This window comes from Suricata suricatta, chromosome 10 (assembly GCF_006229205.1).
Source record: "Suricata suricatta isolate VVHF042 chromosome 10, meerkat_22Aug2017_6uvM2_HiC, whole genome shotgun sequence".
NCBI classification, from domain to species: domain Eukaryota; kingdom Metazoa; phylum Chordata; class Mammalia; order Carnivora; family Herpestidae; genus Suricata; species Suricata suricatta.
In genome coordinates this window covers 30,584,931-30,657,019 of record NC_043709.1, presented here as the reverse complement: position 1 = coordinate 30,657,019, position 72,089 = coordinate 30,584,931, and the positions used below count along the sequence as shown (strand labels likewise).

Genomic DNA, 72,089 nt, shown 5'->3' with positions numbered 1-72,089 from the left:
ATTTTCTGGGAAAATTAGCACAACTGACAATGAAAGATAGAAAATCTAAAAAGAAAATCCTCCTCTACAAGAAAGTTTTTTAACTACCAAAGAGATACTCCACTTTCCAAAAAAAGTATCAGTTTCAGAACACTTCACAAGAAAAATTCTCATGTAATTCAGGATGACAAGAAAACAAAGAGAACTTTCTAATATTTTTATCCCTGAGCTATTTCAGAAATCAGTTTCCTTCATGTATACAAAGAGCAACCACTAGGAATAAATTAATGGGAGATATCACTGTGATTAAAATACCAGCAACGACTGAAAATAAAATATAAGCAAACATGGCTAAATACCAAAGAATAATTTAACAATAAGGTTATGCTACATTAGAAACGTCCCAAATGTCATTGGTTTACAAGAACAAATTTTTATTCTTCATTCGTATTCCATGTCCAGAATATATATCCCATGTTTTCTTCATTTGGGAACTCAGATTAAAGGAGTATCAGTTATGAAGGATCTACTGCCTTCACAGCAAAAGGAAAAGGCTGGTGTTTCCTAAGCTTTCTGTCGATAAGTAGCATATGTCACAACTTCCCAGATGGCCAAAGTAAGTAACAAGGCCAAACTGATGGCAATGGTATGAGGAATTATAATCCTTCACTAGGATGGGTAGTGAATAATTGGTACAACGACAACAAAATCTACTACGTGGATTAATTGCAACCCTCATAAGAAACCTTATCTAAAAGAAATAGGGCATCTGGTGGTTCAATTGGTTAAGTGTCTGACTCTTGATTTCAGCTCAGCTCACAGTCTCATAATTCCTGAGTTCAAGCCCCACATTGGGTCTGCATGGATAGTGTGAAGCCCACTTGGGATTCTCCCTCTCCCACTCTCTTTGCACCTCCCCTGCTCACATTCTCATCTGTCAAAATAAATAAACATTAAAGAAAAAGCATGGGTATATAAAGAAATATAAAGAAATAGTTGTATCTCACTTATGAATATTGCAAAACCATTGGAAGACTACTGGAAGTTTATTATTTCATAAACAAATGGGATTTCCTGTATTCAAAGATAATTTAACACTAGAAAAATTATTAATAAAAATTTATCTTATTAATATACTTAGAAAACTGTGACCAATTCAATAGGCATTGAAAGACCATTTGACAAAGATTTAACATTCATTTTTACTTAAAAATGTTTAATGTTTATTTATTTGAGAGAGAGAGAGAGACAGAGAGCAAGCAGAGAAGGGCAGAGAGAGAGAGAGGGAGACACAGAATCCGAAGCAGGCTCCAGACTCTAAGCTGTCAGCATAGAACCTGACATGGGGCTTGAACTCATGAGTTATGAGATCATGACCTGAGCCAAAGTCAGCCGTTTAACTGACTTAGCCACCCAGGCATTCTAACCATTTTTACTTTTTAAAAATGTTCATTTGTACATAGACCAATGGAATAGAATAGAGAACCCAGAACTGGGCCCACAAATGTATGGTTAACTAATCTATGACAAAGCAGGAAAGAGTATCCAATGGAAAAAAGACAGCCTCTTCAAGCAGGTGGTACTGGGAGACCTGGATAGCAACATGCAGAAGAATGAAACTAGATCAGTTTCTTACACCATACACAAAAATAAACTCAAAATGGATGAAGGACCTGAATGTGAGACAGGAAACCATCAAAACCCTAGAGGAAAAAGCAGGAAACAGCCTCCTTGACCTCAAGTGCAGCAATTTCCTGCTCGACACATTCCCAACAGCAAAGGAATCAAGAACCAAAATACACTATTGGGACCTCTTTAAGATAAAAAACTTATGCACTGCAAAGGAAACAACCAAAATACCTAACAGGCAACCAATAGAATGGGAAAAGATAGTTGCAGATGACATATTGGATAAAGGGCTAGTATCCAAAATCTACAAGGAACCACAAAACTCCACACCTGAAAAACCAGTAATCCAGTGAAGAAATGGGCAGAAGACATGAAGAGACACTTCTTCAAAGAGGAAATCCAGATGGCCAACTGACACATGAAACAATGTTCAGCATCACTCATCATCAGGGAAATCCAAATCAAAACGACACTGAGATACCACCTCATGCCAGTCAGAGTGACTAAAATGAACAAATCAAGAGACTATAAATGCTGGCCAGGATGTGGAGAATTCTCACTGCTGGTGAGAATGTAAACTGGTACCACCACTCTGGAAAACAGTGTGGAGGTTCCTCAAAAAACTTTCAGTAGAACTCCACTGTGACCCCACAGTGGCACTGCTGGGGATTTACCCAAGGGATACAGGAGTGCTGATGCATAGGGGCACATGTACCCCAATGTTCATAGCGCACTTTCAACGATAGCCAATCATGGAAAGAACCTAAATGTCCATCGACTGATGAGTGGATCAAGAAGATGTGGTTTATATATACAATGGAATACTACATGGAAATGAGAAAGAATGAAAGCTGGCCATTTGTAGCAAAGTGGATGAACCTCGAGGGTGTCATGCTAAGCAAAATAAGTCAGGTGGAGTAGGACACATACCATATGTTTGCATTCATAGGACTAACAGGAGAAACCTAACAGAGGACCATGGGGAGGGGAAGGGGGGAAAAGAGTCAGGGAGAGGAAGGGAGGCAAATCATGAGAGACTATTGAATACTGAAAATGAACTGAGGGCTGAAGGGAGGTGATGGTGTAGAGGAAGGCACTTGTGGGGAGGAGCACTGGGTGTTATATGGAAACCAACTTCACAATAAACTATATTTTTAAAAAGGTTCATTTGGGGGGTGCCTGGGTGACTCAGTCGATTAAGCCTCCAACTCTTTTTTTTTAATGTTTTTTAATTTATTTTTGAGAGACAGAGAGAGACAGCACAAGCAGGGGAGGGTCCGAGAGAGAGGGAGATACAGAATCTGAAGCAGGCTCTAGGCTCTGAGCTAGCTGTCAGCACAGAGCCCAACTCAGGGCTTGAACCTACGAACCGTGAGATCATGACCTGAGCTGAAGCCAGATGCTTAACCTACAGAGCCACTCACGGGCCCCTAAGCCTCCAACTCCTGATAATGGCTCAGGTCATATCATGGGTTCACAAGATCAGCCCGGCATTGGGCTCTGTGATTACAACATGGAGCCTGCTTGGGATTCTCTTACTCCCTCTCTCTCTATTCCTCTACTGCTCACATGCATACACACTCTCACTCTCTCTCTCTCAAATTAAATAAAATTTTAAAAACTAAAAAGCTTCATTAAAATAAGAGCTGATAAATACTATTTTACAATAGTATGCCAGCATTAAAGTGAATAGAAACATACTGGAAAGATTTAAACTAAAGATATTGATACAGTGAACAGATTCTTTGGCAACATTTTAATGTAACATTCGATTAAAGGTGTTAGCCAGATTATTGATACCAGAAAGAAGGAAATTAAAGATATTAAGAATAAAAAGTAGAAAAGATTAAATTATAACTACTTGCAGCCGAAAATTACCATGTACTTGGAAACTAAATAGAATCCATTATAAAAGTTCTATGGTAGTAAGAGGATTTAGTTTAATACCTGAGTGTTCAAAAGGCAATTGCCTTTATTATATAAAAAGAATAAATATTAGGAAGCAAAGCTGTAAAAAAAGTGAATATTGCAATTATAATAGCAGCAAAATGATAAAATATCTAGAATGGAACTTAAAAAGAAATACACAAAACTTAAATGAAAAAAACTAAAAGGCCATAAAGGTAGATTTAAATGAATTCTAAGATTTTCCATGTTTGTAATTAGGAACATTCAACTTCATAATGATACCAATTCTCCTTGAGTTTATAAATTCAGTATGATCCCAGTAAAGACACCAGTACATTTGAATGAAACTGTACAACTTTATGTAGAAAAAGCTAAAAAACAAGAATATCAGGCTGAAAAAAGAAAGCAACAAGTTTGGGACAGCATTATTGGATATTAAAATATAAAGTCTCAAAATTTTAAATGGTGTGACAATAGAAACTCCAGTATTCTCACCTCTACACAGGGATTTAAGATCATTAATGAATGTCATTGGGCAGTTGAGCTGTCTTCTTGAAAAAGATAAACTTGAATCTTTCCTCACTCTATACTCCAGAATAAACTCTAAATAGATGAAAGATTCAAGAATAAAAATAAAACTATAAAATATCTAGAGAACAAATGGACAAAAAAGACTAAAACTTGACAAAATCCCATTGTTTGGTTGGGATATGGAGAAATAGTGACATTCCAATCTGGGGCTTAAAGGTTGTAATGGTTAGGGTACCTTCAGGGAATAAGAACCTAGATAGCTATATGGCTGGATAGATCAATAGATTGATAGATTGATAGATAGATAGATAGATAGATAGATAGATAGATAGATAGATAGATAATAGATAGATAGACAGACAGATAGATAGATTTAATGCAAGTCTGGGGGCCGGCTTGACAAGACCAAAATCTGGAGGACAATCCATCAGGAACGGCAGGCTGGAAACTCTCAGGTAGAAGCTGAAGCTGCAGTTTGCAGGTAGAATTTCTTCTTCAGGAAGATTTCATTAAGTCTTCCAACTAATTATTTTAGGTCCACCCAGATTACTGACAATAATCTCCTATACTGAGAATCAAGTGATTATAGACTTTTTCCACATCTACAAAATGTCTTCATAGAAACACCTAGATTGTGTTTGATTGAATAACTGGGAACTAAAATCCAGCCAAGCTGATACAAGAAATTGTCCACAGAGGAAGAAACAATGTCCTCCTATAAAAGCTGCTATCAGAATGTCCATGAGACATCAGATTAGGATTATTTTAAGAAATTAAGAAATTCTCTTTTTACACATATCTGCATGTTCTACCTTTTTCCTTAGGAAAGCACATAGGATAAAAACTTCAAAACAACTGAGCAAAATAGGTGATAAAGAAAGGTCAATTGTTTCCAATCAAGATAACAGACTGAATCACACATTTGCCTTCCTTTCCTCCTGACTGGATTAAAATTACAAGAAAGGAATACATAAAGAAATAACTCCCAAGTACCCATCAGGAAATTAGAAACAACTCTAGGGATTTCAAGCATAAAGGGAATTGGTTAAAAAAAAAATACAAAATAACTCAAAGTCTCAAAAGCAAACATCAGGAATAAACAGCTACTGGTTCTTTAGGTCACACAGCAATAAACTGCAGTCAAGAAGTCAAGAAACTCCCATGCAAATTCACGGATTGCAGTTGCTCCCAACCCCCAAGCCAGAGATGGGCAGTGGAACATGGAATCCAGCTGCTCCAGAAGCCTACTCCTGCTAGAGTTCAAAGCAACCGCAGCACAAAGAATGGTTTCTGCTTTTCTTTTTCTTTGTAATTTTTTATGAGTGCATTTTATTGAAAGAACAGAAATGATATCAAAATCTTTGAAACAAAGGACTCTAGAAATGTAGTTCCCAGGCTTTCAGCCCCTTGAGATGGGAGTAGAAAACATAGGAGACAATGGAAATGAATAACACAACCAGCAAAGAGATTGGGAGAGAGGTCAAACAACTAGAAATTGCAACATAGTTCTAGAAGGCGTAAATAAGATGGAAATGTTCCAGTAAATGAAACACAGTCTACAATATGCAAATAATTGGGCCGCAGCGGATAAGGTAGCACATTCTTGCATTTAATTATGGACAAGCATTAGCCTCAGGGTGGACAGGTACGGAAGATAAAAAGAAAAGGTAAAGAAATGGAGATTAACTGAAAGTCTTTTTATAAATTACTGAGCTAATTGTCCTCATATGGACATTCTCTTGCATAGAATCAATCAGAAACTCTTAAACTGGGGTGCCTGGGTGGCTCAGTTCGTTGAGCATCCGACTTTGGCTCAGGTCATGATCTCATGGTTCGTGGGTTCGAGCTCCGCGTCGGGCTCTGTGCTGACAGCTAGCTCAGAGCCTGGAATCTGTCTTCAGATTCTGTGTCTCCCTCTCTGACCCTCCCCTGCTCACGCTGTCTCTCTCTCTCTCTCTCTCTCTCTCTCTCTCTCTCTCTCTCTCAAAAAGAAATTTTAAAAAAGAAAGAAAGAAAAAAAGAAACTGTTAAACTGGCCAAAATTAATTTCTTCTCTTTAAATAAATTGAACTATCTATGTGAAGGTAAAGTAGGGGAACTCACATGAATGTTAACACCCTGTACATATCTTCCCATTAGGTTATTATTTGGTAGGCAACCAACTTTTAGTACATTGAAAAAAAAATGACTACACTATTTTCAGCTCCTCCTATTGAGAAATAGAATCTCTTTTCCCATCCCTTAAATCTGGACTTCTTGTGAACTTTTTTGACCAATAGAATTTGGCAGAAAAAAACACTGTACAAGTTCTTGAAACCATTGTGTTCATCACTGTGGATCCTCTGTCATCAGGTGAAGAAGGCCAGCATGGAAGACCACATGAAGAGAGGGGCTCAGACTTCCTACCTTTCCAGCCCTACTTGCTGAGTCTCAAAACTTGAGACTACCAGGGGCGTCTGGGTGGCTCAGTTGGTTAAGCATCCAAATTTGGCTCAGGTCACGATCTCACAACTCCTGAGTTCAAGCCCCACGTTGGGCTCTATGCTGACAGCTCAAAACCTGGAACCTACTTCAGATTCTGTGTCTCCCTCTATCTCTGCCCCTCACCCGCTCACCCTCTGTCTCTCTCTCTCTCGTTCAAAAATAAACATTAAAAAAAAAAGAACTTGAGACTATCCATCCCAATTGAATGCCAACTGAGTGAATCACACGAGTGAGGCCAGTGAAATTAGCAAAAGAGTACAGGAAATACTATGCTGTGGTGGTGGGCCGTAAGGCGCTGAGTCTAGGTGTTCATATACAGTAAAGGTTAGCTCTAACAAAACTCAAACAAGTCTCAGTGTCCTGCACACTTAAAATTAAAGTTTGTCAGTAGGCATATCCTGTCCACAAACCCATCACTCCTTCCTTCACCTTCTTTATTACTTGCTCAAATACCCCCTGCTCAATAAGGTCTTTTATTTTTTTTTAATTTTTGAAATGTTTGTTTATTTTACTTTTGAGAGAGAGAGAACACAACAGGGGAGGTACAGAGAGAAAGAGGCAGACACAGAATCCAAAGCAGGCTCCATGCTCTGAACTGTCAGCATGATCCCAACTGCGAGATTGTGACCTGAGCCAACGTCAGATGCTTAACCAATTGAGCCACCCAGGCATCACACGAGAGACAGAGTTTTCTATTTGTTTTATTCACTACTGTTTTCTCAGTATGTTCAACTATCCCTGCCACAGAGTGGACACTCAATAAGTATTCATTAAATAAACTAATGAATGGATTGATGGCATACAGTAGTAAAATATCAAATCTAAGAACATTCACCTTTAAATGAAATAAGGATCCTCACTTTGGACCTAAAAAGATGGCAGGTAATCCTAGCACCCCCTACAAAGATCAACAAGGAATAAGATCTATGAATTTATATAACTTACATTATGAATATAATGTGAATGTTGTATACTGTTTTTTATATTTTAATTAACCTATATATAAATTATAAAAACAATTGTAAAATAAAATGTAATGTTAGTAACTTCAACAAATTTTTTTAAAAGCCTAATAGATATTAGAAGATGAAGTGGGGAAGAAATAGGAGTATAATAACCTTATGTGCATAATAGGAAAAGAAAAACAAAAGCATTATCTAAAGCAGTGGAACAAGAATTGGGGTATTTAGTACATATTAAATTACAAAGGTGACTGTGGGAAAAGTAGAGATAAAGACTATCAAACCAGGAAGGAATCTAGATGCCAGGTTGGAGAAGAGCCAGATGTCTGAGTATAGACTAAATTTCCATATTTTCCAAAGATAAGTTGATAAGTTGCTGGTAATATAATGTAAGCATGTTGTTTAAATTTTCAAATGTAGCCACCAGAAGAAGCAAAACAGAAATGATTAAAGAGTTTTCCAGGTCTGGGCCTGGAAAAGGGGGAGGATTTCTGCTGTTTTCCTTATAAGTTCTATTGTAAAACTTAATTTTTTACCATATGCAAAACTTCCTTTTTTTTAAACAATAATAATAAATTGAAGAAAGAAAATTATTTAAGTATAAAACAAAACATTATAAATGTTCATCCTTATGAAAATAAAATTCAGTGGAGTAAGATAGTTTTTATAGATCATAAATAAATCTTCATAGCTAAAGTGAAATCAAGGAGAAACTCATCTACAAGCTACAAAAATTACGCGATGCACAAGGAAGTTTGGGAAAATAAGAGACACGGTGCTACACAACATCTTGCTGATCTTTATGGTGCTCACGGATGTCAAAGGACTAGGCAATGCAAGGTGTCCTGTATAAGAGTTAGTGCTCTTGCTGACCTTTTTTACCATGACCTCTCTCTAACTCTGATCTTATGGTTCTTAAGTAACTTCAGTTTGATTTTCTACAAACAGGAATTCAATCTCTGTGAAGACTATGAATGTGTAGGTCGGGCAGCAGATTAATTTAGTTCTAACTTTGAATTATAAAATGTTTTTCTGGAGTTTTAGGAAAGTAATTTCTTCTACTGCATCTTATGATGTTCAGTTGTCTTATGAACTTTAGAAGAGTTGATCCTATTCTCCCTTCCCAAAGTTTTCTTTCTGACTGTGCATTTAAACCTACCTCCTGAAACTCAGAAGAGCTATAAATGTATTGAGTTCTTCAACAAATATTAAGAATCTTTTTAGGGGTGCCCGGGTGACTTATTTGGCTAAGTGTCCAACTCTTGATATGGGCACAGGTCGTGATCTCACAGTCATGGAATGGAGCCCCCATGTCAGGTGCCATACTGAGTGTGGAGCCTGCTTCAGATTCTCTCTCTCCCTCTCTCTCTGCCCTTCCCCACTCATGTGCACACTCTCTCAAAATAAATAAATAAGCATTAAAAAATCTTTTTAAATTACAGAAATTTTATTGAAATGAATAGGAAACAGGAAGTGAATAAGAAGGGAAAGTAGCAAAATTATATTACCTCTAATAAAATACATGATTTAAAACTAAGAAAACCACAAAACTGATGGACCACTAATGTCAATGGAGTATCCTGGATTGAATCCTGGAACAAAAAGAAGGAAATGATTGGAAAACTGGTGAAACTCTAGTAAAGTCATATTAGTTAATAATAATGTACCAGTGTTGACTTCTAAGTCTTGACAAATAAATGTACTATGTTTATATAAAATGTTACCCTCAGGGGAAAAAAGGCAAAGAGTCTGCAGGAACTGCCTGTGCTCTATTGTCAGTACCTGGGATGAGGGTGGCGTGGGGCGGGAACTAAGTACTAGTGTCACTTTGTAAAGAAAATGTTTGACACAAGGACAAAATAATTATCTGTCAGACCCAATAGAAGCAAGGAGCCTCAAATGCCTTCCCTTGGCCTGGCATTTACATCTGCCCCACTTTCTTAGTCCATTCAGGTTGCTCTAACAGAATACCATAGACTGGGCAGTTCACAAACAACAGAAATGTATTTTAGGTAGTTTTGGAGGCTGAGACATCTAAGATCAGTGTCTGGGGAAGGCCAGCTTCCTCACCGATGCCATTCTTCCCTGTAACCTCACATGGAGAAAGGGATGAGGGATCTCTCTGAGGCCTCTTTTTGTAAGAGCACTAACCTCATTCATGAAGGTCCCACCCTCGTCACCTAATACATTCCTAAGGGCCCCACTACCAGATACTATCACACTGAGGATTACTTTTCAACACATGAATTTATGGAGGACACAAACATTCAGTCTATAACACCTACTTACTGTATATAATAAAAACTTGGAAAAACAAAAGCTCTTATGTAGAAACATCCATAAGATGTTTCCATCTCACAGAGATGATAAGCTTTTTAAAGCTGTCAGTCTTATCTGTAGCTATATCCTTGGTATTGAGAACATAGTAGACATTCAGTTACTATTTGATAGAGGATAAATAATTTCTCACTAAATATTGCCTTTGTGTCTGTGGCATATGAAAGTTATATCACAATTACTCAGAGTGAATTGACTAAATGGATTAGTTCTGATTCATCCAGTCACATCATGGAGAGAGAGTTAGTTATGTATTAGAATTATATATAATTGTATTATATTTGTTATTGGTTGTTAATAAAATCAGTAAGACTATATGCAGAAAAATATTTTTCTACAGTTCTTCAATAGTTGCTTCCTTCATGGAAAGTCAGTAGCAAAATGTGTCTATATAGCTTAAAAAAACAATAAAACTCTCCCTAGGAGAGTAAAAAAATATTAACAGCTTATAAATATAAAAGAATTTAACTTTGTATTATAATAATAATTTATTACTTTAGACTAGATATTAAAACATTTCTGAAAAGTCACTATACATGTTATTATCAAAGACAATATATCTATAATTTGGTCACTTTCATTAGAAAGCTGACTGAATTCTGGCAAATCATTTCTCCATTAAGATTAGATACTCATACACATAAAACTATAATAAAGTTATTATATCTATTTAGAAAAATAATGAAATATCTAACTTTGTAACCATTAGAACACTTTAACTGTTCAGAAGATTTTTAACAGTGGAATCTATTTCAATGAGACAGGGATTATTAAATGTTTTAATGAAGTCATTCATTTGAAAGAGAGACTTTCATCTTACAATTAATTTTTCAGTTACCAAAATGTTAAATTAATAAATGTTCATATCTTTCTCCTGTAATTAATAATGTGAGTGAAATCTACAAATCTGGATCTCCAATGCATTTGTTTTTGCATGGCTTACTTTCTGATTGCACCAGAAATATTAGTTATGTAGGACTAATTCAAAGAACACACTGATCACTGGAAAGTAAAGGTGTCTCTACAGTACTTATTTTCTTTACTTAGAGCAAGTCATCTGTTACAGTATTTATGTTCACTCTTTACCTTATCTATTGCTGTCTTCATAAAGAAAGAAAGTGTTGCTACTACCTTGTACTTCCAAAGTTTGAAACCAAAAACAATAATTGGCACATAAATGTTTTTGATAAACATCTTATGAATATCTCTTTGCATTTCTTTCCTCTGAGTAGAATAGCATCCTTTTTTTTTTAACATAAATTCTACATCTGTTGAAATGCTCTTAGGACATATTTTTAGTGTTTGATTTTTACAAAACCACTAATTCTGATGGTCCACATGTACATCTACTAAAAATAATACTTAAATAATGCAAGTCCTAATCTTTTCTAAATATACACATGAAGTCCTACTCATAATCATTAGATGGCATAATTGCACCATTATATATTTCATGGTCCAAAAGTTAAAGAACACAGCAGGGTACCTCATGTTCTTAGGAACCTTCAAGTATATAATGTAGAACCTAGAAATGTGTATAGATTTCATTGGAGAAAAATAAGTGAATATGGATTGCCCATGGTGTTTAATGACTTCAGCATTGATAAAAGGCAATAAGCATAATTCACATGTATGACCCCTATTTACTTCTGAAAATCAAAGTTCTTTCAAATAATAAAATAAAGTATGAATATTGAATGCCAAAGAGCTTCCAAAGAGTGTTAGGTGGAAAGAAATGGAGAAAATTCTAGATATATAGGCTGTGTATTAGTTTCCTAGGTCTACCAAAACCTAGGATGGCCTAAAAAACAGAAATTTACTCTCTCACAGTTTGAGGGGTTGGGAATCCAAAATCAGTGTGTCATTAGGTATTGTTTCCTCCTAAGGCAATTAAGAAGTATCCTTCCTTGCCTGTTCCTAGTTTCTGGTAGTTGCCAGCAATCTTTGGCTGAATCTCTCCAAATTCTGCCTCCATTATGGCCTTCTTCTCCCTGAGTGTACCTGTGTCTATTTCTTTCTCTCACTGTCTTTTTTCTTGTAAGGACATCAATGATTGGATTTAGGACCACCCTATTCCAGTATGATTCCATTGTATACATATATTCCAGGTAGTGAGTATATATGTCATAGGTATTAAATTTTAATTCCAGTATAGTTAACATACAGTGTTATATTAGTTTCAGGTATACAATGGTGTGATTCAACAATTCTATACATTACTCAGTGTTCATCATGATAAGTGTACCCTTAATCCCCTTTATTTATTTCATCCATTTTTCTACCTACATCCCCTATAGTTTTCATTAGTTTGTTCTCTACAGTTGAGTATTTTTAGTTTTTTTCTTACCTTCGTTGTTTGTTTTGTTTCTTGAATTCCACATTTGAGTGAAATCATATGGTATTTGTCTTCCTCTGACTTATTTTGCTTAGCAGTAATACAACCTCTAGATCCATCCATATTGTTGCAAATGGCAAGATTTCATTCTTTTTTGTGGCTGAGTAATATTCCACTGTGTGTATATAAATGTATGGATGTATGGATAAAGAGAATGTAAATAAAACCACATTCTCTTTATCCGTTCATCAATTGATGGACTTGGGTTGATTCTGTAAATTGGCTATTAAAAATATGTCTGCAATAAATTTAGGGGTGCATATATCTTTTTGAGCTAGTCAGGTAAATATTTGGGAGCAGAATTACTGGGTTATAAAGTAGTTCTATTTTTACCTTTTTGAGGAATCTTTATACTGTTTTCCACAGTGGCTGCACCAGTTTGCATTCCCACCAACAGAGCAAGAGGGTTCCTTTTTCTCCACAACCTTGAAAACATTTGTTGTTTCTTGTGTTTTTTTATTTTAGACATCCTGACAGGTGTGAGGTGATATCTCATTTTGAGTGATCTTGAGCATCTTTTCATATGTCTGTTGGCCATCTCTATATCTTCTTTGGAAAAAATACTTGTTCATGTCTTCTGCTATTTTTAAATTGGATAATTTGTGTTTGGGGTGTTGAGTTTTGTAAGTTCTTCATATATTTTGGATCCTAACCCTTTATCAGTTATGGTATTTATAAATATCTTTTCCCATTTTGTAGGTTATCTAAAATGTCAATACTAACCAAAGAAACCTACAGATTTAATCCAATCCCTATCAAAATACCAACAGTATTTTTCACAGAACAAGATCAAATAATCCTAAGAAGATCCTGAATAGCCAAATCAGTCTTGAAAACAAAAAACAAAACTAGTGGTATAACAATCCCAGATTTCAAGACATATTACAAGTCTGTAGTAAACAAAACAGTATGTTACTGGCATAAAAATGGACACATAGATCAATGGAATAGAGTAGGGACCCCAGAAATAAACCCATGCTCAGACAGACAATTAATCTTTAACAAAGAAGGCAAGAATATGCAATGGGAAAAAGACAGTCTTTTCAACAAATGGTGCTGGGGAAACTGGACAGTCCATTCAAAAGAAGGAAACTGGACAACTTTCTTCATACACAAAAATAAACTCAAAATGGATTAAGGACCCAAATGTGAGACATGAAATCATAAAAATCTTAGAAGAGAGAATAGACAGTAATTTCTCAGACGTCAACCATAGCAACATTTTCCTAGATATGTCTCCTGAGGCAAGAGAAATAAAAGCAAAAGTAAACAATTAGAATGACATCAAAATAAAAAAATTAACTTATATCTTAATTTCATCCACAAGGATTATATTTCTAAATGAGATCACATCCACAAATACTGAGAGTTAAAACTTGAATGTACCTTTTGGAAGGATACAATTCACCCATTACAGGCATTGACAGAGCAGAGCTTTCTCTTGAAAAAAATGTATAACAAATTGAAAGAGACTTAGGTATGAACCAGTCTGTTAGGAGTGCTCTTCAGATAAATAACTCAATATGGGCATCACGAAAAGAATTGCAAATATTTGTTAGGCCAGGGATCTCTGCAAGGCATAACTCTAGCTGTACCACCTTAGAAGCTGCAATATGAATGGTGACCCTGGAGTTGTACCCTGCAGCTTATGCCTCAATTTCTAATCCTTTCCAAGAAGCAGGATGGTAAATTAAAGGAGTAAATCAAGTACATTATAAGGTAATATTGGAGAATGTTGGATAATGGAGAACTTGAGTGCTCTGTCCAAAGAGTCAGTATTCACTTCCATCCTACTATTGCCATGCAGGAATATAGGTCCAGTGCTACTAGGTGATCCATTCATTTTTTTTTAATTTTTAAACATGTATTTATTATTGAGAGACAGAGCATGAGTTGGGGAGAAGGAGAGAGAAACGGGGCTGGAGAGAGGATCTGAAGTAGGTCCCAGGCTCTGAGCTGTCAGCACAGAGCCCGACTAGGGGCTCGAACTCACAAACTGTAAGACCATGACCTGAGATGAAATCAGCCGCTCAACCAATTAAGCCCCCCAGGCACCCCTAGGTGACCCATTCTTTAAAAGTGAAATATAAAGAGGTGGATGGGGAGATGGGTGAAATAGGTGAAGGGGATTAAGAGTACACATATGGTGATGAGCACTGAGTAATGTATAAAACTGTTGAATCATTAAATTGTATACCTAAAACTAATACATTATATAAATCATACTTCATTAAGAAAAACAAAAATATAAAATTTGGTTTTAATATAAAATCTCCTGATATTTAAATAATGAAAAGTAAGTTTTAAAACATTTAAATGATGTGAGGGTTAAAAATAAGAAAATCCATCTACAGGACTACTCCAGCTAGTGAGTCATCAATGTGCAATCTGATTTGAGCTCACCTGGATTCAAGTGCATCTGTCTTACATTATAAGAAGTGGTTTCTTATACTAAGAATTCTGGCCTTAGAAGGGAAGAATTGTGAAGACTTTAACCCAAATGATGTCATAAACAATATACCTTCAACCTAAGCATAAGTATGCACTAGTGACTTGATTTTTATTTTACGACGAAAATGGAAGTAATCAGTAGAGAATCCCTATAGTACTTACAACAAAACTGCCAACATCTGTCCTTATTTCCCTGTTTCCTCTCCTCTACCTCCTCTGTTACAAGGGATGAGCAATTCATGCACCTCCCTAAGGCCAGTTCCTCCATTTGTGTCATCAATCAAATCTCCTTTTTATTACTCAAAGCCATTGCCTTTGCAAGTCAATGATCTCAGTTTCTTTCTCTCCCTGGGTCCCTGCACAGCATTGTTCTCACTCCTTCTGTTCGTACCTGAACACACTATAAGGATTTTATGCCCAAAACTCACTGCAAATGCTAAGAGTCAGGATCAGCAATGAAACCTACTTTGCCAATCTTTATCAATTCTCAGGCCCCATTTCATTTAATCTATCAGTATATCTCTTTTTAAACACATTTCATTACGCTCTTTTTAAGCACACTTTTGTGGGGTGCCTGCGTGGCTCAGTCAGTTAAGCGTCTAACTTCAGTTCAGGTCATGATCTCACACACAGTTCATGGGTTCGAACCCCATATTACGTTCTGGGCTGACAGCTCAGAGCCTGGAGCCTGCTTCAGATTGTTTCGCTTCTCTCTGACCCTCCCCTGCTCGCACTGTCTCTGTCTCTCAAAAATAAATAAAAATCATTTAAATAAATAAATAAACATTAAAAATATTTTTTAAAAAACACATCTTTGCTTGCCTTCTTATTTTCATTAAGTTTTAAAATTTTAATTCCAGTGTAGTTAACATACAGTGTTATATTAGTTTCAAATGTACAAGGTAGTGATTCAATAATTCTATATATTACTCAGTGCTTATTATGATAAGTGTACTTTTTTTTAATGTTGATTAAATTTTTTTTGAGAGAGAATGTTTGCATGAGCAGGCAAGGGGCAGAGAGAGAGGGAGGGAGAGAATCCCAAGCAGGCTCTGTGCTGAGCATGGAGCCTAATATGGGACTTAATCTTACAACGACAATATCACAACCTAAGCTGATATCAAGATGCTTAACTGACTGAGCCCCGAGGCATCCTGATAAGCATACTCTTTAACCCCCTTACCTATTCTCCCATTCTCTCACCTAGCCCTTTCTGGTAAACATCAGTTTGTTCTCTATGATTAAGGGTCTGTTTCTTGGCTCATCTTCTTTTTTGTCCCTTGGTTTGTTTGTTTTGTTTCTTAAATTCCACATATGAGTGGAAATAATATGATATTTGTCCTTCTCTGACAATTTCACTTACCATTATATCCTCTAGCTTCAACCATGTTGTTGTAAATAGCACGATTTCATTCTTTTTTAATGGCCGAGTGATATTCCATTAAATATATAATAATAATATATTAAATACCACATCTTCTTTATCCACTCATCAATGGACATTTGGGCTGCTTCTATAGTTGGACTGTTGTAAATAATGCTGCAAAAAATATAGGGGTGCCTATATCCTTGCAAATTGTTTTTGTATTTTTTAAGTAAATACCCAGTAGTATGATTGTTGGATCATAAGGTATTTCTATTTTTAACTTTCTGTGGAACCTCCACACTATTTTCCACAATGCCTGTGTAAGTTTGCATTCTCACCAACAGTGCATAATCGTTCCTTTTTCTCCATATCCTCACCAACACTTGTTTTGTGTCATTTGACTTCTATAACACCACCCTCTTGGTTATTTTCCCACCTCTTAGTCTATTTTGACTAAGTCTATCCTTCCCCAATAAGGAAGAAGAAAGCTCAAGTGTAAGGGAGGATAAAAGTGTAACTAGAGCCTCAATGGTTCTGCCAACGGAGAAACCCTCTAAATAGATTGAGCCAGCCTCAAGAAGCAGAGGAGCTTGCTTGCCAAAAGGCCACAAAGGTCAAGGATTTGAATGGAGGAGGTTAATAACAACGAGGTAGCATTCGAGACTGCCACCACAGGAGGGAAAGCAGCACCTGTCCGTGGAGCAGAAGAGGGGCTAGAGAGGTAGACAATAGATGGATGAAAGACAGAGCAATATGCACCAGCTTTGATTCTCATGCACAACTTTATCTGAGGACTCCTAAGAGAAGAGTTGGGGAGAACAACTTGAGATAGAGCCTAAGCTTCCTGTTAGTCAGCCTTTCTATAAGTCTGAGATTGTCAAAATGTTTTTAAAACTCCAAACAAATTTTCATTCAAAATAGTACATTTAATTTGATTTTTAACCTCTTAATTTTTTAACGTTTTATTTAAATCCCAATTAGTTAACATACCGTGTAATATTAGATTCAGATATACAATATAGTTATTCAACACTTCCACACAATGCCCATTGCTCTTCACAAGCTCCCTCCTTATTCTCTGTCACCTAGTTTACCCATCCTCCCACCCATCTCGATTCTGGTAACCATCCGTTTGTTCTCTATAGCTCAGTCTCATAGTCTGCCTCTCTCATTTCCCCCCCTTTGTTTTGTTTCTTAAATTCCACATCTGGATGAAATCATATGGTATTTGCCTTTCTTTGATTGACCTATTTTTCTTAGCATTATATTGTCTAGCTCCATCCATATCATTGCAAATAGCAAAACTTCATTCTTTTTTATGGATGAGTAATAATATATATGGAATCTTTATCCATTCAATGGACACTTAGGTTATTTCCAAAATTTGACTATTGTAGATAATGCTGCAATAAACATCATGGTGCTTTCATCCCTTTGAGTTTGTATTTTTATATTCTTTGGGTAAATACCTAGCAAAGTTACCACTGGATCATGGAGGTAGTTCTATTTTTAACTTTTTGAGGAACCTTCACACTGTTTTCTATAGTGGCTGCCCCAGTTTGCATTCCAGCCAACAGGGCAAGAGAGTTCCCCTTTCTCCACATCCTTGCCAACACATATTGTTTCTTGTATTGTTGACTAGCCATTCTGATAGGTGTGAATGTGATTCTAATCTGTGTTTCCCTGATGATAAGTGATACTGGGCATTTTTTCATGTGTCCACTGGCCATCTGTATGTCTTCTTTGGAAAAATGTCTATTATGTCTTCTGACCATATTTTAGTTGCATTATTCATTTTGGGGGTGTTTTGTTGTATACGTTTTTTATATACTTTACATATGAACTGACATTTCTGTTCCACTCAGAAAGTCTCATTAAGTATGTTATAAATTTTTCATACTCTTAGTATATGTGTGGTGTCCTCAGTCTCCACATGAAATACAATTCTGGGCACAGGGGCTTGATCCCATGCTCATGTTTTATAAGGAACCACAAACAACAGTATTATGATAGTGAGTAATAAAAAGCCCTAGAAAACATAATATCTGGAAATAACAGGGAAATCACAAAGAAATTGAAAGAAAATAAAAACCATTTGGCAGGAAGTAGAATATAATGGTCAATCTCTTATCATTTTTCAAGGATATTTTCTTCAGTTGCACCTTACATATTAGTAGTATTCTTACAGGTAAACCTGTAGAAGTGTTTCCAGTAAGCCATTATAAAGACAGAAGACATCCCCCATAATTCACAAGATATTTTCACTCAGATGCCATCCATGTTCATGATATATAATTTAAATATGCAATGACATGAACTCACTACAAAGACATTTTATTGCCTTAAGAAGCATTTCCCTCTCATCTCCAGCCTGTAATTATTTGTCCCATGCTATTCAACATAAAACTCTGATTTCTGAGAATGTTCACAGATTCCTTGCACATGATCACAGTCCATCCAAGTCAGCTGACAATTGCAGAAATCTTTCTGTCTCTCTGAAGAAAAGAGAATGTCTGGTAAAAAAAAAAAACAAATCTGATTAATGGCTTCTTGCCCAAGAGAGAGAACTCCATTGACAAATCCTTAAGGATCATTGATTTTTAGGTGAAAAGCAAAAAACAAAAACAAAAAAAAAACCAAAGAAATCAAAGAGGTAAAAAAATTAAAGCCTGAAAACAGATGTTGAACGCTGTTTGCATATAGAAAATATTTACTTATACTCAGAAAATCAACCTCTTGCAGCTAAAATGTCACTGATTTTGGATGAATTCTTAGTTTCTCACAGACCCCAAATCTAGCATTCTGCTTGCCATAAGCTACATTCTGAATTTTATTGACTATTTTAAAGTTTTGACATCATTTTGAAGTTTAATTATTTAAAAGTTAAAATAGATATCTGAATAAATGGCCTGGTAAAATTCACTCTAACCTTTGCAACTGAATGCAACTTTGGTAAAATATCAGTCCTAGGATAAAACAACTTTAAGAGTCCTTTAACAATAGACCATTAGTCAAAAGTATCTTTAAGGTTGTAGCAAGATATTATACTAGATTTGGATGACAGAACGAAAGTAAGAGAAATAATTTAACTTCCCCCAATATTTTTTTTTCTGCACAACTGGAGGATTCTAAGAACCAATAGGTTTGTGGATGGTGACATTTTACTCATACTGAAGCATATAATTCATGATGAAATTAATATATTCACAATACCATACTTTGGTGATGTCTTGGGCTCTCAAGTACCTTATATTTAATTAGGGTAGACTATACTATTATCATGTATTTCTTACACATGACGCCTTTATTTATAAGAATTACTTCCTCTATATTCTCAATGAATAGCAAGGAACAAATACTTTACCAATTATGTGCAAGTTCCTACCTTACTATTTTGAAAATAAACAGGAGCTCACTAGTAATACATAATGGATAACAGATAACATGCTAACCAGTGAAAAGTAAGATGGTGATATTGGTTAAATGTGGCACTTTGTTAACACCCTTGAAAGACCAAGGCATTATATGGTACTTTGATAGATGCTGCTACTAGAACATCCTCTAGAAAGCTTCCCTCTGGATTTTTTCATTCTTGAAAAGGAATATATAAAGGCTCCTGAGGATTAGACAAAAAGCATTTCAACCTTCTCTTTCTTTTCCCTGGCTTAGCAAATCACTCTCCATAGTGTAAGCATAACCAAATTGTAGTTATGGGAATTAAGGAAGGGCATATAGGATTTTACAAAGGACTAAGACTAAGAAACTTTCTGTCTCTGGACAGCCTTTGATGAGAGCAGAGCCCTGCTTGATATTTCCATCAGCCAGACATGACAAAGAAGGAGGAATGAAGGGGAATAACAGGAAATAACTACAAAAAATATGTTGTTCCCAAGTAAAAATCTTCCTGACTATACAGAAGTATTTGTTTTGTTTTGTTTTGTTTTGTTTTCCACTTCAGCCAGACACAAGATTAATAACCTTCTCTAGGATCCTAAAAGAGAAGAATAGCAGATTAAATAGAATGACAGCACCGGCTATGGGATGGGGTTGTACCCAGAAGAGATCAGTTTGTAGCTATAACTGGCCATAAAGCTTGACTGCTGAAGTAGACATTTGTTGGTAGTCTCACCAGAAACCCTTCCTTTCTATCACTTCCCAAATTATTTAGGGAAGTGAAGTAGACCCAACAAAATGGACCCCAACCTTAGTTTCAGACTAAAAAAACATAAGCTCAGTGCTTTTTTTTTTATTTTGTTAATGTTTATTCACTATTGAGTGACAGAGACAGAGCATGAGGTTGGAAGGGGCAGAGAGAGGGGGAGACACCAAATGCAAAGCAGGCTCCAGTTTCTGAGCTGCCAGCACAGAACCCAACAGGGAGCTCAAACCCACAAACCATGAGATCATGACCTGAGCTGAAGTTGGCACTTAACTGACCGAGCCCCCAGGTGCCTCAAGCTCATTGCTTCTTAGTGGACAAAGGATTTAGCTCAGGAGGAGGCATGTGATCAAACCCGGTGTATAAAGGAGTCATTCTCCTCAGCTCTGTTCCAGGAATTTTGGATCCAAAAATGTTTCTTGCCTGCAGAACATTAACAAAAAAAATAAATAAAATAAATAAAGGGACCTCCATAGTTCTGGTAGCTATAGGCAACCATTTTAAGAGGGAACATTATTGATGAAACATTGACCATAAACAAGGTTGGGCTGAAAGAAACTGGTCCTTGGTGATACCTGAAACTGCTACCTCGGGTCTTTTCAGTTATATGACTCAATAAATTTTTATTGATTAAGTGTATTTGAGGTAGCATTTTTGCTATTGTCACTGAAGTGTAGTGAGAGACTGGCAATGTAAAAATGTTAATCAAGTTTGTCAAAATATATCTTTTTATTTATACAGCATTTATTTATTACATATATCAAATCCCATGCTAAATTCAGAAAATGTATGACATGAAAAACAAGTTAAGCATGGTCTTTACCCTATCAAAATTGAGAACCAAGTAAGTATGTAGAAAACAGGCAAGAAACATGGAAAATGCCATGAGGAGAGAAAGAGAGTATCATGGAAGCAATGGGAAACCACAATATAGTGGGCGTTTATATTTGAAGGCGCTCACTTTGGTGTCTCTTCCTAAAGCTCCTGGATTTCTTTTAGAAGAATTATCTTTTCTTTGAATATTGGCAGAATGGTAAATGACGGATTCATATTACAGAAATAAAAATGTTCAAGTTCTTTCTGTTCACAGCCCAATTAATTCAGGGCATATATATATTACTTTGTTCAACTTATCAGCTGCTCTTTCTCAGGGCACCTTGAGTATCAAAAATATAAATGAAATAATTGGAATTCATTGTTTGCTCCCACTGAAGCACCCAAAACAAAGAATTCCTGCTACAAGATTGTTTCTTCCCTGGCATCCAACACATTTCCCTAATAATCAGTCCTGAGGATTCAGTAGTCATCCCATAAATTCTATTGTGCTTATGTTAACCAAACTTAGTAATTGTTGCCTGAGATCCAGGAACCCTAATATATAGTTTGGGTGTCAAGAAAGACACCTAATGGAAGTGACCACGAGGTTGAGATCTTTTTGATGTATGTCCATAAACACAGTTTATTAAAGGACTGGTATGCCTAAGATTAATTTGGAGGAGAATAAAATGTGAAATTGTAGCTCAGAGTTTAGGCAAACAAAAAGGGGCAAAGGGAAACTATACAGATTAAAGTAATGCAACATGCACAGAGTTCAAGAAAAGTAAAGGCAAAGGGAATAGAAAAATTGTTGTGCCATAGTTTTGAGCAAATAAACCGTGAGAAAATGCAAAAGAATTTAAAGACCTCCTGAATTCAACCAAGGAGAAACAACAGATTCCATGATTAACAGGCAAAAGCAAATGGTGCAGAATAAAAGAGAAGGGTAAACTCGAAGTTATTGGATCTAGCCATCCATTTGTGGGGGATTTATGATTAATTAAGAGCATTCTTATTAGTCAATTGGCATACTGTGTATATATGTTGAATATGTACATGGACATAACTACAGTTAATTTACAATATATAGACATAGATTAATTTTTAAATAAATCCGAATATAGTAGACCCATAGTTTCTTTGGGAAATTTTCTAAACAGATTTCTTTGTTTTTTTTTTAATGTTGATTTATTTTTGAGAGAGAGACAGAGTGTGAGTGGGGAAGGGGCAAGAGACAGGGAAAGACAGAATCCGAAGTAGGTTCCAAGTGGTGCTGGGAGAACTGGACAGCAACATGTGGAAGAATGAAACTAGACTACTTTCTTACACCATACACAAAAATAAACTCAAAATGGATGAATGGCCTAAATATGAGACAGGAAACCATCAAAACCCTAGAGGAGGAAGCCGGTAAAAAACCTCTTTGACCTCAGCCACAGCAATTTCTTACTCAACAGATCTCCAAAGTAAAGGGAATTAGCAAAAATGAAATATTGGTATCTCATCAAGATAAAAAGCTGTTGCACTGCACAGGAAACAATAAAAACTAAAAGGCAACTGACAGAATGGGAAAAGATATTTGCAAATGACATATCAGATAAAGGATTAGTATCCAAAATCTATAAAGAATTTACCAAACTCCACACCCAAAAAACAAATATTCCAGTGAAGAAATGGGCAGAAGATGTGAATAGACACTTTTCTAAAGAAAACACCCAGATGCTAACAGACAAATGAAAAGATGCTCAACATCACTCATCATCAGGGAAAATACAAATCAAAGCCACACTGAGATACCAACTCACACCAGTCAGAGTGGCAAATATGAACAATCAGGAAACTACAGATGCTGCCAAGGATGTGGAGAAACAGGAACCCCCTTGCAGTGTTGGTGGGAATGCAAACTGGAACAGCTGCTCTGGAAAACAGTGTGGAGATCCCTCAAAAAATTAAAAACAGAACTATTCTATGACCCTAGCACTACTAGGAGTTTACCCAAGGGATACAGAAGTGCCGATGCATAGGGGCATGTGTTCCCCAATATTTATAGCAGCACTTTCAACAACAGCCAATATATGGAAAGAGCCTAAACATCCATCAACTGATGAATGGATAAAGAAGATGTGGTTTACATACTTAATGGAATACTATTTGGCAATGAGAAAGAATGAAATCATGCCATTTTCAGCAATGTGGATGGAACTGGAAGATATTATACTAAGTGAAATTAGTCAGTCAGAGAAGGACAGATCATATCATATGTTTTAATTCATATGTGGATCTTGAGAAACTGAACAGAAGACCATGAGGGAACAGAAGGGAAAAAATAGTTACAGAGAGGGAGGGAGGCAAATGACAAGAGACTATTGAATACAGAGAACAAACTATGGGTTGATGGAGGATGGAGGAGAGGGCATTGTGTGTGATGGGCATTGAGGAGGGCACTGGTTGGGATGAGCACTGGGTGTTGTATGTAAATCAATTAGACAATAAATTATATTCATTAAAAATATATTTAAAAAATAACAGGAATGACTTTAAGTCAGTTTCCATTCAAAATTAAATTCAAATTCCAAGCAACCCACATCCAACACTCTATGAACTAAGTAGTAATGTGGTTTCCACATGGAGTCATGCAACATCACAGGGAAGCCTTTCCACGACATTATCATCGATAAGACACCAGGGGGATGTATGAAGCCCACCTCCAATTTAACACTGAACACAAGCATAGGACAAATCACAGTGTATTGAAATACATGTGCTATAGGAAATAAAGTGATCAAACCATGTAATAAAGGCTTGGCCTACTGGATATTTATTAGGGACGAACATCTATGGAAGAATGGAAGAAAATGTATTGGGTAGAGGTAGAGGTCAACTGTGACAAAGTCTCAGGCCATCAGAGTTGTCCCCAGTTGGGCAGAAGTGCCTGGCCTTATACTACCATTTCAGTCACTAGATGTGAGTTGCCACATCCCAAGAAGGACATGACCTCAGCAAGTTGACTCACTTGAAGTAAGGTGAACTTTCTCCAGTGGAAGAAAACCATGAAATAACCCTTGCAACATCTGGGGGTAGCAAGTCCATTCCCAAAGGGGTCTGTGCAGTGTTGTCTGTGCCCACCACACCAGAAATCCCAAATAACAAGATAAATTTTTCTCGAGAAGCTTCCCTGAAAAGATAAATTTTCCTTGGGAATCTTATTGGATATCTTATCCACAAATGGCTAAAATGACTTCTGATAAAACGGAAAGAGAAGGTCCAAAATATAGTCACATGTCCTAGACTCCACATCACCAAACCAAGACTCAATACCTAATTGCAGTCACGTCTCACCCTCCTACCTCCAGGAATATAACATTTAACAGTCAACCTGGAATTACCTGATCAGCACCACCGAGGTAATCACTTGATGGCCCTCCTTTCTATTGCTATATGGGATGCCACCCAATCCATGAATCATTGAATAAAACCAATGCAATCTTTAAATGTAATAATAATAATAACATGAATGAAAACTTTTTTGGTAGACATTTTTATATCATATTTAAGTGAAAGGTTGTTTTGTTTTGTTTGGATGGTTTGTGTATGTGAACTTCTTTTTTTTATATATCCTAGTTTCTCTCTTTCAAATCCCTAACCATTTGCTGACACTAATTTGTGTAAGGAATTATGTCATGTGTTAAACGACAGTGGTTCCCCAATGTTAATCCCCTGCTTGCTGAACTAACTGCATCAAAATCATCTTAGAAGCCTTTAGAAATATAGATTCCCAGATCCCTTTGCAGACATTCTGATTCAGAGGGTCTAGGGTAGATGGAGAGCATCTGTATTTTTTAAATCTCTCAAAGTGACTTTTTTGCAGTCAGTTTTAAGATAAGTGCTATAATCAGATTATGGGGAAATTGTAGTAAATGCTATAAGAAAATTTCAATTATGATTCTTCATATCATGGACTTTTCTTGATTTGCTAAAACAATGCTTTATAACAGGGGTTCTTAATAATCTGGGATCTGTGAATTCCCAAAAGGTCCATGGATAGAAGAAGTTTTCTAGACTAGGGTGAGGAAAACGATTAATCTTTATTTACATTAAATTCTAACTGAAATTTGTAATTCTCTGCAATTATTAATGTAGGCAAAAATTCACAGTAGCATTAGCAATGTCTGAAATCACAATAGAGATCTTAACCTATTGTTTACTATTATCACTACTTCAAAGGTATAGTAATTATTGTCATATAACTTGTTACCAAAAAGCACAAATACATAATATCTTGGTGTTTTGCTAACTGCATCTAGCCTTTTTCCTAATTATTCCAAGGTGTCAAAAAAAATAATTTCTCTGATAGAAAACCACACAATATTAGAGATAGAAAAGATGTTACCAATCATTTAATCCATCTTCTTCTTTTTATAATTGAAAAATAATTCTGTGTAGTGAACACCATGGTTAACTTACTAATTCCTCTACCCTGATGAGAAAGATGTAGAAAAAGTGCAGCTTTTACAACTGACCTCAAATCTGATTGCTTAAAGGAAATATTATCCCTCCTATTAGTGATTTTTTTGGAATGGGCTAGTGCCCACTTCAATGATGAGGAATACTACAATTTTGTGAGAAAATTCTGCCTTATTCCTAAACTAAAAGAGATAATATTCTCTTCTCTCTTCTACTAAAATGAATATGGAGAAAAGTTCCCTTGTTTCTCTGGTAGTCATCTTTCATTTATGATGGGAGCCATCCTTAAGACAAACCTACATGCAAAATGAGGTAGAACCAAGAGAAAAGAGAGAAAAGGAACCTAATCTCTAAATAAACTGTGACTGGTGCTGACTCAATTCCACTTTTGAATTACCAGTTATGAGTTAATGTTATATTCCCAGTTATAATTCTATATCATTTTTAAGCCATTTTGACCTGGCTAAAAATCACTGGCAGGGCTGCCTGTCAGTCAATTAAGCGTCCTACTCTTGATTTTTGGCTATTCTCATGGTTTATGAGTTCAGGCCCTGCATCAGGGTCCAAACTGACAGCGTGGACCCTGCTTGAGATTCTCTCTCTCTCCCCCTGTCTTTCTGCCCCTCCCCTGCTCACTCTGTCACTCTCCTCTGTCAAAAATAAATAAACTTAAAAAAACAAAACAAAATAAATCACTGACAAAATTGATTAGCATCATTTCACTTGCATTTTTAAGTTCAGTGTTAATGGAGCATTTGCCATGTGCCAGGTACTTCTCTAAACAACTTATGTATGTTAAATCCCTCTCACAAAACCCTCTTGTTATCCCTATTTCTACAGCTGAGAGAATAAAGGTACAAGGCAGTTCAGTCCCTTGTCTAGAGTGGTCCACTTAGTAATGAATGGAACTAGGATCTGAAACTTTCTGAAGACTTGGGATCTACACTATATATTTAGCCCTCTGCTGCCCACCCAACATGGTTAACTTTATACCTGGAATAAAGTAGTATTTTAGTATGTATGAAATGACAATAATAATATTGATATAAAAGTTCGATCTCTTAGGGAAGGTAGGAATATTTAGCTATTTTTCTCTTTTCCTTATGCATTTAAATCCCCTGAGAAAAAGACAATAATTGAAAGTAAAAAAAAAAAAATCTTGCATTTACTTAAAATGTGATCAATGTTTTTATACAGTTACAACCTCTACATTCCCATGGAAATTGCTGTTTTGTGACTCAGGAACACCTAGGTAGAAAGTAAATTAGAAAACTGCATTCTGGGAAGTAAGGGGCTACATCGAGTTACGGTTTAATTTTAGCATAAATTCGTAGCTAGGGAAAAAGCATGAGTCTACGTCAAGCAATGCCCACCTCTAAAATTGTAATTTAAGGGCCTCCAGAGGCCGTCAACACAGGTGAGTATATGTAAGGGTTCCGGGGAAAGCGCTGTGGGAAAACATAAAATCAATCACTCAGCCAGGGCCAGTCATGGGGGGCCAGCGATGCAGCAACAGTAGGTGAGTAATGTGGCCCCGTAGGCCAACTAAAGCCAATAGGTAGGACTTGAGCATGCAACAGTCAATAACACGTAAACATTTTAAACTTGTTTCCAAACGTGTTAAATCATAAGAGTTGCAACAAAGAGTACTGGTTAAGTAATAGATTTCTAGGTTTTTTTTTTCTATAGCGTGTCACACAGTTGGTGTCAGATAGAAAGAAAGCTTTGCATTTTAAACGAATATTTGTGACAATAGGTCTTGAATCTGGCAAATTTAGGAACCACTGATTTTATACTAATCAAAGAAAGAAGACAATGACTGTAACTATAAATTGAGGGATGTAGTGTAAATCAGTTGAGTGCAGCTCTATGTAACACTCCTTTCTATTTAGAAATGTGCGTAACCCTCATTTGTGAGATAATTATGGACTGCGTGTTACACGCTAGTCATTGTTCTGTAAGTGGACGTTTGTGATGAATAGGTTGTGGCTTCTCTCCTCAGAAGTGTCTAGGCAATAGGAGAAATACGTAAGCCAATAAGTAATTCTAATGTACTTTAAAAACAATATTAAAGTATATAGTTTTACAGTAGCAAATGGAAGCTTGTGACTCAAGTTTAGGAAACCATACCTACATTTGAGTATTGAAAGGTAAATAAGAATAAATGGAGCATGTGCAAAGGCTGAAATGTTTCTATGGAGTAAAGTCTTATGTGAGGTGAGAGCAAAGTAGACAGAAGCAGTCAGGAGAGGTACATAGGAAGCAGATGGTGAAGGGACTTCAGAATATATGTAGTCACCAGAGAGATTTAAGCAAGGGATAACAGAATCAGATTTGTATTTTGGAAAGAACAGTGACTGCAGAGTATAGGACCAAGTTTATAGTCAGGTTAAAAAAAAAAAAAAGCTGGAGCCATTGATGGTCACTTATTTTATTAATTTTGCTATGTTATGTAATCATATCACAAATTTAGTAGTTTAAAACAACATATACTTGTTTCTATGGATTAGGAGTTTAAATATATCTTCCCTGGTTCAAAGTTTTATGTGGTTGCAATGTGTTAGCCAGGGTCATGTTCTCATTCGGAGAGTAGGGAAGGATCTGCTTCCTTCATGGTTGTTGGTAATCTTTAGTTCCTCGTGGCTATAGAACTAAGAGCTTCTATTTTTGCTGACTCTTAGCAGAGGCCACCTTCAGTGCCCAGAAGTTTCTTGCCATGTGGAGTTCCCCAACATGGCTTGGGGAGAGGAATCTTAATATCTGTCTACCACACCTTAATTAAGAAAAAGACACTAGAGATGGAAAGAAATGGGTAAGTTCAAACTCTATTAGATTATCTTAAATACTATTACATTGTTTACATCAGTTATCATCACAATTGAGTCACTCATTAACCTGCATGATACTTATTAAACCTAAGAACAAAACCAAAAAAATCTGAACCTTACCCTTTGGAGGGATAATATACTCTATTAGATACACATGTGGGGATTATAGACTCACTGGCTTCTCTGCCATGCAACGGCTATAAACTGTTTCTCTAAGTAGAGAAAGAGACTTAGGAAGAAAATTCCCCACCACGGACAGTGGATTTGAAGACATTCTTTAATTACCAAGAAAAGATGCCTGGGGAATGACATCCTTGCCTAGCAATACTAACAGCAGGCATTAGTCACCGTCTTGGCATATGAGCAGATGCTAGAGTCCTGGAATTTCACTTGCAAGTCGTTAAAACCAAGCACATCATTTCAACATGTCACAGTTATTTGACATTTCAGGAAAGGGATTACCAATTAGTTTAACTAATTTAGCCAAAAGCTTAGGAAAAATTTCCAAATCATTTCCACCTTGTAGCCCTGCCATATGTGTCTCCAAATTCTACGTCTTCAATATATGTCCCAAATGTAGTGAGACTCAAAGCCTGTTCAAATCGTTCACAGAAATCCCACAAGCTCTGGAGTATCCTGGGCAGTTAATAAGACTAAATTAGGAACCTCATTTATTTGCCATGCAGCAAATTCAAACTCTGGGATGCTGATCTAATGATAGATTACAAAATACTCCGCAACAGTCACACTAATCAAGTATGATTTTCAACTGATTTCCCATACCATTGTTAGTATATAGAAATGCAAATGGTTGTTTCATTAGTATTGGTGCTGCTAAATGATGTCGATTTGAATTTGAAATGCCTTCTTGATCACCAAGGTGTTACCTCCTTCACGAAAACTAAATTTGCCCCCCGGAAGCCTCACCCCAGCAGGTAAGTTCAAACAACACTGACACATTGGCATTATATGGAGCAGATGTGGAATAACCCTGTGTTCACTTCCCTTAATAGAGTTTTATTTTCTCCAGCTTGCTGCTCCTTCAGGCAGGACACATGGGCAAGGAAAAAAAGTGATGCTTTTCGTCTATAAGGGTAAATTAGACTATAGAAAAATTACAAACATAGCTAATAAAATAATCATAATAATTTGTAATATTAACTATAATAATAGTGATAGAGTATTATAGTTTTAATTATATAATGCTAGCCAATAATACCAATAATAGCTAATATTTTGGTGCACATACAGCAAGTCAGGGGGCTGAAGTAGTTAACCACCCTAAGCTTATCCTTATCCCCATTTTAGAAAAGAAACTGAACTCTGGGCCAATGCTTGTATGTTCTATCCAAAATATCCAGAGGCAAGAGTCATAGTCAATTGAATCTCCCCTTAAAGTTCTTTGAAGTTCTTAAGGATATATAATGTAGCCAAGTTCAGTCCAAGGATGTGAAAATATAAAGTAAAGCAACAACAATCTGAATAAACTGCTGGTTGAAATAGAAGAGTTTTTGAAGAAAAATATATTTAAGAATTGTTTCCTACTGTCCATAGTCAAAGTACATTATGCTGTCACGCAAAAAAATATATATATAGCAGTGATTGTCTAGAAATCATAATAAGAGTGCAGTCCCTTCATTCTAATGTGCACAAAGTCTAGTGTCCTGTAACTTTAACTGGGTTATTTATTCTTTGTATTTTCTTAAGGTACATCATTTCCTTTAAATGTTTGAGATGATGTATTTCACAGAGTTTAAAAATAAGTCTGGATTGTTGGGTTGATTACACCTGGCCCCTCTTTATTTTCACCCCTAGTAGAGCATGCAAGGGTCTCTTCATTATTATCTGTAGCAAACAGTGTTCTCCAGTGAAACCATGACCTTCCAATCTCAAACTCTAAGGCTATAGCACTCAGCTCATGATTTTCTTTTCCTTTTTAGTTCGTTTGAATTCTGGACACATAATCATGCCATTACAAATACTGCCTGTGGGAAATGAGAAAGTAAAGCCATTTGTGTGCTATACCGACTGACATACCAGATGACAGCCAACTGCATAGCATTTAACCAGTAAAAAACAACAGAAACCATGTTGAGGTTTCCATGCATGGAGGAGAATTGCAAGCATATGCTTACCATGCCTTTCTTAATTGAAGGCACTCAGCTTATTCTGGGTATTTTATGTATCATGTTCCTCCCAGAGCATTACTGAGTGTGAGAGAAGCAGGATAAATAGTATAGAGAAACTTCATGGTATTTGGAAGGTGGAGACCTCTCTTCTGCTTTCTCTCTCTCTCTTTCTCTCTCTTTCCCTCTCTCTCTTTTCCATTTCCTACATATTAAGAACACGCCTAACTGGCCAATAATAATATCTCAAACTGAAAGTAAAGTCAGCGTCTAGCACAAAACCTTTCTCTCTTTTTCACTCCCAGGTAGTCTAAATGGTCCGCAGCAAGGTTGAGAAATACTGTGTACTTCTTAACACCCATCACCATTTCAATACAATCAATAAACACAGAACAGAGTTTTATAGGGGAAATGATTATGCCTGTTATTAAGGTACTGTCCCGCCTCTAAACCCACCTTCTCCAACCCTTTGTGATGGCACTCTGCAAACCATTTACTTGTATACAAACTGAGGCCTGTTAAGCTTTGGCAGTGACAGGAGCCAGAAAGAGCCAGCTAGGCTGGAGGGGAAGAAAGGGGCTTTCTCTTTCCTGTTCTCTGTTGGTTTCTGGTAGGCTTCCTGACTGCTCTGTTTCCTGTGAGCATCAGATCAGCCAGGAGTCTCCACCTTGGCAGTGACAGTCATCTTCCAAAACAGCAAGTGAATCCAGTTTTCAGTTTCCCCAGCACTCAGAGAACCAGCTCTGTTGATATCAGCTCTATTTGACTGACATGCCCTCCTTAGAAGTCTGGCTCACAGCCCAAGGGACCTCTCCTCTGAGCTCAGAGACAACAGCAACAACTGAGTAGCACTCCCTCTTCAGAAAGTGTAGCATGCTAGGTTCTGTCTTGCCAAGGACCAGGAGAAATATAGCTTAATGACGGATTACCAGAGTCTCTCTGTGAACTCTAAGGAACTTCAAGCTTTGTGGAGGATTCTAATAGAACAAATTGGAGACATAGGCCAAGAATTAATATTTCAGATGCTCTTCACTGAGCATTCTTTGACTCTATTTTTAAAGCCTGTTAATATCACTGCCTTCACTAATTTTAGCTGCTGTATTTTCCCTAAGAGCTTATATATCTTTGAAGACTAATACTGTAAGCTTGTAGAGAGTAGGGACCTTCCTCTGTTTTGTATGTTCGGTTCATTGTCAGTGCTCAATATGTCTGAAATGACAACAAGGGAATTGCATGACTTCTGCTATAGTTTCTGATTTGTGAACAGCAGGTTGCTGAAAAGGTTTTACCTATCATGTATGGAGATAGGATTGTCCCAAAGGAATAGAACAGTAACTTAATAACTACCTTAATTCAGAGTGTCAGCAGGGGAGAAAATGTAAGTAGAGGCAAGAAATGGCAGGTTGTAGCTTCTCTAGAGCAAAGGAGAAAAAGAATCAAACAAAATTAAAAAAACCAAGAAACTCTGGAGAGTTATATTAAGATTGCTCCAGTAAAGCCTTCTTAAAACAGCTGTATCTGAAGCCTGCTTATTGGCATCATTAATATCAGAGGCTAAGAATAGATGCTGTGAAACCTTATGAAGCTACCAGACAGTGCAGAGAAACTGAAGGGGTGACTAATGCACTGAAAACACAGAAGTACTAGGCTCATGAGGCTGTTTATTCTGCAGCAATTTTATCCAGAGCAAGCTGATCACTTTTCTAATGCCTTAAATCAAACAGCAGGTATCTACAGCCTCAAGGTAAGAAATATTAAGCATTAGCCAACTTACAGACTTGAGACACTGCAGAGGTGAGCTGGAAGACTTCTCAGGGTTGTTTCTCCTCCATTTTTTTCTTTTTTTCCTTCATATCCTAAAAACTGATAGAAATAAAATCCTAATTCCATATCCCTCTGTTGTGGATTTCATCACCGTTCTTCCTATACAAAGAAAACTTTCCATAAGTGTCATGGTTTCAGTCCAAACCCATGTTAAATGTTTTGGAAATGTTTATACTCAAAACATTTCAGGGGTGCCTGGGTGGCTCATTTGGTTAAGTGTCCAGCTTCGGCTCAGGTCATGATCTGATGGTTTGTGGGTTCAAGCCCCACGTAGGGCTTTGTGCTGACAGCTCAGAGCCTGGAGCCTGCTTCAGATTCTGTGTCTCCCTCTCTCTCTCTGACCCTCCCCTGCTCGCACTGTCTCTCTCTGTCTCTCAAAAATAAATAAAAAACATTTAACAATTTAAAAAAACAAACATTTCTGTTCCTTTTTTTAATTAAAGTATAATGTGAAGATTCAAGATCAAGACAAAAAAAGAGCTGCAGTCATCTTTCTCTTTACATATAATAAATCGTAAGAAATATTGACATTGGTTCTAGAGAAGTTTCCAGAGGAAAATATCCTGGACTCTAGAATCATACAGTCAAAATCTCTGTATTTGAAAGGAACCAAAAGGTCATACAGACCAAGAATCATAAATTTGTCTTGTAAAAGACAATATAATGAATAGTTTAGGTTTTGTGGGACATATCATCTCTGTCATACTACTCAACTATGCCATTATAGCATGAAAGCAATGTCTACAATACATAAACAAATGAACATAGCTCTGTTTCAATAAAACTTTATTTACAAATACAGCGAGTGGGCCAGATTTGGTCCATTGGTCAAAATTTGCAACCCTTCATATAGACTATCCAGCATAAGATGGAAAAGAAAAACAAAGGACATTCCTTTAAGCTGGGAAACAAAAAAAAAAAGTCCTGAATATATATATGTGTATATAAGATATAGATATAGATATATCTTGTAGTATACCACCTAGATTGTGATATAAACCATTTTCATCATGTCCCAGAAGGCTCTTTTGTCTCCTTTCTGAATCAATTATTCACAGAATTAACTTTCATTCTTACTTTATCAATATGAAATAATGCTACCTATTCTTAGATTCCATATAAATTGAGCACATCAGTTTATAATTTGTTATTTAAGATTTCTGCTGCTCAACATTATGCCTGAAAAATTATATATCATTTTATAAAATTCTTGCTCTAAAGTATAAAATTTCAAACATTATTTGAAGCATTATTATGTCAATTAACTAAATATTCGATTATAAAGCAATGGTTATATAAATATAGATTTTCTTGTGCCCATTGTATTTGTTTATAACTCAAATTATATTAGAATTGACTTGAGCTCCCATCTAACATTCTGGCAAATCGTTCGTTATCAGCTACTTGGGACTCCTTTCCTTTATGTCACCACATACCCTTTAATATCATCCAAGAGCCATAGGGCTTATGTGGTCCAAGAGGGGTGGGCCAGCCTTCCTTTACCACGCTGGAAGGAAATCTGCTGTCTACCCAGTTGCAGCTTGTCCCACAACCTCAGAGATGTGCTGTGCGGAGTGTTTTACCCTCACCCTGCCAGCACATACCACAGTTAAGTCTCTGTCAGGTCTGTCCATGTCTCTCTTGCTGAGCTCCATAACCATGATCCTTTAAAAGAAGGCCACTCTGCCAGCAACTCCACTCTATTTTGAGTGAGGCCATGGTGACCCTCATTTAAGATCCCAAAGCTTTGTAACACTAAGGTTTTTTAGGCATTCACATGTCTATTTACTTCTTCAGAACAGTGTTCTAGAAGAGAGTCTAAACTCCGAAAGGCAATGAGTATAGGTATTTAAGAACATAAACTCTGGATTCAGATAGCTCAGAGTCAATTTCCAGCCCTTTTACTCAATTGCTGCATGAAGTTTTGTACAATACTTCACTAATTGTGCCTGTTTTGCCTATGCAAAATGGTGATAATACCACTACCTACTTTATAGGGTTGACGTAAGTATTAAATTAATTAATGCATGTAAAATGATCAGAATAATGCCTGACACATAGTAAGCTACATTACAGAGTGATGGCAATTAACCCTGAGATGCAAAGCCTTCCTGCTCATCTCTTCTGTATAATAATCCAGGTATTATTATTCTAGACCCTATAATAATAAAACTTAATTGCCCAAATAGGTTTAGTCAAAGGTTCGAAGCTGAGATGATATAGAAATTTAAAGAGTGAAATACAAACTGAGTATATTGTATGATTTTTAACTGTAAAAAATATACATCAGTATAGAAAACATACTGGGGGGAAAAGGAAAATGGAAATACATCAAGATGCTTACAGTCATCTCACAACTGTGAGATTATGGGTGATTTTAATTCCCTCCTTTATGCATTTTTGTAATCTCCAGTGCCGTAAGCAATTATAACTTTTAATTTTAACAATACAACTGTATTTGTGCGTGCATTTAAAATAATGTATAAAAACGTGTATTTGAGTGCTAGAACTTCATATGGTAAACATAATCATGAGGCAAATCAATGGCATGTCCAAACTTCAGTTTGCTGATAAGTAAAAGAGGAATAATGTCCCTACTTCCATTGATTGTAGAAATTAAAGGAGAAATCACGTCGGGAAATCCTTATGTAAATAGTACATAAACTGATGCGCTATTTACAAATGCAAGAAATTCCATTGATTGTATTCTTAGATTTAAAAAGGCATATAAGGTAATATTTTCAGAAACTCAAGGTGTTCATTTATACTGAGGTCATTAGGGAAAAAGTGAACAAAAACTCCAGCTGTGAAAGTGACTTAAAAGTTTATTAAACAATTGTTTCTTCACTTCCTTTGTACATGGTCACAGGAGACACTTGGCTGGCTAGTCCCTGCTTTCTTTCAACCTTTGGCAGTGGACATAAAATACAAATGATCTATCTATTTCTCTTATAACAGAGTTAAAAAATCATGAAGAAGGAGTTAAAAGATTGATCTTGGATCCATTCACCTCCTTCGTGGGAGAATGCTATTAGGAAAAAGAAAAAGTGCAGGTAACCCACTAGGTTTAAAATTCTTGTCATTTGAACTTCTGGGTAGACCCAGACCATTAATATAGACTAGGAAGAAGAGACTTTGTCTCTGAAATATCCTTGTATTTCATTGGTGATGCGGCTGGCTGAGGTTCACCTACAATGAATAAGACCCAGGACCTAGAAGGCATAGCTCCTATCCTGTAAGCTATGCAGTTCTCTGTGGTAGAAAATAAAGATTTTTCATAATTGTGGCACTCCCACAGTATGAAAACCTAGTAAACCACACTTAGAGAATTCCTCTGTTCTGGGCTAGAGGGGCACATCTGATGTAGGAAGCACTTTGCAAACCATGTGTAGTGTCCCAGACTTTCCTCTGCTGCATCTGGGACTTTTAATACTTTCATCCTCATATCATGTGGCAAACATTGATATCCAGTAAGATCTCTGATTCCTGTGGATCTCTTTTGGCAATCCAGTATATATGCTAGTACAGCAATATTTCAGAACCACTGTATCAATGGCAATAATAACAACTCCGTCATTATTTCTTGTGAGAGAGCCCTCTGGCATCAACAACACTCGACATCATTCCATTATCGTGGATATGTCCCTTCTTTTCACCAGCCCCTATATTAGTTAGCTCAATTACACTATAAAAACAAATATGTTTCAAAAAATTCAATGCTTTTAGGATCAAGAAAAATATTTGTTTCTTTTGTGAAAGTCCCAGGCAGATGTTTCCTGTTGGGGTGGGGTGCGAGGGCTGCGTCATGGAACTTTTAAGGACCTAGACTTGTGGAAGCCCTGCCATCTTCAAGGTCTGTGGCTTCCAGATTTCCCTGGGGCTTATGACTCTGGACAGCCAGAAAGGAGAGAAAACAAGAGGAGGACCTTGGGGTATTTTCTGTGCCAGCCCTAGAAGTACATTTATCACCCCAGTCATTCCCATGGTCTCACCTAGCTGCTAAAGGGGCTGTTAAACACAGTCTGACTTTCTGCTTGGAAAGAAAGAGAAATGGAGAATGGGTTTTGGACAGCTAAGTCTCTGCCACGGGCCCTCACAGATGAATTGATCCTTTTCTAAACTTGTAAGACAAATAGACCACTAAAAGGGGTCAGGAAAAGAGTTTTTTGACAAGTCTTTTATTTTCTATCGGAGATAACATCAAGTCATAATCAAATGCTTTCTTTGCTGATTCCTGTCTCTCTGCTGATAATGTTTCTTCATTTGCCTAAATAGCTAGAGAGTGGGAGCTCTGCCGCACCCACCACCATCTAGACAAAAAAGAGAAATACAGCAGTAGTCACCTTCCACAAATACCCAGCAGCGGCATCCAAAGAGAGCGTGTATTTGCAATTGCACCAATACCCAACTCTGTCTTTATAAATAGGTTGATTACTGGTAGTAAAAGGTCTAAGAACAACCTTTCTTTTTTATACTCAAGTTAGTGAGAGGAAGCAGCACAGTTTCCATTCCCTAGAGGAAAATCAAAAACTAGAAAGTAGCAGGGGCGCCTGGGTGGCTCAGTCAGTTGAGCATCCAACTTTGACTCAGGTCATGATATCACAGTTTGTGGGCACAAGGCCTGCATCAGGCTCTGTGCTGACAGCTCAGAGCCTGGAGCCTGCTTCAGATTCGGTGTCTCCCTCTTTCTGCCCCTCCCCTGCCCATGCTCCCTCTCGCTTGCTCTCTCTCTCTCTCTCTTTCTCTTTCTCAAAAATAAATAAATAAACTTTAAAAATTAAAAAAAGACCTAGGAAAGTAGCAGACACAAATTCCAAAAAGAGGAAGATACAAGAATTTTAAACAACATTGCTCATTCCTATATTCTATCTTTGCTGTACCACGTAGAAATAATTTCTTCAGATGGAAGAGTCAGAACTTACAGTACCTCACCTTAGGAATATCGCTGACCGTTCCTCAGTGTTGAGGGTGAGTAAAGAGCTGTCACATATAAAGATCCAAAAGATTTCTTACCCCATGAGCAGGATTTTCCAAGGGACCCTTGGGAAACAGAGAAGGGTCACATTCCTCAGTTATATGTTATAGATCCATTTAGCTCTCTTTAGGACAACCACAAAAATATTATTTATTTGTGTGGTTATTTAATTAATACCTTTCATATCTCATCAACAGTAAGTTTCATAAAAGCAGAGACCTGGTTTGGTGTTTGTTTGTTTCTTTGGCTTACCATATAATCCCCAATATTTGGCATGGAGCTTCTCATATACAGCAGCTCAATACTATTTGGTAAAGAGCAAAAAAGAGATAATGGCAGTTAATATTTATTGAAATTTTACTATATACCAGACAGTGCTGAGCAGTCTACATACAGCTACCCTATAGATAGACATCTAATTATGTCCCTTACACAGTGACAAGATAGAGGCTTAGAGAGATTGGGTTATTTGCACAAGGTCACACAGCTGGAAAGGTGCATAGGCACAGAAGTCCAAAAGTTGAACTGGGTTATAGCAGACTCACATTCTATCCATTCTGTTCTTTGTTCTTATTTTTCTTCTAATCTTACTGATTGAACAGCCCCTTTTCTACTGTAATAGCACAGTGAAGAAAGAACTAATGGTCACATTTCATACATAGCTCTCACATTGAGAAAAGTGATTTCAAGCTGCAGGTACGTTCTTAGCTAACTGTACCAGGAGTCCAGTCCTGAAGAGTGAGGAAAAAGAGCTCATACACCTGAAATTCTCTCTGAAAACCTGAGGCCATAGGCACAGTTGGAGAACATTGGTACAAGGACATTTTTTACAAAAAAAGGAAATCTGAGTGTGTCGCTAACTATCAGCACTTAAATATAAGAATAGAAGCAAAATTCAGGTACTATTCAAAAATTAGTATAACTTGCAGTTATAAAGGTGGAATATTTGCAATTTGTACTCTTTCTTCTATTTTGTTCATCAGGTTCAGCATTCATAAAATTATAATCATCCCAGGGCTAACAATACATTATGGCTTATCTTTTCCTGTGTAAACAACACTTTATCATGGGACTTCAACATCAACGTTATTGACATTTAGGACAAAATAAGTATGTTATGGGGGCCTGTCAAGTGCATTGTAGAATGTGTTTAGTAGCTCTCTTTGCCCAACAGATACTAGTAATACCCCTAATAATGACCATCAAAATGTCTGTAGACATGAGTATCCCCTGGTTGAGAAAAAGTTCTCTTGGGAAATTTTTATAATTAATTTTTTCCCAAAATCAGAAAAGATTAAACTTTGATTCTGTGACATTTCTCATTCTTTCCCTTGCTGATGTGAGGTCTATCTGAAATATACTCAACAATAGCTCTGAAGCTGAGTACCACCTACTGCTTTCCAGTTGTATTGACAGTTTAAGTGGTACCATTAATGGTTTGATATGCATATATATTGTGAAATGATTGCCACAGAAAGCTAATGTCCATCAACTCACATGGGTACAATTTATTTCTTATAATGAGAACTTCTAAAATCTACACTTTTAGCAACTTTCAAATATATAATATTGTATTATTAAGGATAATCACTATGCTGTACATTATATCCCAGAATTTATTTATCTTCTCATTTTTTATGAGTATTTATGGGTGAGGTCTTCTCTCTGTGAGAAAAATGTGATAATAGCTTTTTTCCTACGAGGAGGGATAAGTGTGTGTGATAGAGAAATTCCTAAAGTGAGTGCTCACCTAAATCCATGATCCTTTCCTCTTTCAACAAGCCAGGGAGCTCAATAAATATTTACTGAATGACTAGACCAATGAAAAAACTACTCAAAGGGTCTCAAAGGATGTTCAAGGAAGATATTTCCACAAACCATCAACATATGCTATTCAGGAAAATAGGGGAGTTGGTTTTTAAATCATTTTCATTTCATTCTGGGAAAATCAAAGTAAACAAGTTTCTTTAAAGCTTCTTATAGTCTTTAATGGACTACACTAAAATTTTCTGCTGTAAGAGAAAGTCCTAATATGTGTAGTTTCCTAAAATTATTTGACACAAACTTTCCAATATAGTAGTTCTCTAGACCTTTGCTTCATGTTGGGAAAACATTTTCAATACTTCTTAACACATCTAAAGTAAGAGAGTAATATTTGAAATCACTTGAAATTAGAATTTACAAAGATTAAATATTTTCAGAAGACAACTAAATTATGTAAGCATGTTAAAGAAAATATCCTGTAATTTACTCACTCTGATAAGATTCTGAACCATTATAACCAAGAATGTGAATCTCATATAAAATATCTCCTCTTGTTACCTGTCTTGTTACTAAGGACAAAGTCTGACCTAACAGACTCCGTGACAGAGGTCCCCCTCTAAACTAGAAGGTCTAAGGGTCAGTCTCTCTGGAACCATTAGGCAGTTACACATTGCCTAGAGAAGAGACCACTTTGCAATATCCAATCAGGAAAGGCCCAGCTACCTCTTGCCACATTCCTAAGGGTGAGACCTGCAGATGGGAACTTTAGATAGGACCCTGTTACCTAATGTTAAAGTTAACCCAATAGTCACCAAACAAGACCCTGAACTCGCTCTGTAATTGGTTAATTTCAAAGATACCCTAAATATTGCAATTGGGTCCCGCCAAAAGTAAGGAACGCTCTGAACAATGTGTATGGTTAAACCTGTTGTCAATGATACTGTACATTATGATTGGATCGCTGCACCTGTGTCGCGATTTCCTGTAACTCCCCTTTCCCAAAACTCATAAAAGCCCCTACCCTGCCCTTGTTCAGGGCTCCCAGCATGGATCCACTGCGCCGGAAAAGTCTGTGAGCCCCAGCTTAGGCTCAGCCAGCCTAAGCCCGTAATAAAACTGCCCTTTGCTATTGCGTGCATGATCGGTGTCCCTGGCAGTCTCTGGTTTTTGGGGGTGATATTAAAAACTTGGGCATTACATTACCATTCACAGTCTGCTCCCCTATTCCGTCATTGGTAACATTATTATAAAATGGTTTCAGGTTTCCAGTTTGGCTGTTTAGAAATTGTATGGAGTTTAGAAATTGCCTTCTATTCTAACAATAAGTAAAGCTGAACTAACTGAAAATACCAACAACTCTTCTTAGAAGTGCAGTCACATGGCAAACCACTGCCCCCCAAATTAGAAAGATAGGCAGAAACAATGAATCACAACTCACCAAGGCAGAAACCCACTGGCAGAAACCCCCTCAGGAAGCAGTGATGGGGAAAAGGAAAATCTGAAGTGTGATTGATTAATTGTTGGAAGCTTAGTTTGGGCAACTCTGAGAGTTAAAAAGCCCAGTAGGAGTTTTACTTTCAGAAGCTCTACTGGGTCCTCACAGTGAACATTAGAGAAAATGCTTCCATCAGGAGGAGAGGAAAAGTAACTATTTTGAATATACCAAAACATTCTGTTTTTTGGGGTTTTTTTTAAATTTTTAACGTTTATTTATTTTTGAGACAGAGTGCAAACGGGGGAGAGGCAGAGAGTGAGGGAGACACAGAATCTGAAGCAGGCTCCAGGCTAAAAGCTATCTACACAGAATGCAACACGGGCCTGGAACCCACAAACCATGAGATCATAACCTGAGCTAAGTCTGATGCTTAACCAACTGAACCACTCAGGTGCCCGATAGAGCATTTTGTTCTTAAAAAGCCCTTCCCAGGGCTCCTGGGTGGCTCAGTCGGTTAAGCCTCCGACTTCGGCTCAGGTCATGATCTCACAGTTTGTGGGTTTGAGCCCCGCATCAGGCCCTGAGCTGTCAGCTCAGAGGCTGGAGTCTGTTTTGGATTCTGTGTCTCCCTCTCTATCTCTGACCCTACCCTGATCACACTGTTTCTCTCTGTCTCTCAAAATTTAATAAAAATTAATAAAATGTCAAAAAAATTAATAAAATGTTAAAAGAAAAAGGCTTTCCCTCAGATGAAACTTTTTACCAGAACCTAAACAACCTAGAGAGAGTAAAATAGCCAACTTCAGTCCACACTAGAAATTCTGTCTCACCTAAGGGAGGAAAACTGAGAAGCGTTGATGAAACTCACAGTCCAGAGGCACAGGCTCACAAAAGACCGGAGATCTAATCATAGGACTATAGAAAGCTTCCTCTTTCCCCACACCTTACCATTCATTACATTACAAAAGGCCTTCTTTTCTGTAGTTTCTCTTACATAGTACATCATGCCCACTTTCCTTTTTTTAATGTTGATTTAGGATGGGGCACAGGGGGGAGGGGGAACAGAGAATCTGAAGCAGGCTCTGCACTGACAGCAGATAGCCATATGCAGGACTCCAACTCACAAACCATGAGATTATGACCTGAGCTGAAGTCACATGCTTAACCCACTGAACCACCCAGGTGCCCCCATGTCCACTTTTCACAAAATTTACAAGGCAAACTAAAAGGCAAAAAACACAGTTTGAAAAGACTGAACAAACATTCGAATCAGAGTCAGATATGACAGAAATGATCAGACCAGGAATTTTAAGGGAATTTTGAAAACTATGATTAATATGGTAAGGAGTTTTTTAAAATTTTTTAATGTTTATTTTTGAGAGAGAGACAGAGAGAGACAGAGTGTGAGCATGGGAGGGGCAGAGAAAGAGGGACACACAGAATCTGAAGTCGGCTCTGACTTTGAGCTATCAGCACAGAGCTCAACATGGGGCTCGAACCCACAAATTGCAGGATCATGATCTGAACCAAAGTCAGACACTTAACTGAATGAGCCACCAAGGTCCCCCTACTAATGTTTTTAATAGGAAAAGTAGACAACTGTAAGAACACGAGTCTGAACCTAACAACGCCATGACAGGCTTTAAGTTTCCCCTCTAAACTAGGTCTAAAAGTCAGTCTCTCCAGAACATTAGGCGGTTACACATTGCCTGAGGCAAGAGAGACCACCCTGGTAATACCCTTAACATTCCTAAGGGCAGGCCTATTGATTAAGGCTAGTTACACCCTACGTGAGGGTCCTGGGTCCTGGGTCTACTCTGTGATTGGTTAACACTCTAAATGTTGTAATTGGATAAACCTGCTGTCGATAATATTGTGTAATAATAATTGGATCACTGTACCTATGTCACAGTTTCCTGTAACTCCCCCTTCCCAAACTCATAAAAGTCCTACCCCACCTTTGTTGGGGGCTCACAGTATGGATCCACTGCGTTGAAAAAGTCTGTGAGTCTGAGTTTGAACCCGTAATAAAGCCCTTTGCTTTTGCATGCGTGCCTCCGTCTCCCTGGCGGTTTCTGGTTTTGGGGTGATATTGAATCTTGGGCATTACACAACAAGTAAGAAACAGCTGGGTAATGTACACAGAGAAATGGAAAATCTAAGAAAAAATTTAAAAGAAATGCTAGAAGTCAAAAACATTCTAACAGAAATAATGAATACTTTGGATTGGCTCACTAATCGATTTGAAATGACTATGGAAAAAAATCTGTGTAGCAGGAAAGGATAAAAAGATAAATATGATCTCACTTATATGGAATCTTGAAAATAAAGCAAACAAAGTGCATATTCACACACACAAACACACACACAACCAAGCTCATGGATATAAAGAACAGATCAAAAAGATTCACGGTAACCTGAGACAGGAGATAGAGGGTGGATGAAATAAGTAAAAGGAGCCCAAAGTTATAAATGTCCACTTTAAAGTAAGTCATGAGAATGTAACAGACATTACTTATGCTGAGTGACACAGTATTGCATATTTGAAAGTAGCTGAGTGGATCATGAAAATTCTTATGAATTAAGAAAAATGAAATTATATATGATGATAGATGTTAACTGTACTTATTGTGATGATCATTTTGCAATACAAATGTTGAATCATTGTCTTGTACACCTAAAACTAATATGGTATTATGTCACTTATACCTCAATTAAAAAAAAAAGAATCTGGGGGCACCTGGGTGGCTCAGTCATTTAGGCGTCCGGCTGCCTGCTTCAGCTCAGGTCATAATCTCATGGTTCATGGATTCGAGCCCCACGTTGGGCTCTGTGCTGACAGCTCAGAGCCTGGAGCCTGCTTCAGCTTCTGTGCCTCCCTATCTCTCTCTGACCCTCCTCTGCTCGTGCTGTCTCTCTCTGTCTCTCAAAAATAAATAAAAGCATTTTAAAAATTAAATAAATAATCTGAATACTTGATGATATGACAATAGAAACTTCTAAAACTGAATTGCAAAATTAAAAAAACTGAAAAAAAATAGAATACCCAAGAACTGTCGGACAACTAAAAATGTGTAACATATGCATAATAGGAATACCAAATGATGAAGAAAGAGGCAGATGAAGAGAAGCAATATTTGAAGCAACAATAACAGGAATTTCCCCCAAATCAATGTCAGGAGCTAAACCACAGATCAAGAAAGCTCAGAGAATACTGAGCAGAGTAAATGCCAAACAAAAAACAAAATATAAAACTACAATTATGCATACCATATTAAAACTTGAGAAAATCAAAGATAGAAAATCTTGAAAGAAGTCAGAGGAAAAAAAACACCTTACCTATGAAGAAGCTAAAGAAAAAAAATTACGTCTGGAGTGGAATACTTAAAATGTTGAGAAGAAAAATACCAATCTAGAATTCTGTATGCTGAGAGGTTATCTTTCAAAAGTAAAGAAGAAAGACTTTCTCAGATTTAAAAAAAAAATGAGGAAATGTGTTGTCAATAGGCCTACCTTGCAAGAAATGTTAAAAGTTTTTCAGAGAGAAGGAAAATAAAACAGGACAGAAACTTGGATCTACATAAAAAATGGAAGTGCATAAAAGAATAAACAAGTAAAGGAAAAAACAAAATGTATTTTTCTTATTTTAATTGATCTAACAAACATTTGTTCAAAATAATAATGGCAACTGTGTATTCAATGTACTTAGTATGTCTCTGTGTGTGTGTGTGTGTGTGTGTGTGTGTGTGTATGACAACAATGATACAAGGGACAGGAAGGGATAATTCAGAATATTTTATTTTTATGAGTTACTCAAACTACTCATGAAATGGTACAATATCATTTGAAATGAATTTTGATTATTTGTAAACACATATTGCAAACTCGGTGAAACCACTAACAAGGGTTTTAAAAGAAGAATAATTGATGCTAAAAAAAAAAAAGAAAGAAAGAAAGAAAGAAAGAAAGAAAGAAAGAAAGAAAGAAAGAAAGAAATTACCAAAATTGAAGCAACCAAGCCACCAAAATGTCCTTGGTGAATGGAAAAATAAATGGTGGTACACCCAGACAAAGGAATATTATTCAGGGATAAAAAGAAATGAATTATCAATCCATGAAAAGGCACAGAGGAACTTTAAATATATAGTACTAAATGAAAAGAACCAATTTGAAAAGGCCACACACTGTATGATTTTAACTATGTGACCTTCTGGAAAAGGCAAAAGTATGGGGGCAATAACAAAAGCTGAGAACCAAAAAATCAGGAGTTTGAGGGAAGGAGGGATGAATAGGCAGAGTGCTGAGGATTTTTAGGGCAGGGAAACTATTGTGTGTGATGCTGCAGCAGTGCATACATGTCACTATATACTTGTCAAAACCCATATAATATAAAACATTGAGGGGAAACTCTAACGTCAACTATGAACTTTAGGTGATAATGATGTTTCAGTATAGGGTCATCTATTATAACAAAGGCACCACTGTAGTGTGGGACATTGATGGCGAAAGAGGCTCTGAGAGAGTGGACAGGGCATATGTGGGAACTATATGCATTCTTTTCAATTTTTCTGTGAGACTAAAACTGCTCTAAAAATTAAATTTATTAATTACATAATTAATATAAACCATACCTCATCCTTCAAGATCTAGGATCTCTAACTTTCAAGAGAATGCAAACTAATAAACTAATCTGTACCATTGAAAGCATTCTCTGTTGCATTAAATAGTTGGAAATTCATCAGAGAAAGGGCAGCCACTCAATTCTTCACTGAAAAAAAACAAACAAACAGTTACACTACATCAGCTCCAGGGGCAGTTAAGAAAAAAGTTTAGCAATGAAGGTGTCACACAGAACTAGAAGTGAAGCCAGAGTCACAAAGAAAAGAAGTAATGAGTGTCCTATACAACCAGGAAAAAGGATATAATGAAAGGGGAGAAGGAAGTGGCAGCAACTTTATGAAGTCTATTCATTACTTGCTTGATAATGAGGAATTTTTATCTGTATCATTTGGCATCTCCTTTTATCATACATATACAAAATGAAAATAGTAATAGACATTCTACCTGCCTGGGTTATGAGCTTTATTTAAAACTGAGAAAATGCAAATTCTTTCGATATAGCATTTCTGAACAGCACTTTATTTGTTCTCATATCTGTCTAACTGAACCTGAGTTCCTTGAGGGCAAGGACTTTGTGTCCTCTTCTCTCTAATCTTACCTTTAAGAATACTGTCGGCCATGTAGTGAGCTTAATACATACTCATTGAAGATAAGAAGACAGGAAGAAGGAAGGGAGAGAAGGAGAGAGAAAATAAAGGAGGGAGGGAGCCAAGAAGGGAGAAAATAAGGGAAGTAATAAAGGAAGGTGAAGGAGGGAAGGAAGCAGAAATTAAAGAAAGATGGAAGGAAAGGAGGAAGGCTGACTTTAATGATCCAGGAAAGGAAAAGTGAAACAAAATTCATCAATACCCAAAGTCATTTGTCTAGAAGAGATAAGAGACTATGGTTGAAAGGAGCAAAGATATATAATTGATCTTACAGATGAACAAAGTAAAGATAAAAGGGGAATTTCAAGGGGTGCAAATAGTGAGTTGTATTTACAGAACTTTGTAAGTATGTGTGCCTAATTGGTCTTAACAATTTTTTAGTCCATTTACCCCATTGTCCTTCAGGGTTTCAGGGCAATACATTATAATGCATTTGTCCTGTATCCCTATAAAATTATATAAACATTTATGTCCTCTGTTCCACAGAGAAAGTGAGGCAACAATTTTGGCATAGAATAAGGCCTTTCTATGAACATCATATTTTTAAATACCATTGCAAAGAGACATATCTTGAGTGAATATTTTTCTGTCTATACATAGCAGTTTCACAGAGGGTAAAGCAGTCTGTGGGAAAACTGCTGTTTGGTCTTTTTCGCTGTCTCTGTATCTCTTACACACATACCCCTTTTAATTTGTCCAAATAAATGAATTTCTCCAATAGATAATCACCTTTGCCCCAAATATAAATCTAGTATGCTAGCTCCTAACAATTTACTTATCTACTCTCTTTTCTAACAAAACTAAATATATTATCTAATTTACACGTCCATGTGTCCTTTTTTGCTCATATGAAAATAAATGTTTCTCTTTTTTTCCTCATCCTTTTTGGAAGACTTAAGGTTTTACTGGTTTGGCTTTACCTCTGCACTTTCTTCCTTTATGCACTATTTCTTTTCTTGTTTTATTTCTGGCATCCTCCTCTAGTCCCTGATGGAAGGAAGATCACCATCTCTGACTCAAGCGCTCCTGACCTACCTGCCCCAGCAGCTGCCACTGATTTAAGTAGGGCCTCGCCAGCAATGTCACCTTTCTTAGGAGGCACATATACCACAGCTGCAGCCTGGCCCTGGAGAGGAATACCGCATTTGAGCTGGGGATACCTGAGCTGCCGTCTTCTCTACCCTAACGCAATTCATCACTGCCAGCATGATTTCACCAAGGGCGTCCAGAAAAAATATGCCCCAGAAGCCTCTGTGCCCTCTATTTTCATCCTTCTATTTTCAAATACTAAAGGAGCTCCCAAGCTACATGATAGTTTTTCTGGATCCTTACAAACTGAAATATTCTTTTTTCTTTACAAATAATGGCTTTGATGAAAAAGTTATGCTTTGTTTGTTTTCATTTCTTGTAGAAGACTTGTACTGTCAGCATCAGTGAGTTAGAAATAAATGTGCCCCAGTGAAATGTCTTGCTGGGAAGGCTTCCTGGATCCCTCTTCTATTTCTGTGGTACTGCTGACCTCTGGCGTTCAGAACATTGATATTTTCTTTAACTTCATTCATAGTTCTTATTTTCGAGCTTTCTTCTGAGGGTTGGCTCTTCTACTAATGAAATCTGATAAAAATTCCAAATTTGGTTACATATAATTGCCTTTTAATAAGAAAACTGAATCTGAGAATTAAAGTTTGGGGACTTCTTAAAATATGATTTTTTAGAAATGAAAAGAAACATTTTCAGATATCATCAGAGACATTCCCTTTGATCTCAAACTGACCACAATCCAAAACCAAACTCCCCATTTCTCTTACAGTCTCCAGCCTTCCATTTGCTCATACTAAAATCCTTGTAGTTAACCTGACTTCTCTGTTTCTCCTCAACTAAAATCCATGAAAAATCCTGTGGCTTCTACTACTGAACACATTAGAATTCAGCTACTTTTCACACACTTGCCACCACCTCTTTGCCCCAAACTACATGGGATTATGGTGATAGCCTTCTGACTGGTCTCCAGGAAGCTATAGATCCCTTCCTATGTGGATTTTGTTCACTTTAGCAGCCACCAACCCACCACGGTCCTTTAGAAATAGACAGCGGAAATGGCTTCCAGGCCTCTCAGAGAAAAGGCTGAAGTCTAGAGATACCGAAATATTCCTATCTAACCTGTCTCCCCAGCCCCCCTTCCTAACTTCATTTTCATGCATCAGCTCCTGCCCCCTACACACACACTATTTGGACACACTGACTTCTTTGGCTATTGCCTTCTTTTCTTCCTAAAATGTAGCTATTAGAAAATTTAATTGGTCTACGGCCAGCCATACCACCCTGAATGCGCCGGATCTGGGAAGCTAAGCAGGGTCGGGCCTGGTTAGTACTTGGATGGGAGAAAATTTAATTGATTTATTTATTACTTTATTTTTGTTTCAGGTTTTTATTTAAATTATTGTTACTTAACATATAGTGCAATATAGGTTTCAGGAGTAGAATTTAGTGATTCATGACTTACATATAACACCCAGTACTCATCACAACAAGCACCCTCCTTAATACCCATCACCCATTTAGCCCATCCCCCCACCACCTCCTCTCCAGCAATGCTCAGATTATTCTCTGCAGTTAAAAGTCTCTTATAGTTTGCCTCTCTCTCTCTTTTATCCCCTCCCCTATGTTCATCTATTTTGTTTCTTAAATTCCACATATGAGTGAAATCATAGGTATTTGTCTTTTTCTGACTGACTTGTTTCACTTAGCAAAATATTCTCTAGTTCCAGTCATGTCATTGCAAATGACAATATTTATTTTTGATGGCTGAGTAATATTCCATTATATGTCTGTATCAATATCTATATTGATATCAGTATAGATAGATATAGATTCCACATCTTCTTTATCCATTTATCAGTCAATGGACAGTTGGGTTCTTTCCATAATTTGGCTATTGCTATGTTGCTGTAAACATTGGGGTGCGTGTGTCCCTTCAATCAATACTTTTGTATCCTTTGGGTATATACCTAGCAGTGCAATTGCCTTATGGTAGGGTAGTTCTATTTTTAACTTTTTGAGGAAGTTGTATACTGGTTTCCAGAGTGGCTGCACCAGTTTGCATTCCTACCAACAGTGTAAGAAGGTTTCCCTTTCTCCCCATCCTCACCAAAATATGCTGTTTCTGAGTTGTCAATTTTAGCCATTCTGACAGATGTGAGGTGATATCTCATTGTAGTTTTGATTTATATTTCTCTGATGATGAGTGATGTTAAGCATCTTGGCATATGTTTGTTAGCCATCTAAGATGTCTTCTTTGGGAAAATGTCTAGTCTTATCTTCTGCCTATTTCTTTACTGGATTCTTTGTCTTTTTGGATGTTGAGTTTAATAAATTCTTCTTAGATTTTTAATACTAACTCTTTGTCAGATATGTCATTTGCAGATATCTTCTCCATTTCATAGGTCGCCTTTTAGTTTTGTTGATTATTTCCTTGGCTATTTATTTTTTATGGCTATTGTTTAGAGAGAGAGAGAGAATGAGCAGGGAAGGAGCAAAGAGAGGGAGAGAGAGAATCCCGAGTGAGCTCTACCCTGACATGGGACTCAATCCCACGAACTGTGAGATTATGACCTGAGCCAAAATCAAGAGTCAAATGCTACCCACTGAGCCACCCAGGTGCCCCTCCATGACTACTTTTTTAAAAAACACACTAAGCAACATGACCTGAAGTTCTTCTCAACTTGATTAAAACTTAACCTGGGATTGTCCTACCTCTAAGTCCCTTACTTCCTTTTTCTTAAGAGTAATTACCTTGGAAAACTTGTAATTATACATTCTTCCTCTGTCCCTTTGAGATGTAAATCATTTCCTTGTTTAAAATCCAGAAATGTCTTTCTCAAGGAGTTGAGACCCATCTCTTTGAAAAGCAGACATCAAGGAAGACAATGCCCCATTTCCCAGTCTCTGTGGGAGGTTGAGAGACTAACCTCCATATTCTACATTGTAACACCATCTCCTGTCCGTGAAGATATGAAAAAGATGGGATGTGAAAAAGGTGGGATATGATCATCTCACCAAGCCAGCTCTTAAACATCTCCAGTCCTATGTGGAGTTCAATTTCTCTTCCCCTTTACAATAGTCTTAAATAAAATCTTCTTTGCCTGTTTAACTTTGTAGGGTACAATTTTTCTTTAATAGCACCAAGCACACTAATGCCTTGGGCTCCCATTATTTGCTATTCCCTCTATCTGGCATGTGGTAATCCTTACATGTCTGCATAACTTGTGTGCTCACTTCTTTAGATCTCCGTTCAGAATTCCACCCTGTGCACTCCCCTACCTTACATAAAGTGGCAAATTCTACCCCTCAAATATTCTACACACTTTACTTTGCTTTATCCTTCTCCACAGAATTTATTTTTACTTAAACTTATTGCTTATTCATCATCTGCCTATCTCTCCCCACTACTGTATCAGCTCCATGAGGGCAGGAATTTTTCCTTTTTCCTGGTTTGTTCATTGCTGATGTATCACTGACCCTTTGATGAAGGTATTGAGGAATGTTCAAGCAAATATTTGTTTCTTGAAAAAGCTAAAATGAATTGAGAAGTCAATGATTATACAGTGCCTTTTTGTGTCTTTAGAGGCAAAACCTAAGTTCAAATCTTAATAATTCATTTATACAAATCTTGGTTAATTCTATTATAAAAGTTATGTTCTGGGGTGCCTTGGTGGCTGAGTCAGTTAAGTGTCCAACTTCAGCTCAGGTAATGATCTCATGGTACATGAGTTCGAGCCCGGCATCAGGCTGAGCCTACTTCAGATTCTGTGTCTCCCTCTCTCTCTGCCCCGCCCCCACTTGTGCGCGCGCACGCTCTCTCTCTCTCTCTCTCTCTCTCTCTCTCTCAAAAATAAATAAACATTAAAAATTTTTAAAAATAAATTATGTTCTAATAAGAAATAAAGCAAATTTGCAATGGAAAAAGGAAGAAAGTTAAATAATGATAATTGAACATCTGAAGTAAAATATTGGAATTGGAATATTGGAATATATTTGGAAAAAAAACTTGTGAACTCCCAATTAACTGGAATATTTGATAGAATATATAACATCAAGAGTAAGGATCTTTACTGTGCCCTGGCCAGCAACGCACTTAACACCCATCCCCAGACCCTGTAAAATAATACTATACTTCAGAGCAGAGAACAGTGGTCAGCAATCTGTCACCTAATTTGTGAAATGAAAGTCATTCTCCCTTAAGTTAGATCTCTCCAGTATTATTCAAACTAACAGTAGTGAGAGCTAATACATAGAAAGAGCATACCATGTGCCAGGTGCTATTTAAAATACTTTACTTGAATAATCTTATTTACTTCTCTCAACTCTATGAGGTTGTATTATTAATGTCCCCATTTACATGCCAAGAGTCACACACCAGTGACAGGATCAGGACAATTACAAAAGTCAGGTGAAGGAAGACATTGGATTGTACACAACATTTTAGGCATTTATAAGACATTTTATTATATAAAAATTGTATAGCTGCTAGATAAGAGAATAAATAAATAGTAGTTGGTATAAGAAATGTATAATTACCCTGTTTTCCACCAAACACCCTAAAATACCTATCTAAAGGGAACTGCATCATTAATATCTATTCATAGCTTGCCAGTGGGTTCCCAAGACCCTTGATAAAAGATTATTTATGATTCCCTCCTTTTGCAACCTATAATGAACTCATTCAAATTCTGTGGCCAATTTGAAACATTTTGTAGAGACCCTATTGCCAATGGTAAAGCATCTTTTATTTTTAAAAATAATCCTAACTGCTGGTCTTGCAGCTGCAGATTGCAAACATAAAAATTAAAATATGAACTCTCCGAGACCAATTTGAAACAACAAAGGGAAATTTGCATTAACCTGAATAATGTTAAGAACATAGCACCTAGAATCAGAAAGACTTAGGTTTAAAGTGGAACCTGACACTTAGTGGATGTTGACTTGAACAATTTAGTGAACTATTTGGAACTGAGGTTTTCTCATAAAGTAGGAATGTAAAATGGTGCATATTTGAAAGAATATTATGAGAATTAAATTCAATAAGCCATGTAATTCACTGAGCATATGCCTATCATGGGTCAAGTACCCTGTAAGGTTCTCTTACTCCTGAAGTTATTGCTGCCATATTTTGCACAATCACAATCAACATATAGTACTTCAACAAAATATAATTTTTGCCAGAGATATAAATTATTATTATTATTATTATTGTTAATATTTAGCTTAGAGAGAGAGAGTGCAAGAGGGGGAGACCAGAAAGAGAGGGAGACAGAATCTAAAGCAGGCTCCAGGCTTTGAGATGTTAGTACAGAGTCGGAAACAGGGCTCAAACTCATGGACCAGGAGATCATGACCTGAGCTGAAGTCAGACCCATAACCAACTGAGCCACCCTATAAATTATTATTAACTATAGTATTATAGATTTATTACAAGTTAATTTTAAAGTCTAGAAAACTACTAAAACTTATTTATTATAATATGCTCTTATTTGGTTTTCTTTTTTTGTTTCACTTTCTAAAAGACTGTAAAATCTCATTGAAGACAGATTGAGTCTCCCTCATTTGATTCAACAAATTTATTTACTGCCTGCTGTGTGTCAGCTTTCATCCTAGGCCCAGAGAAATCAATAACTATCTAAAAAGAAAAAGTTCTTACCTTCATGAGCCTTTTTTTAGGGTAAAAAATGGCAATAAATAAACAAGTATACTGTATATAATATATAGTTAAAGGGATGTTCCTAATATCTGAATAGGAACTGGTTCATATATACTCAATCTGAGTTAAATTTAATAATGTTATTTTAAATCATGTCTTTGGAACATGGAAAATACGTAGAGGTGTGCTGGCGTGACCTCTTTCCAGCTCAGGAGAGCCAATTGTATACATTTCTTCCTAATTCTGTGTTCAATGACTTAACTTTTGTAGCTTTAAATTAGTCTAGTAGGTGTTTTTACACTACAAAAACCAGCAATTCTGCAAAATGCAGATATTTTTCCCGAGAACCAGTTGTTAAACATTTATCAGCACACCACCTGATCAGGGGTGACCAAGCATGGAATTCTAATGTTATGTACTTCAGAAAATAAATAACCCTTAGCATATCACATTAATATATTACCATATGTTAATGGCACATTACTATATTAATGTATTTCAGATAGTAAAATCTACAAATTATGTAACTGTCACTCTGAAGATGATTAAAAAATATATACTTATGTAAATAGAATGATTTTCTCCCAATAATAGGTGACTATCTCTTGATTTTTTCAGACCCATGGAAACGGCAGATCATGGATGACCTAGAAATTCAACAAACTAACAAATGTTTCCTCTTTAATTTTAAGTATACATTTTTGATAAACACTTTGTATTTTGAGTAAGAATTTACTTAGTATGATGTTAAACATTGTGTGTGATTAAAAACATAATAACCTGCTATTATAGAGGGAACAAGAGAAACTTCTGGGTGTCAAAATCAGCAAATTTGAAATTATTTTCCTATGTAAAAATCACTTAGTAAACTTTATACAAAGCTATAATGCCATGGGCTAGAAATTTCCCAGGACCACATGCCTGGGGATCATAAATTATTAAATCATAATCTTAAAAAGAAAAATGAAAGCACTTTAAATTCTGCTACAGTGTGTGATTTATTTATTTTTAAATTTTAGTGGAATAAAGTATAAAATTTATTTGGTTACTAGGTTTTAGATATATACTCCTATTAAATATTAGATACAGATTTGTTTCTGAATCAAACATTTAAAAAAGGAAGACATTTGTGCATCCTTAGTCACCAGGAGATTTCATAGAAGGGGTATAAGTGGGTCTCTAGTCTGTGCCCCTGCTGAGACATCCAGATCTTATTATATTTAGTTCAATAGTAATAAATGGTTATATTTATGGAAAAACACCTCTAACCCAAAAACAACTCTTGGCACTTCATATATTATCTCTAATGCCCATAACAACCCCGTCAGGAAACCCTAATATTACAAATGAGGAAATTTGTATGCAGAGATTAAGTATTTTCTCTTAGGCCAAACAACTAGCAAATGATAAACCCAGGAGCCTAAAAAATGCCCTCATGGCTCCAATGCTTATGTGAGTTTATTGAACTTATTGGTAATTACCTACTTTTCCTGCTTAATCACCCTTAATTTGTTCTATGGCAGTCTTTTCTCTGGGGGAGAGAAAATAAACATCAATTTGGCAATAGGGGCAATTATCTCCATAAACACTACCATCCAAAACCAACTCAAACAGACTGAATTGGAACCAAAAGTTCTCCCCGCTTTACTGTGGATGATCTGTTTTGATTAGCTTACAAATGGTACAAATTGTCCTTTTGAGTTTATGCCAGAGCAAAGTAGGAGTTGTGGCTTTTTTTTTTTTTAGCAGTTTATACTCCAATTTGTGACAAAATAGTTATAAGTCAAAACAAACTGTCTAGTTAGAAGTTTCATTTCCAGGTCAAATGGCAGCCTCTAGTAAAAAAAGCCAAAAGTCATTTTCAAAAGAAAGACTGTCTGCAGTAAACTTTTCTTAAAAATAGCATACACATACCCTAAGATTAGAGTTAAAAGCGAGTTATTTGGGTCTCTCAAGTAAACCTAAGAAAAAAGAATTTAGGTAAAAATAGTACTGAGATACTGAGTACTCAGTACTGAGATAAGAGGTTATATGCAATCTAGGAATAATGAATTAAATAAAAAGAGAGATACTATGAAACACACAGACCCATAAGTCATAAATATCAAAAGACTAGTGCCTAATTTCTTATAAATCCAAGCTAGTTAACATACAGTGTAATAATGGTTTCAGGGGTAGAATTTAGTGATCCCTCACTTACCTGTAACACCCAGTGCTCGAACCAATGATTGCCCTCCTTAATGCCCATCACCCATTTAGTCCATCCTTCACCTAACACCCTGCCAGCAACCCTGAGTTTGTTCTTCCAATTTAAGAGCCTCTTATAGTTTGCCTCCCTTTCTGTTTTTATTTCCTTTTCCGTCCCTTTCCCCTATATTCATTTGTTTTGCTTCTTAAATCCCATGAGTGAAATCAATATGATATTTAATCTTTCTCTAACTTATTTTGTTTTGCATAATACATTCTAGTTCCATTCGTGTTGTTTCAAATGACAAGATTTCATTCTTTTAGATTGCCAAGTAATATTTCATTGTATAAACATATACTACGTCTTCTTTACTCATCAGTCAATAGTCATTTGGGCTTTTTGAAGTATTGGGCTATTGTAGATAGTGCTGCATGTATCCCATATAATCAGCATTATGATATGGATAAATACTTAATAGTACAATTGCAGAGTCATAGGGAAGCTCTATTTTTATTTTTGGGGGGAACTCCCTATTGTTTTCCAGAGTGGCTGTCCCAGTTTGCATTCAAACCAGCAGTTAAGAAGTGTTCCCCTCTTTGCATTCTCATTCTCACCAACATCTGTTGTTTTCCTCGGTTGTTAATTTTAGCAGTTCTTACAGGTGTAAAGTTATATCTCATTGTGGTTTTGATTTGATTTCCCTGATGATGAATGATTTTCAACAGCTTTTCATGTGTCTGTTAGCCATCTGAACGTCTTCTTTCAAAAACTGTCTGTCCATGTCTTTTGCCCGTTGCTTCACTGGATTATTTGTTTTTGGAGGGTGTTGAGTTTGAGAAGTTCTTTATAAATTTTGAACACTAACTCTTTATCTGATATGTCCTTTGCAAATATCTTCTCCATTTCATCAGTTGTCTTTTCATTTTGTGGATTTGTTTCCTTTATTGTGCAGAAGGTTTTTATATTGACGAGGCCCCAATAGTTTATTTTTGCTTTTGTTTTGAATGACTCAGAGACAGTCTGGTAAGAAGTTGCTGAAGCTGAGGACAAAGAGATTGTTGCCTGTTTTCTCTTCTAGGATTTTGATGGCTTCCTGTCTTACATTTAGGTCTTTCATCCATTTTGAGTTTACTTTTGTGTGTGGTGTAAGAAAGTGATCCAAGTTCATTCTTCTGCATATTGCTGTCCAGTTTTCCCAGCAGCATTTGCTGAAGAGACTGTCTTTTTTTCCGCTGGATATTCTTCCCTGCTTTGTCGAAGATTAGTTGGCCATACATTTGTGGGTCCATTTCTTGGTTCTCTATTCTGTTCCACTGATCTAAGTGTCTGTTTTTGTGACATTACCATACTGTCTTAATGATTACAGCTTTGTAATGTAGCTTGATGTCCAGAATTGTGGTGTCTCCAGGTTTGGTTTTCTTTTTCAGCATTACTTTGGCCATACAGGGTTCTTTTCTGGTTCCATACAAATTTTAGAATTGTTTGTTCTAGCTCTGTGAAGAATGCTAGTTTCATTTTGATAGGGATAGCACTGAATGTGTGAATTGCTTAGGGTAGTGTAGACATTTTAACAATATTTGTTCTTCCAATCCATGGGCATGGAATGTTTTTCCATTTCCTTGTGTCCTCTTCAAGTTTTTTTCATAACCTTTCTATAGTTTTCAGCATACAAATCTTTTACCTCTTTGGTTAAGTTTATTTCTAGCTTTTTCATGGTATTCAATACAACTGTAAATGGTATCGAGTCTTTTATTTTTCTTTCTCCTGCTTCATTATTTGTCTATAGAAATTGGTGTACAGAAATGCAACTGATTTCTGTACGTTGGCTTGGTATCCTGTGACTTTGCTGAATTCATGTATCAGTTCTAGCAGGTTTTTGGTGGAGTCTTTCAGGTTTTCTGCATAGAGTATCATGTCATCTGTGAAGACTGAAAGATTGTTGCTTGCCAATTTGGATTCCTTTTATTTCATTTTGTTGTTTGATTGCTGAAGCTAGGACTTCCAATACTATGTTGAACAGCATTGGGGAGAGTGGACATCCTTATCATGTTCCTGACCTTAGGAGGAAAGCTCTCAGTTTTTCCCCATTGAGGATGATATTGTCTGAGGATCTTTAATATATGGCCTTCATGATCTTGAGATATGTTTCTTATATTTCTATGTTCTTGAGGGCTTGATGCTGTATTTTGTCAAACGCTTTCTCTGCATCTATTGAGAGGACCATGTGACTCTTACCCTTTCTTTTATTAATGTGATATATCACATTGATTGATTTACAGATATTGAACCACCCCTGCAACCCAGTAATAAATCCCACTTGATCATGGTGAATAATTCTTTTTTTTACTTTTTTTAGTGTTTTATTTATTCTTGATACAGAGAGAGACAGAGCATGAGAGGGGTAGGGGCAGAGAGAGAAGGAGACACAGAACCAGAAGCAGGCTCCAGGCTCTGAGCTAGCTGTCAGCACAGAGCCTGACATGGGGCTTGAACCCACGAATGTGAGATCTGACCTGAGCCGAAGTCGGAGGCTTAACCAACTGAGCCACCCAGGCGCCCCAATCATGGTGAATAATTCTTTTAATGTGTTGTTAGATTGGGTTTGCTAGTATCTTGCTGAGAATTTTTGTATCCATGTTCATCAGGGACATTGGTCTGTAATTGTCCTTTTTAGTGGGGCCTTTGTCTGGTTTTAGAATCCAGGTAATGCTGGCCTCATGGAATGAGTCTGAAAGTTTTCCTTCCATTTCTATTTTTTGGAACAGCTTCAAAAAAATAAGTATTAACTTTTTAAAAATGTTTGGTAGAACTCCCTGAAAAGCCATCTGGCCCTAGACGCTTTTTCTTGGGAGATTTTTGATTTCTGATTTAATTTCTTTACTTGTTATGGTCTACTCAAATTTTCTCTTTCTTCCTGTTTCAGTTTTGGTAGTTTATATGTTTCTAGGTAATTGTCCATTTCTTCCAGATGGACATATAATTGGTCATAATATTCTATTACTATCACTTGTATTTCTGTGCTATTGTTGGTGATCTCTCCTCTTTCATTCATGATTTTTTGGGGGTCCCTTCCTTTTTTGTTTTGTTTTGATAAATCTGGTGAAGGGTTTATCAATTTTGTTAATTATTTCAAAGAACCACTGCTGGTTTTGTTAATTTGTTCAACTTTTTTTTTGTATGTGTCACTGATTTCTCCTCTCATGTTTATTATTTCTCTTCTTCTGGTTTTGGACATTATTTACTATTCTTTTTCCAGCTCCTTTAGGTGTAAGTTTAGGTTGTGTATTTGAGACATTTCTTCCTTCTTTAGGAAGCCCTGTATTGCTATATACTTCCCTCTTATGAACACCTTTGCTGCATCCCAGAGATTTTGGACTGTTGTGTTTTCATTTTCATTGGCCTCCATGTACTTTTTAATTTCCTCTTTAATTTCTTGGTTAACCCGTATGTTCCTTAGCAGGATGTTCTTTGGCCTCCCAGTACTAGTGGTCTTTCCAATTTTTTTCTTCTTCTTAATTTCAAGTTTTATAGCATTGCAGTCTATAAATATGCATGGTATTATATTGATTTTTGTACTTTTTGAAGGCTGATTTATGATCCAGTGTGTGATCTATTCTGAAGAATGTTCCATGCGCACTTGAGAAGAATGTGTATTCTGCTGCTTTAGGATGAAATGTCCTGAACTTATGTTAGATCCATCTGCTCCCATGTGCCATTCAAAGCCTCTATTCTCTTGTTGATTTTCTGTTTGGATGATTTATCCATTGAAGTTAGTGGAATTCTAAAATCCCCTGTTATTATTCTATTCCCATTGGTTAATTCTTTTGTGCTCATTATTAGCTGCTTTGTGTATTTGGGTGCAGCCATGTTGAGTGCATAAGTATTGACAGTTATTATATGTTCATGTCAGATTGTCCCCTTTATTATTATTTTGTGTCCTTCTTTGCCTCTTGTTACAGTCTTCATTTTAAAGTCTATTTGTCTGATATAATAATATTGCTGCTCTGAATTTCTTTTCACTTCTATTTGCATGAAAAATCCTTCTCCATCCATTTCCTTTCAAGCTGCATGTGTCTTTAGATCTAACATGAATCCCTTGTAGGCAGCATATAGATCAGTCTTGCTATTTTATTCATTCTGTCACCCTGTGTCTTTTGATTGGAGAATTTAGTCCATTTACATTCAAAGTAATTTTTGATAGCTGTGAACTTGTCATCATTTTGATACTTATTTTATTATTGTTTTGTAGTACTCTGTTCTTCTTTCATGGTTTGCTGGCTTTCTTTAGTGATACACTTTGATTTCTTTCTCTTTATTTTTTGCATATCTATTATTCATTTTTGATTTGTGGTTACCATTAGATTTATATAAAGTATATTATGCATATAGCAATCTATTTTAAGTTGATGGTCACTTAAGTTTGAACCCATTCTTTTTTAATTTTTTAATGTTTTATTTATTTTGAGAAAGAGAAAGAGAGAATGGGAGCAGGGAAGGGGCAGAGAGAAGGGGAGACACAGAATCTGAAGCAGGCTCCAGGCTCTGAACTGTCAGCACAGAGCCCAACACAGGGCTCAAATCCATGAATCGTGAAATCATGACCTACGCCAAATCAGACGCTCAACCAGCTGAGCCACACAGGTGCCCCAGTTTGAACCCATGCTTTACTCCTCTCCCCACCATGTTTTAGGTTTATTATATCATACTTTACATGCTTGTATTTTGTGGATTTCTTGCCTGATATTTACAGATATACTTATTTTTCAGCTTTTGTGCTTCCTATTTTTTCTTTCTATTACTTATGTTTTTTTCTTTTCCACTCAAAGAGTCATTTTTAATACTTTCTGTAGGGATGGCTTAGTGCTCATAAATTTCTTTAACTTTTGTTTGTCTGGGAAACTCTTTGTCTCTCCTATTCCCAATGATAATCTTGATGGATAGGGTATTCTTGGCTGCAGGATTTTTTCTTTACCATTTTGGATATATCATGCCACACCCTCTGGCCTGCAAAATTCTACTGAAAAATCAGCTCAGAGTTTTATGTGGTTTCCTTATATGTAACTGCTTTCTTTTCTCCTTCTCCTTTTAAAATTCTCTCTGTTACTACTTTTTGCTATTTTAGTTACCATGTGTCTTGGTGTTGACCTCTTTCTGTTGATTTTGTTGGGGACTCTCTGTGCCTCTTGGATCTGAATGTCTGTTTACTTGCCCAGATTTGGGAAATTTTCAGCTGTTATTTTTTCAAGTAAATTTTCTGCCCCCTTTTATCTCTCTTATCCTTCTGGGATCCCTATAATATGAATGCTATTATGCTTCATGATGTAACTGAATTCCCTAAGTTTTTTTTATTTATTCTTTTCCTCTCCTGTTCAGCTTGATTCCTTTCCATTACTCCATGCTCCAGGTCACTGATCCATTCTTTTGCATTCTCTAGTCTACTATTTATTCTATTTAGTATATTTTTAATTTCATTTGTTGAGTTCTTTATCTCTGATTATTTCTTATGTATGTCTCCTATCTTTTGTCAATGGTCTTACTGAGGCTCTCTACTCTTTCATCAAATTCAGTGAGTATCTTTATGATCACTACTTCAAATTCCCTATCAGGCATATTACATATCTCCATTTCATTTAACTCTCTTGTGATTTTGACCTGTACTTTCACCAGGGACATATGCCTCTGTTTTCTCGTTTTGTTTAATTTTCTGTGTCTGTTTCTCTGTGTTAGGAAATTCAGCTGTATCTCCTGCTTTTGAAAATAGTGAACTTATGAAGAGGTCCTGTAGTGTCACGTAGTGCAGTGTCCCATGTTCATCAGAAAGTGGCTGAGCCATTTTTGCTTCAGTCCAGTCATCTGTAATGGCTCTTCTTGCTTATACAGCCAGGGTTCGGTCCCTGTGTTTTTATTGGTCCCGTCTGTGGATGTCTTGGGCTTGAGCTGAGTCAGACCATGTGTTTGCCAGAAATGTAGCAGCACTGAACAGCAGAGCACTTTCCCTGATTTGTTCCCTAAGAAGTTTCCATTGTTGGTAAGGGCCTGCAGTCAGACCAGCTTTCTGCCTTGAACTCACTGCTAGGGCCACAATGAGACTAGTGTGTGCAGTTAACCTTACCCTCAGCCCTGGACAGGAGTCACCTTAGAGTGGTGGTACTCCCTGTCAGGGATGCTTGCACAGTGCCAGGCTTGTGGCTCCACTTTGGATAGGCTCTGGCAAAAAGGTATATTGGGGGGGAGGGTAAGTCCACAACATAGGTCCATAGTATTGGGGGAGAGGGTGGGTCGTGTCAGAGCACACTGTGTTAGCAAAGTATGCGTGGGTCTGCTGTGGAGGGGGCCTGGAGCCACTTTAGAAAACTTCTGCCTTGCATGGTTGGACGGGGGGATCTTCAGTACCACACAGACATGGGGCTCACGTTTAGCAAGGTAGGTGGAGAATGTTTGCACATGCTGGTTCTACAGGTGTCAGTGTGCCCAGGCCAGGTACCAGGGAGGCGGAGGGAAACAGTGCCTGCTCCTTTGTTCCTGAAAAAGTCTCCCAATGATTCCTGCCCCTCCAGCACACTTTCTGAGATTAGTAAATAAATATTCCCATATATGCCAGGCATTTTTCAAACTGCTTCTTCTATGCTGTATCCACACTGGGCTGTTTGTCATGCTATTTCTCTGAGGGTGGGGACTCAGGTTCCTGCCATCCTCCTGGTTCTCTGAGAGTTGAGCCCACTGATTTTTAAAGTTCTGGGTGTTAAGCCCTGCTGATTGTAAAAACTCATGAAATTATGCCCCTCTGGTTTTCAAGGGCAAATGCTACGGAAACTTGTCTTTTCCCTATGGGCTCCCCATGCCTGGGGTACCTGGTGTGTTGTCCATTTTTTCCCCTGCTTCATGCCTGTGGTGTCCCTCCCTTCCATGGAGAGTCCTAGAGATATGTCTAGCTCTGGACTGTGTTTCCACCCTTCCTACCTTCTTCCAATGTGGTCTCTTCTCTACATTTAACTGTAGAGAGTCTGTTCTGCCAGTCTTCATGTCATTTTGGGGGTTATTTACTCTGATGTGGGTGTTTTCTAGTTGTATCCATAGAGTAAGGTCGGTTTAGGATCCTCCTACTCTGTCATCTTATTCTCTGTGTTCTGAACTTTTAAATGGATATCTTTGAAATATACAGCTGGATAATATTTACAACTTATAAAAATGCTAATCCATTAGAATTCTCTGCTTTTACATTGTGATTACTGATATATTTGAATTTAGTTCTGCTGTTTTATTTTGGCTTTTTATAGCTCGCTCTCTCTCTCTCTCTCTCTCTCTCTCTCTCTCCTTTAAAAATTTTTCCTTATTCCCTTTTATTCCCTCTACCACTTAGGGAATTATATAGTTTCTCTTTTCTTGGAGTTATTCTAGAAACTTTAACATACTTAATTAAACAATGTCTAAGAGGGGCGCCTGGGTGGCTCAGTCGGTTGAGCGTCGACTTCAGCTCAGGTCATGATCTCATGGTTTGTGGGTTTGAGCCCTTAGTCAGGTCTGAGCTGTCAGCACAGAGCCTGGAGCCTGCTTTGGATTCTGTGTTTCCCTCTCTCTCTGCCCCTCCCCTACGCATGCTCTGTTTCTCTCTGTATAAATAATAATTAAACATTTTAAAAAATAAAAAATATCTAAGATTATATCATGTCTTACTCTTTTATATGAGTACAGTACATTTGTACTTGGATCATGATTTGCATGGTGCCCCCTTGAATGTATAGTGTACATTCCACAGAATCTTATATGTTCAACAAAACTAGAAACTCAGTTTTCCTTTACTCTGGTTATAACCTATTCTTATAACTCATTCTTATAACCTATGTATAGCTGTTGTTTAAGATTTTAGTTCTATCATGATTTTTTTGAACTTACAAATTAGAAAATGTTGGGAGCCATTTTCTGAACTCACTAAGGTGAGAAAACTCCTTGTCCTGAGGTAAGGCAAGTTTGCAAGGCCTCTTGCCATCAGATGGTGACCAATCTCCACCCCCACTCAACTATATTTGCTTGAGCACCGACCCCCAAGGCACCTTGTTGATTGGTATAGGGAGTGACTTGTCCCCTTATCCTAAAATATGCTGATTGCACCTTGTGAAGGAACTTCTTATAGGAATTTCTTTTGTGATTATGGGAGCAAATATTACATTTCCTGAGAAACCTGTTTTTCTTCCCCTCAAGAAAACAGGCTATTGACCCCTGCTCACAAAGAACTAACTTTTGCCTTTGCTATACTAAAAACATTGCCTTATATTTGAATGCTGAAGATACCTTCCTTCCCCATGTGATAAGCATCTAAATCACCTACATCATTCACCATTGATAAAGATTATGATTGAGTCTTCTATCAATCTATGTTCTGGGAAATTTTTACATACCAAAGAAATCTGTCATCAGAAATCATTGTCTAAGGCAAATGCCACTTCTGTGTTGACCCCATACTTTTTTTTTTTTTTACCATAAATAAAGCTGACTTTCAGGTCAGTGCAGAGATGCCTGCCTGGTGACCAGAAAGAAACTCAAGGCTCTCTCACTCTCTTTCACTGACACCGTCCATCCTTCAGGGAGCCCTGGACCTGCTGGAGCTGGACTCCAGCAAGAAAACATTGTTATTGCCTTACACAGTCATTGTTTTCTTAAATTGAGCCATAAATTAACTTTGCTAACAGTTCTTTTTGGTCACCAGATTACTGTCTTTGTGGTCACCAGATTATTTTGTAAATCATTTTCCTTCATGAGGAATTTTCTTCAGACTTAAATTTAGTAATGTGGAAAAGATTTCAGTTTTGATTTGTCTAAAAGATTTTTATTGCTCTATTCTTGAAAAGTGACAGGGCATTCTAGTCTATATTATTACATTTCAGTGCTTTGACGATTTCATTATTATATGGATCTGCTGATTTATCAAATTCTAATATGGACATAATGTTTCTTTGTTGGTAAATTGCCTTTTCTTTCTATTTGCTTTAAGATGTTATTTTTGATATACTGAAGTCCAAGACAGAGGGTACAGATTCTTTTTGTTCATTCTCTTTTGACCTAGTGGAATTACTACATCTAAGAGTAGTGTTTTTCAGCAATTTTGAGAAATTTCCAACCATTCTCTTGTCCTTCTCTCATTTTCTGTATTATCTCCTCTGAATTCCTTATACTTTATTTTCCATCTCTCTTTACCTTTCTTTTGTATTTTACATTTTTAAATCTCTCTGAGATCTATTATGATAACTTACCTCAGATATATCCTTCAGTTTATACTTTATTCAGCAATTTCTAATTTCTGTTTATCTAGCCTTTATTTTTCCACCTCTTTTTCGATATTTCTGGGAAATATTGATAGCTTTTTGTCATTCTTCATATTTTCAATGCATTGTTTTATTTTTTAATTATTTGCCAGAGTCCAGCTCCAACAGGTCCATGGCTCCCTGAAAGGATGGATGGTGTAAGCGAAAGACAGAGAGCCTCAGCTTTCTTTCTGATCACCAGGCAGGCATCTCTGCTCTATCAGGTTTTGTCTCTTCATTTATAGATCGAGTATTAACACGACATCAGAAAAGTGGAATTTTTACTACAAATAATTCTCATTGATAAGATGCTTTGAAAAGTGTATAGAAACAGGTTTTACAGAGGCACTTTTGCAGAACTACTCTAATTTCAGTGAGGTAGTTAATTTTTACAAATAATCGGATAACAGGATATTCTCAGTGAAAAGCAGGTAACATACACATTTGCTTAAACCAGTAGTAAATCTTACAACTCAGAAGATAGCAGGGTTCTCAGTGAGAAACAGATAGAAAACACATTTGTTTCTATCAATAATGCTAAGATTCAGACATAGACTAGGCTCGGAGTCATTCTGTCTGGCTCACAAAAGGAAGAATGTATTTGTGCTGGTTAGCAAGTTGTTTGTGTAAACCTTGTTATTTGATGTTGAAAGTGTAAACACCATAGGGGCCCTAGATGTGCTGGCCTTTGTATATGAGTTTAAGTTTTAACTATTTTTACCCATTCTCATAATGGGTTTCAGTGTAAGGGAAGGTATTTGTGGCACCAATTAGCAAAGGTATGTGCAGTAACTTATGTCTGGCTCTTGTTTGTTTCTTATCTCTAAATTAGGCTCTTTTCTTTGGGCCAGAGTTAATAGTAACTCTTGTGTTTTTAAACCCCCTTTATTATCTAAGTCTTGGGTTCGTAAGGCTCATTAGAAGAGCCTTTCAACAAACCTCTGCAGTGCTTTGTCTAAATTCTTCATTGTAGAGATGGGAATATGCTTCTTCCCATGAGGTATCTGTGTGGGAAATATTGGTCTGATTTGGAACATTGTGAGGCCTAATCAATAACAGCAGTCCCATTCCCAGTATGAGACAATAGTAGTAGGAGATGCCAGTTTCACTTCATGGCAGGAGCTGTGCAAATATCTGCCATTTTCTTGCTGTGACTGTGTGATCCAGCAAGGCTGACACGCCTCCCAGCAATTATTAAAAATACTTTCAATATTTTTTGCAGGTCTGATTTCATATATTGTTGCTACAGTTGACCAATGGTTGTTTCAATGTGTTTAATTTTTTTAATACAAATTTGCATTACTTGGGACTTTATCTTTGGCAATTCCTCAATATCTGAATTTAAAGACCAGAAACCAGAAATGATTTACCTTTGCTTCATCCAAGTGCCTGGGACACTTACCAATTTGACAACATTTTATACTATAATTTTCACTTAAAGTTTGTTGGGGCATTTTGCACTTGAAAAAAAATTAGTTTCTTTAGAAATTTTCAGAGAAGAAAATATATATTCACATTATCTCTGTCTGCAAGATAATTGTTCTTTTTTAAGTTTCTTCTCTGAGCATATCACCTTTCATGGATTTTGGATTTTTGTGAAGCTTTTCATCCTGTCCCAACTCTGTTTATGCCTTAGACATTGCTCCTTATTCTCCAATTGTGGACCACTGAAGTCCAAACTCTATGGCACCAGGAATCTGCAGATACCCCAAGGCAAACACCCGTTCTCATGCTTCCTTATTCTTCAGGATTCCCCTCTTGTCATTCTGGCTTCTGAAGAAATATTTGTCTCTCCTTACTGCGGACATGTGCACTGAAAGAGATATTATTGTTTTACAGTGTGTTGTTTCTAAATGTGGCATATTTGGGTATGTTCTTCCAAAAAGGGATATTATTCTCTGAATAAATATTTTACCATACTGCTAGAAACTGAAAATTGATATTCATTCATTACCATTAATTATGTTTTCATAGAAGTTACAACTTACTGGGTAGTTACTATGTTGCAGGCACTATACTAAGTTCTATTACCTTATTATAACAATTCACAATGTTATGAATTCTCACATGGAAATACTTGAGAAAATATGACCACTTAAGACATTCTAGTGCTCTTTAACGATGAAGCTATTTTAAATCTTAGGCTTACTTTGCTTCAGATCCTTAATATTAAAGATTAGAAGGACTAAACAAGATCAAATGACTTTCCCAAATCACTCTTTGGTTAATAGCAAAGAACAATGGTATGCATTACTTTTCACAGAATAATTTATAGAACTTCTGGTTTTGCCAAAGGCCAAGTATCTGCAACATTTCCACACAACAATCAGCTTCTGAATTACCGAGGCAGTATAGAATCAAGGAATTAGAAATTATTTAAGAATCACATATTTGTCCAGTACATTTCCACCTGAAATATATTTAAAAATGTAATTTACACTGACCATTCTTGCTCAGCCTAGCTCCTTCACTGGAAAAAAGGCCAGATTCCTGTTACAGTTAATATAGACTTTCTTGTTCTGTCCACAGTTTGCATAATAAAAGAAATAGTGTTAAGATCTCACCTGCTACAGAATTAACAGGAAAAGATAAAAATAAATAGAAACTGTTTCTTTTCGGCATGTAGGTGCTAAGACTATCCCTAATATTTGCTGAGCCTAGAGCAAGAGTAGATATGAAGATTCACATACCCTGTATTTAAATACTCAAAAATTATAAAGCAAGCTAAAAACTAACCCTACACAATGACTAGAAGATCCAGGTTTGTATTTAGAATTCTGGAACAATTCAGAGTTCTGCACTAGAAACTAGAAGCATGAACAGTTTCAATCTCCTGGCATGAAGTGTAACCCTCTTTTCTTCACATTCCTTCTATGTCCTTCTATGTCTATTCCTTCTATGAGTCAAGAGACCCCATGCACATGTATAGACAGGCCCAACCCACACTTTCCACCTCCATTAACACCTTGAAAATAGCTTTGCTTCTCCAACCCTTTGATAGCAAGGCTCATGCTTTGGAGGACTGTCATAGGAGGCAGACTCATACAGCCCAAGAAATGGGCTCAAGATAATTTGAACAGTGGAATCTGGCATCTGTGATACTAGAGCATACTCTAGAAGGAGGATCATCTCCCCATATAGATATGTTTCCATGGCCTGTGGAGTCCTTGCCTAGGGTAAGTCTCTCAAAACACAAAAGTATTAGCAATGGATCTACATTCCTTTGTTAAGATTTGTACTGGTAGAGGCAGGAAAAATGGTCCTCAGAGATGGGCATCAGAGCATTTAACAAATATTGTCATTCTTCTATGCCAGATGGAAGGGATATAAAGAAGGAAAGAGACTGTTCTTTCCTTGAAAACACTCATCACCTAATAGAAGAAATAAGCAAATCACTATACCTAATATAATTGCATAACAGAAAGTAGATGTGTCCAAAATACAAAGTTCTCTGTAAAATTGGGTATTCGTTCTCACTAACACTCTCTGGAGAGTACAAAGAATTTCTAAAGCAGAAGGTAACTGCTCCTGAAAAGTTAACAGTTCATCTTTTATCCTGTAGTGGGGTCAGTTTGAGGTGCAGGCCAATACCTGATGCAGTGCTATAAACTGACAGTCCTGCTCATAAAAAGGAATGCTAGCAGCAAGGAAATTTTTGAGAAATCGTGACCAGTCAGTGCCAAGCTTGATTTTCACTTGAAATATCCATGAAGCATGCTTTTTTCTATATTCCCATAGTACCTATTCTATACTTCTACTTTGGCACACATCATATTATATAAATCACTCTCTGCACGACACATTAGAAACATTTAGAGGGAAAGACTTGACTTATCTTTGCATCCATAGCATCGAGCAGATGGCTTAACCTCAGAGGGGGTTCTTTCAACATTTGTTGAATGAATTGCTGCTGTAGACTGTATATCTGTGTTTCTTCCAATTTATATGTTGAGATCCCAACCCACTATGTAGTACATTTGGGAGGCAAATAGGTCATGAGGGTGGAGCCTTCATAAATGAGATTAGTATCCTTGAAACAGAGATCTCAGAGAGTTCCTTCTTCCCTTATGTCATGAGAGGCCATAGCAAGAAGTATTTATGAATAGCATTTATGAATATTTATATTCATTTATGAATAGCATCTATGAATAATATTTATGATTCAGGAAGTGAACCCACACTAGACGCCAAACCTGCAAGTACCTGGATCTTGGACTTCTCAGCCTCTAGAATTATGATAAATATTTGTTGTTTAATACCACCTAGTCTATGGTATTTTGCTATAGCAGCCCAAATGGACTAACACAATTACAGTATGTTTGCATACAGTGAATTACATTTAGAATATAGTATTGTGGAAAAAATATTTTGGGGAAGGAGCTAGTATGGTTTTCTGATATAGCTGTGTTTTCTTTCTTGCCTTAATTGTCAGAAAACTCAAATGTAATACAATATACATATTTGATCTCACTAATACCTTTGAGACATTGCTTCAACAATTCACTTTTTTTCCTTGCACAAGTCCTTTTCTTTAATATGATCATATGATTTTTGTTTTCTCAGTAGGAGAATGTTTAATTTTCAATTCTGAATCTAGCCTATCTCAGCAGATAGATTTTGCAGTTGCCAATTAAAAGACATTGTTCAGCACCATCCTGCATAAAAAAACAATCTTTTTTTTCTATAACACATCAAAGTGTATTTCTATTGAAATTCCTCTAACATACTCATCACCAAACTGTAACCCTGGGACTTCGCTGAATTTGTTAACATTTTATCTGTTACTGTCACTGAGGGTCCAGCTTAAAATCTAAGAAAGAAAATGTGAGGTTTCTTCTGTAAAGAATATTGCAAACAGAGATCAAAGATACAGTTTCACTTCTCAGTCTGTGCATTCTAACTTAGTTTACAATTAAAGAATGATTTTAATTGTCAAACTTTTAAATTTTATTAAATGTCTGTGGCAATACAGCGAATGAATTCCAGACCTCTATAAATACACAGGCAGCTGTTTGTAATTTTCATCTTTATCAGTTTTGAAAGAGCACAATGTACTTCCTGCATCTTATTTTCAGAATTTCCATTTTATCATCTTTGGCTACCCAGTGTATAGTATGGAGTACTTGAATATCCCAGTCCTTGAATTTTCATTTTTGATTGTAAATCAGATGATATCTGGCACTTTTCTCTTTTCTCATTTTTCTCTTCTCTCAACCTCCAGATTTACTTGCTCCCATTTCTTCTTGGCTCTAATAAAACACACCAAATACATCAATTATTTTCTTTTTCAGCATTCTTCAGGGCACCAACATTCTGCATTTCTTTGCCTAATTACTTACCATAAGTCTAAAGGCAGAACAAAAACTAAGCTCATTGTTTTACTTCATAATTTTTCAAAATGTCATTCAAACTAATTCCACTTCTTTCCAGAGCTTTTGCATTTGGATGGAGGGATGAAAAGAGTGGAGACAGTACTACATATAAGGCTGTACCTCGGTGCACTCAGAGGGAACAGAAGGGATGTTCTATCCTACAGAGACAGGCACCTCCAGTCACACCAGCTCTGTCCTGATCAGAAAGGACACGTGGCCTCAAGGGAGGGCTCACATCTCTAATTGCCGTTAGCTCCTCTCCTTGGTTCCCACACATTTTCCTGTCCTACTGCATTATTCTCATAGCATCCGACAGCATTTTCCCAAAAGGCTCCTCTCGCCATTTACACTTCTGTGGCCTTGGCTCTGAGATATTCCTTAGTGGAATAGACTAGTGGCAGCATGTGCTTTCTGCCTCCTCTCTCCAGCAACCCATCTGTCCGCGGGGAAATGCTGATATGGCTCCTCTGTGCCCTAGCAGGGGAGGAAACACCAACTAGCCTTTCACAACAATTTGAAAGGATAGGAGTTTGGGGGTTACAAATTTTCCCATCAAAAGCTCAGGTAAATAAGAAAACTTTATGTTTGTAATTCTATTTAATTTCTTGACCCTACATCCCCATTCTGCCTTATGTAAAAAACCTACCTAGTCCTTTGCACATAAACTTAGTCCAATTCAGTGATTTCTTAGTTGTTTTCCATTTATATTGCAACCACATTTGATTTGAAATTCTTTCTCAGGACTTTTTTTTCCCCTTCCTCCCCCACCTCTCTGCTGTTTATCCTCATTTCTAGGGTTGGAACAGGGAAGAATGGTTGCTGCTTTGTGACAGCTAGGAAGAGAACATTATTTCAGCAGTCTTAAGTCTCCACAAGGCTTGAGTCCTGTGCTGGTGAATGGTGGTCCAGAAGACATAGCCTACGGTTTCTCAAACTTGAATGTGCATCTTAATCACCTGGGGCACTTGTGAATATTCGGATTCTAAATTCAGGAGATTGATATGAAGATTCTACATTTCTCACTAACTCCCAGGTGGCATCATTGCTGGTTTTCCTCAGACAATACTTCAATAGCATGTAACAAGTGGATGATTTTGTTTATAATCCACTCCCTGGTAGAGCAATCCTTTGAGATTCTCAGAGTAATTTGAGATTGGAGTCCTCCCCTCCAACAGGGCCAGACCACAAAGGCATCTTCAATGCTATGCTTTCAGTCCCAGCCAGAAGATTTGTTTAGATCCTCTGGCCCTCTCCTGGGGAACTCATTTTCCCTTGAAATTCTCAAGAATACATGATGTCCTCCCAAGCAAACTTGGAGCTTGGGAATCTCCAGAGGCTGCCTCCAGCCCTGTCTCATGTTAGACATGGCTTGCTCCCCCCACTCCCACCACCAGATGGCATTTATAAATTCTTTCCGAAGCTTTTCTCCCTGGGTTGCATCTGGAAAGTACAATGCACATCCTCTATATGTTCAGATTCTTTATAAACTGCAAAGGGAAACCCATCACTGACTTTCTGCCCCTGGGTCCTGGCATAGCTGGAGGTGACAGGAGAAGAGCAGAAGGGGACTTGAATGTATTAAGTGGCCCCACACTGTATCTGGTTTCTTGCTGCCCCTCCATACCCTGCTCCTTGTTCTACAGATTACATTTTTTTAAAAAGGAGTTTTATAAGCTCACATCCTCTGCACATTCGTTTTCCTGTGCCATACATGTTTCATGCTCTGATTTGAGCCCCCTTCACCCCCCAAATCCTTCAATGATTCATGTGGGATGAGATAAGATCATCCTTGGAATCGGAGAGGAGAAGGCTGCTGGGAAACTGGAGCAGTTACCAGGATGGGGACAGGGATGAAGGACACGACCTTTAATACTTCAGATAACATCACACCATACGGAAACCCCAGGAGAAAGAGATGTCGCTCAAAAATTTGTAGTTTTATCCAGGATTTATACCAGCTTTTTACCTCCTTTCCCTCATAAGTACAATTACATGTGAAAATTCACAGAAATCTAAAAGAAAATATAGTCAATTAAATATTGCTACAGCAGAATTCTCTTGGAGTACAATATGATTTGGAAAGAGATGGGCAAAAAAAGAAAAGCAATTGACTTCACAGTTGAAGTCAAGAGTTTTGAGAGATACTACTAAAGAAGATCTCAGCTGTTTTTTTGTTTTGTTTTGTTTTGGAAAGTGAATAGTTTCTAACCTGGATGTGGTCCATTTTCATTCTGGATAGCTCTTGTAAAGGAGTTTATGGGTTTCAGATGATTCTAATAGTTCTAGGCTAATGATTTAGGTAGGAACTCTTTATTTAGAATTTTTTTTCTGGAAGATTCAATTTTCTGAGAAGTTATCCTCTATGGGTTTCCAAATCTACTGTGCCAGCCCCAGATCAGCTTGGAGAAGGCACCAGGCTTTTTAGCTAAAGAATCACCTGAGGTTGGGTCTGCTTCAAACTTCCATCCTGGGGAGGTTCCCAGGATCCTCGTACTCTTCCAGAAAACAGAGCACAAGGGGGACACCACAGTCACTCAGAGCATCTTGGCCTGGAAGCTTCATCTTAGGCGCCCATCAGTCTGAATCAGCTAATATTTGTGTTTGGATATAGTAGGGCTTGATATTTTGTATCAAGATATGGTTTTACTGCTAAGCTTGTATCTAAGGAGAGAAATATATCAGGAGATTTCTGATAACACATGAAAAATAAGCAGAGGGGCGCCTGGGTGGCTCAGTCAGTTAAGTGTCTGGCTTCGGCTCAGAACATGATCTCGTGATTTGTGGATTCGAGCCCCGCATAGGGCTCTGTGCTGTCAGCTACCTAGACCCTGGA

The 72,089-nt window shown here is 36.9% G+C and overlaps 1 protein-coding gene and 1 long non-coding RNA gene across 10 annotated transcripts in view; both read right to left on the bottom strand.

Annotated features, from left to right (window-relative positions):
* Positions 1–30,879: 30,879 nt before the first annotated feature.
* LOC115304685 lies at positions 30,880–41,513 on the bottom strand. 3 transcript variants are annotated; one of them, XR_003914559.1, is made up of 5 exons: positions 41,382–41,513; positions 37,487–37,538; positions 37,192–37,299; positions 32,210–32,298; positions 30,880–31,412 (listed from the first exon to the last, which is right to left on the bottom strand). It is a non-coding gene; the product is annotated as an uncharacterized LOC115304685 (long non-coding RNA). The 3 variants fall into 3 exon arrangements; XR_003914558.1 differs by lacking the exons at positions 30,880–31,412; positions 32,210–32,298 and adding an exon at positions 36,419–36,569 and having other exon boundaries at positions 41,264–41,513; XR_003914557.1 differs by lacking the exons at positions 30,880–31,412; positions 32,210–32,298 and adding an exon at positions 36,419–36,569.
* Positions 41,514–68,807: 27,294 nt separating this feature from the next.
* The window catches only part of C10H12orf50 (chromosome 10 C12orf50 homolog), a 30,644-nt gene continuing 27,362 nt past the window's right edge, over positions 68,808–72,089 (bottom strand). For 5 of the 7 annotated variants that reach the window (XR_003914489.1, XR_003914488.1, XR_003914486.1 and 2 more), the window contains 2 exons: positions 71,694–71,917; positions 68,808–69,133 (listed from right to left, as the gene is read on the bottom strand). Coding sequence is in view for 2 of the 7 variants with exons in the window: in XM_029954765.1 (XP_029810625.1) it covers positions 69,108–69,133 (26 nt within the window). In the remaining 5 variants the exon portion in view is untranslated. The remainder of the gene's footprint in view (positions 69,134–71,693; positions 71,918–72,089) is intronic. The other 2 variants (XM_029954765.1, XM_029954766.1) reach the window with 1 other exon arrangement.